Below are 72,089 nucleotides of genomic sequence, written 5' to 3' on the forward strand. Positions count from 1 at the left end.
TTGTTTCATAAATACAGATAAAATAGCTAAATTTTAAATTTGATTGGCTCGTGGAGTAGAATAAAAAATAATACACAAGTAATAAATAAAAAAATAAAAATTAAAAGAACAACTAAATAAACTGTAAATGTTTGTTATTTTATAAATCGATATTAAGAACTTTCAAAAATTTTAAGATCGACAGTTAATATACGTACCGTAAAGATTTTTAAGATAGAATGTTCCTCGGCTTCAAGAAACACTTCCAGAGAAGGGGTACGAGGTGGAAGGAGAAAGATTGATTTTAAACTTAAAAGATGCGCCTTCAAATTTGAAATAACATTGTTCCTTTTTATAGTTAAGAAGATCTGCAATTAAAAATATTTATAGTTGATTAATAATTCAAACTTAACTTGAGACGAATTCCAATCATAATTTTTATTGTCTTTTCATCATTCGTTTTATTAAACATGTCTCCCATTTTGAAAGAAAGCGTCTTTTTTTTTACTTTCCACCGATAAGAAAATTCTCAGAATTGATTCATATTATTTCGTTTGACTTTTAAAAATACATTTAAAAAATAAAATTCAATTTGATTTTCAACTTTCGAAAATAAGAACTATTTGAAAAGTCGGGCCAACAATTCCTTCAAAAGAAATCTTTTATCGCAGCACCATTTTTTTTTTTCTTTCTAAAGAATATATATTTGTTTGCTTTCAATTTTGTTTTAGAAAAAAATATGTTGTCACGATTATTTTCTTTGCTGACAAAATAATTTGTTATACACAATGCCTCTTATCTTTTCTTTCAGAAGTCAAATTTGAACTAAAAAGAACTTCTCCAACTTAGGAAATTTAAAATAAAATAAAATAATCTCAAGTTTAAATATAAATGATTTAAAACTAATTTTTTTTTTTCACTAATTTGTTATATATTTTATTTTATTTTTCAATTTGCTTTGTGACAAAACATTAAAAACTAAATATTTCATATTTTTCTTTCCTTACTCTAATATTTTTTAAGTTCTAAAATATACCTGTGTATAAGAGAAATTAATAAAAAAAAAAGAAAAACAATTTTTTTTTATCTTTTTCTATTAAATAAAATTTTGACTAAACAAATGAGAATGAAACCGGTAGGATCAGAAGAGCTTATGGGTGAGCTTGATACACATGGGTGAACACCAACCTGACCTAAAAGTTTAAGCCTATTAGATCTTGGGCCCAACCATGTATATAAGCACTCATCATCCACTCTAATTTTTCAATGTGGGACAAACTCACAAGTAAAATTCTCAACAATCTTTCTCTCACTTGTGAGTTCCAATTGCTCAGCCTTGAACAGAAACTATCTCCCTTATGGGAGTAAGCTCAATTCCCCAACAGTTGCTCAAGTAGGCCTTACCACTGGCGCCTTACGTGCCTCGGATTGCATTTCACATGCTTTTAAACTAATCTTACCTCCCACATCTTGACTCTATTCGGATCCATCTCAGGCCTAAATGATCCTTATTGGCCTCGGTCACACACTTGGTATTCCAACTATTAGCACGTTAGGAGAATTAGATTCATGTATCAACTTTTACAATGTCGCTGACCTAGAGTTACAAACCTTCGGTTCTGATACCACTTGTTAGGACCAGAGGAGCCCATGGGTGGACTTGATACACATGGGTGAACACCAACTTGACCCAACCACTTGCTCGAATCTCCCGCCTGACATGTTTCATCATAGCATTTGGGTTCTCCTCCATCTGTATGAAGTAAATAATATACCTCTTATTTGGTACATGTTGTCGAGAAGATCTCTTAAACTCCGAAGCTGGAGTAGGAGACGATGGTGCGACAATCTGCTCCACAGGTTCCTTTGCCTGAGGAATCTCGGCACTTTGCTATTGTGTCTCCTCTGCTTGAGGATTCTCGATGTTTCGTTATTGTGTCCTGACACCTTCTAGGACATCATCCAAGTCTACATAGGTTGTTTCATTTAGAATTGGCTCTGTAGGTTCTGTTGTGTGTCTATCTTTGTACATCTCTTTTTCATTAAATATCACATCTTTACTTATGATCATCTTCTTGTTTTCATCATCCCAAATGCGATACTCATACTTATCTTCACCGTAACTGACGAAGGTGCATTTCCAAGACTTTGGATCAAGCTTGTTTATGACATAATCATTAACATGCACATATGCTACGTAATTAAAAACTTTCAAATGTGAAAGTCTCTTCTGTTTTCCATTCCATACCTCTTCTGGTAGATTGTTGTCCAATGGTACTGATGGACTCCTATTAATCAAGTATGTTGTTGTATTGACCGCTTTAGCCCAGAATTGCTTTGGTAAGCCTGACTGCATAAGCACTCTTCTGGCTCTTTCAGTTAATGATCGGTTCAACCACTCAGCTACGCCATTGTGCTGAGGCGTACCTGGCACAATTTTTTCCATCCTGATACCATGCTCATAGCAGAATTTCTTGAACCCAGCGTCATCATACTCACCACCGTTATCGGTTCTCAGCTTCTTGATTTTCAAACCAGTTTCATTTTCAACCATTGCTTTCCAAATCTTAAAAGCATCAAAGACATCAGATTTGTATTTCAGGAAGTAAACCCAGACCTTCTGAGAATGATCGTCAATAAAGGTCACGAAGTAATTCCTTCCACCTGGGGAGAAACGGTTGTCGGTCCCCATAAAACTAAGACGAGTTGATCCGAAAACTCGATGTCTACTAAAACTTTCATCTTCGAACATGTTCATGGTAAATAACTTCTTCATTAAGTGTACCTTATTGGTGGCTGATGGGTGCTCATACATGCTAGAGAGCGCATCCATAAGAGACTTAATGGTTGTCATGTGCTTGATATTAAAGGCAAGACTTTGCCAGCGTCATCCCGATAGCTCCGAGAGATTTTCGATGAAGTAACTCCCACTCGTCCTCGTTCATGGAATCCGGCTTTCCCTTCAATGGTAAGTGCAACTCCTTACCAAACAAGTAGTTCTCGATTTGCATCTTCTAGAAACCGAAGTTGGTGTTGTTAAAAATCTCGATCTTTAAGCTATTTTTTTTTGACATCTCAATTCGTTGATCTATAAATGAAATCAGCTCAAATGGATAGCACGATTGGATTTGGAATGACCGAAAACTTTAGAAATGGTTCAAGCCGTTCAAAAAAAGGGACCTGAAATGACTCTGAAAACCTGGTCAAACCTTTTGGTCAAAATCAATCAACTTTCTGTTAAACTTAACGGAATATACTCCCACTTAACAGAATATTTTGATGCTGTTACTGACGATGTTAATTAATACCGTTAACTAACTGCTGACGTGATAGGTGGAACCCAATGATGATATGACGTTGACGTGGCGAGTGGCGTTGACGTGGCAAGTGGGGGCCTAATGATGATGTGGCGCTGATGTGGCAGTGGGGCCTAGTGCTGACGTGGCAGTGGAGCCCAGTGATGATTATGTTAAATTATATCAGGTAAATTTTTAGGGAAGTGGGGGGTCACAATGGACCGCTTAAGTCCCACTTTCCTAGATGGAATTTTCCTTAGACACGTAATTAGCACAATATAGCTCCTAGGACCTCCGATCTGCTCTGATCTAGAAATTTTGCTCTGATCTGGCGACTTTGCTCGAACTTGGCTTTGATACTACTTGTTAGGATCGGAGGAGCCCATAGGTGGACTTGATACACATGGGTGAACACCAACTTGACCCAAAGACTTAAGCTTTTGAGTCAAATTGGTGTTTATCTATGTGTATCAAACTCATCCATGGGCTCCTTCGGTCATAACAGGAACCACTTGATATGGTTAGGACTAAATCACTTTCACTAGTCATATAATGAAATGGAATTTTTTCATAGAAAAAAAGATAATAGTTTGTTTTGAATTTCAAAATAAAAAAAAGTCAACAAATATATTTTATTTTCAAAGAAAAAGAGGCGTAACAATAAAATAAAGGGATTAAAGATTGGATGCTTAAGAAAAAGATATGTATGGTAGAATATTTGTAGATAATCTATTTTATTCAAGAAATTTAAGACTTTTAAAAATTTTTTACTCCCAATAATCATGCTAGCTAGCCCATCACCATGCATTAATCCATTGCTCCCTAGCCTTTTTTTTTTTTAAATAATTTATTTTGGCTATGTATTTGTAGTCATTAATTATGCATTTAGTTTTGTTGTCTACCATTTAATTTTTGGCATTTAAGTTTCCTATTTTGTAAGATGTCCTTTCATTCATTTAATATAAATGTGGTTGCTTTATTTTTACTTTGTTTCTTTTCTAATTTGATTTACTCTGTTTTGCTTGCTTCAAAAATAAAGATTTAGACAAAAAATTAATTCATTACCAAAAATATTATTTCTGTTCCTTTGTCTCTCATCAATTCGTAAAAATAAAGAGAAAATATAAAAATAATAAAATAAAAAGAGAAAAAAAATCTTTCTTTTTTAGATAATTTATTAGTATTTTTGTTCATTATGATTTAGTATTTTGAGTAAGCAACTAAGCATGCATGTCACATCATAAGTTGCCTTACTACCTGTCATTATTTCCTGTTTTAACTTTTGAAAGTTTGGAGCAAATATGTATATATTGCTGGTATTCTTAGGGCGGCCCTACGCACCGGGATGAAGCATAATGGTCAAAATCCCTCCGCATGTTCCAAGATTAGACATTTTTCTCACAAGCAATTTATGCTTACATCTGACTTACCTATTTTAATTAAATTAGAAAATATTTTTCACATATCAAAACTATATTAGATCTATTGACTTTTTGAATCCAATCATTGGTTTTGATAATGACAAGCTGTAAGTTACTTATTTGTGTATTCAGTGCTTGAGTAGACTTAATAGTTTAGCGCACACATAAAGAAGAGATGAAAGTCAAGAGAAACATAAAGACTATATCATCTGACGTATTCTATGACGAAATAGAGGAGCAAAAGAAGAAGAAGAAGAAGATATTTGTTCTTATTGTAGTGCATTTTGTTTCATATTTTGGGTCTGCAATAATGGTCTATAATATTTGCATATCATGCATGATAGGTTTATACTTAAAGAGACCTTAATCTGATCGTAGGGATCCAAACCTGACCTTAAGGGCCCAACCTAAATTCAAAAACCTTTTTCTTAAAAGCTAAACTCATACAAAGGTTTTTAAAATAACTTAAGGTCAAAAACAGGGTTTGCAAAGATGGTCAACCGACGTTGGATTTTTTGGGTGTTTTAATGCCCTCGATCGACCGACCAGTTCGAGCTTTAATCAGCTCGATCGACCGAACTAGCCTAGAGTCAAAAGTTTGAGTTGAATCAGTCGACCGACCCAGATTTGAACTTATCGTCCTCAATCGACCGAAGTTAAGATGTGACTTTCCTCACCTTCCTCGATCGACCGAACTAGTAGTTCAAATTGACCTCGGTCGACCAAGTTCAAATCTCAACAAACCAAACCCCTCACCGAGCGACCGAAAACACAAAACCCTGGGAAATCGTTTGGCTCAGTCGACCGGCCATTGGCGACAGTTGACCGAACTGGAAAATTGCCTAAGGGCCATTGTGAGTGTTTGGGCGACCGACCGTAGGCGTCAATCGACTAAATCTCTCGAGTTGCCATGCTTTTATTGTGGTAATTGGGATTAAAATTTAATTAAACTTTTTTAAAATTCCTAATATGTCCCCAACGATCATAAATTTTTGAATCTCTATATATACCCCCTTATAAGACAAGATTAGTAACTTTGATTAGCTTTAAAAACCTCTCAAATTATTTCTTAATCAAAGTTCCCGCAAAATATTTTTCATTGCAAAAATCCTTCTTTAGGGCAAATTTTTTATACTCTCCTTCTCTCTTCACTTTATTTGCAAATCTTTTGGAAGTGAACATTTTATTTTTTGGGCATTCATTTTCATTCAAAGCATAATACTCTCACCTATCCTTTAGTATTTGAAAATCATTTTTGAGAGTAGTGCTTGAGTTTCTCTCGATTATTTTCATGATAAATATTTTTGAGAGAAATTATTTATTGCACAAATATTTTTCTTGAATTTAAACTCTGGATTCTCCATACGCTTTTATTTGTAAAATATTATTTTGGAGAACATATTTATCATTTATAAATATTCATATATTTTTTTTATTTGTGCAAAATTTGTTGAAAAGTAAAACCCTAGGTTCTCCTATATTTTTATTGAAATATATTTTTGGAGAAAATTTCTTGTCAGAGTTTAAATTTATTTTGAAAGCACCATTTCTCTACTGAGCATAACTTATATCATTAGAGAATGCATTTGTTTGAGCTTTATTATGTACATCTCTGTTTGTATTAAGAAGTATGTGTATATGTACGAAAAATATTTTTCATGTATCGGTTGGGTTCATCCGGTAAATTGAACTCGAGAGTTTCAATCCTGTAAGTGAGACTGATTTGGTTCAACCCGAAAATTGAATTGGGGCGTTTCCGTCCCGTAAGGGAGACCAGTTTAGCTTAGCTTGGTAATTGAATTAGGATTTACCTTACCCTGTAAGGAAATATTGTAACGGCTTCTGCTCTGCCCGCTTAAGTTAGCAAGGATAGTGGAATTCTTGCGGAAGATGTCCAAGGCGGGGACGTAGGCTGGTTTGACCGAACTTCGATAACAAATATCGTGTGTGTGTGTGTGTGTGTGTTTCTCCTTATCTCATTTAATTACTTCACTTTAGTCTCCATATGTGTATGCTTGCTTATTTACTATTATAATTATTCGCATGCACACATTTAATTTAAATGAGATATGCTCACATGTGTATGTTTGTACTCATAGTTTAATCATTTTACATAGATGCTATAATATCAAATGAGATATGATCTGTAGTGAATCGGAAAATATTTAATTTAGTCAAAATATTTTAATACCCAATTCACCCCCTCTTGGGATCACACCATTTCCAACAAGATCTTATATATATATACCTAATATATTTTTTCCTTTAGTTGTTTGATGTTAGGTAAGTTTAGTAACAGTTGAATCTTAATTGACTTTTTATTCTTCTATTATTACTTAGCTTGTACATTTCTTTCTATTTTCTACATATTTGTTGTGTTTGCAACAAATTACAAGTTTGAATAGAAAAATAGTAAAAATAAAATAGAGGAAAAAGTCTAACAAATAGTATAAGCTAAAAAATGATGTCATTTTCAATCTCATAATTATAATAAAACAAATTAAAGAATTTTGTTTTTGAACAAGAATAATTTCAAAAAGTATAAGGGTTATACATGACTTGACCTTACCCCCAACCTATTTATTTACTTACTTAAGAGTCATTTTCAATCTCATGACTTGAATATGCAATTCTTTATCTCCACTTTTTTTTTTTCTCTATCCTTACCTTCAAAGTGGAAGCAATCCGAAGGTCAAGGCAACTACTCCTGTCTCTTTCTCTCTAGATACATATTTGCTTTGCTCTAAATAGTTTAAAAAAAAAGAAGAAGATATAATTGAAAAGAGTGAGAAAAAAGAGTAATTAAAAGTAAATTTTCTAGAGAAAATCGGTAAAAGAAATTTTTTGGGGAGATATATAAAAAATAAAGATTAAAAAGGTGAATATGTGATTATCGTTGTGGTTAGTTATGTCGGTTGTTATTATTACTGTTTGCTTTTGTAAGTACTTTTACAGTTAATTAAAAAATGTTTGAATAACTAACGGGATTAGACATTTTTTTTTAAATAAATATTTTAAAACTTTTTTTAATAGTACATTTTAGTGTAAAAAGGCACTCTCACTTTTGTCTTAGTCGTAATGGTTTTGAATGTGTGATGTATATCGCTAGACAATCGGTGCTTCACGACCCACAAGTTGCCTCTAAAAGCATTAACATGGTAAATAAAACACCTAGTACTAGCAAAATACATCGCACGCAAGTAGACAAAGTTATTATTATTATTATTATTATTATTATTATTATTATTATTATTGATGACGTGGGAACTCTAGCCACCGACGAGCACTTTGGATCTCCTGGTGCAGTACCAAACCCACAGGGGTAGAAATGTTACTGCCTGCGCATTGACGCATCCCTGGTAATTCACCGTGTAATCCACAAGTAGAGAATTAAACCCGTGATCTTAAGGTTACCAAAGTCACAAGTTTGCTCTTACCACTTGAGCAAGCCCGACTAAGGAAGTAGACAAAGTTATTATACATGTATATTCATTGGAGAATGACTAATGATGTTGTTTTAATTGTCTAGGAACTTATTCATTTAAAACTTTGAGCTTTTTAAGTGAGGGTTCGTGAACATTTTTAACCTTTGGCTAGACAAAATTTAGTACAAATTTGTATTGCAGTTTATCCTAATCCACACAAATTCAAATCTAAGGTCTCTCCCAAATATAGAGTTATGCCTTTTAGAAATTTTACATTGAAGTTTGGTAAAAAGATGCAAGCATTCCTTAACATCTGATTTTTAAGATACTTATATTCTTCGGTGACTTATTCTTTTGGCAATTATCAAGTTGGTTCATATATTGTTGTCAAACCTCAAGGGAGGGTTTTTTTTTTTGGTTTAATGTAAATATTAGAAAAATAAACATTCACAAAATATTTAAGATTTTAGAAAATATTTTCAATTTTTTGGTTGTAATTTTAATTAAATTGTAGTGAGATTCGAACTCTAAAATCACTTGGTACGTAATAGAAGATCTGATAATGCGTTAAAAATTTAATTACCTAATTAACTTCATGTTTGTTTGGTACATAAAAAATATAATAATAAAATCAAATAAAATAGAATGGAATCAAATTAATCACTCAATTTATTTTTATTTTTTATTTTATTTCACTTTTGTGTTGTGCTTGGGAGCATAAATTTTGAACCTTGGATTTGGATTTGGAGAAATTTTAACACAATTTTATATTATATATTATTTAAATCCTGTACAAATCCAAAACAACTAGGGGTGCGCAAACGGTTGGTTCGCTCAAATTCGGTTAATTAACTAATTTTTTTGGTTAACACTAATCCCTAACTGAACCGATCGAATTAGTTGTTATAACCAAACCATACCCGATCGAACCAACTTTTTAGATAATTTGGTTAACTGAATTTGACTGAATAAATTTAAAAATAATTATAAAAATAAAATTTGATTGCAAATTTTGTTTCTAGTTTACCAATTCCAACTTAATTAATAAAAGGGTTTATTGATAAAAGGGATATTTTAAGATTAACCATTTCAAATTTAACATATATCATATATTAATATTACTAATTTATATTTAATTATTAATTAATTAGTAATTCGGGTCATTCGATTAACCGAATTAAATATTTCCCATACACGAACCAAAAACTGAATACCCGAAATTATCCAAATTTGGAACCAAATCGAACCAAACCTATATATTAATCGAACCAAACTAACCGAACTTGGTTGATTAATTTGATTAAACCCGAATTATGTTTGTTAGATAATATATAGTTAACTAGGGGCATTTTAGTCTTTGTACATTTATTAGGTTTAGGTTTATTCTATTAGACATTATTGTATTCATTGTTTAGGGACTTTTGGTTTTGTGCTGGCCTGCGTGTGGCTTCTCTCCTTCTCTCTCTCTCTCTCTCTCTCTCTCTCTCTCTCTCTCTCTCTCTCTCTCCCTTTTTGCAATCTCCTTCTCCTCTTTTGTATTGAATCTTTATTGTCAACATGTTAGCCTTGGTGTATTCCTAAGAAAGAAGGGGGGGGGGGGGGGAGGTGAATTGGGTATTCAAAATTTATTCCTAGGTTTAGCTAATTCAACAATAGTATTTCACAAACCTAGGGCCTTTCTATGAATTCACAATCCCAATCAAATATTTGAATGATAAACATAAACATACAGGTGCATAAAGTAAATTGCGAAAAATAAAACCAACACCAGATATGTTATCGAGGTTCGACCAACTGTGCCTACGTCCCCGCCTCTAGCTTACAAGCCCGAGGATTCCACTAATGCTCACTTAATGGGTGGAGCGGCACCAATTACAATCAGGTCAATTTAAGGTATTGACCTCAACCAACACGCTTTACCAGGATGGCGCACCTAGCTTTCCTAACTAGGTCCAAGCCAGTTCGGGACTATTCAACAGGGCTAGTCTATCTTTTTAGGCCCGTTCCTGGAATACAACAAATGTATATAAATTTTTGCGTACACAGAAATCCTTCTTACACTAAGCAGATTATGTACCACTAAGTACAGTATAATCAATCAATCAATGCACATCAATAATATAAGAACCATAAGCTCAGTGCGGATAGTACTACAACTCTCAAGATAATGCCATTAGTCAGTCCAAGTGTGAGAGTGCGTTTGCAATCTATCTTTGAAACTATATATAGATATATATCAATCAAAAATAGTGTTTCAAAGATTTTTGAGAGAATGTAATTAAAATATCTCTAAGATGATTTTCTCAAGATTCTAACACAAAAGATATTCAAAATTAAGCTTGTTTGAAAAATATTTCACAAAGCACATGAACTAGCCTTTGAATACTTGCAACAATAATGCAAGATTCACAAGCTCAAACGAGTTATCCCAAAATAATATTTATCAATGAAATAATCTAGGATCAACTCAAGCTAACTCTCTAAATATAATTTCAACAGTAATAAATGTGAGAATATACTAGCTTTAAAATAATGTATGAAAACACACAAATATACTTACTTTTCAAGTTGCAACAATAATGAAAATAAAGAGGACACAATAAACTCTCTCTTTATCAAAGATGGTTTTGCAAAGAAGAATAAAAGATAGTGTGTAAAAATTTGCTTGGAATGTTGAATATATAGCAAAAGAGGTATAAAATATTTGAGAGAAATTTTCCTAATCACTTTTGCTAATCTAATACTAATTATTCCAAATGAGGGGAGATATATAAAATACCCCTTGATTAAAGTTGTCTAGGACATATAGGGAATTTATAATTGTTTTAAAACATTTTAACCAAATTAACCTTATTTAAATATTTTAACCATGGTAAAAATAATATGGCAACTCGAGAGCACTGGTCGATCAAAGGCAAGGTTCGGTAGACTGAGTGTTTCAAGTTCGGTCGACCAGGTGAGATTTGAACTAGAAGTTCGGCCGACCAATCAACAGGGTTCCAAGACGATTTTTCTTTTCCGCGTGGTTCGGTCAATCGTGAGGTATTGAACTAAGTAGTTCGGTCGACCAGACTGTTGCCAGACACATGTGGGAACTTGGTCAACCAGGTGGTTGGCTTAAGGTTTAGGCTCGGTCGACCGGGTAGAATGAACTAGGCATGACTGGGTCGACCGGGTAGTGGTCAAATAGTTAGCCCGGTCATCGGTTTGGTTGACCGAGTGATTTATATTGTGAAAGTTTGGTCGACCGAACATGCATTTTTAATGCATTTCAGTCATATTCCCTATGTATATTAACTCTATTCATATAATGATTAATGTTTAAGATTATAGGGCATATTTTTATAAATCATAGGGAGTCCTAAGGTCAGTCTAGGTCTTCTTTAAGACACTGAAAAATTTGGTGTCGGTCGACCGAACCTTAAGATCTTTCTAAGGTTATGATTTTGTGTAGGGATCTAGAGTTGTTTTAAGGTCTTTGAGCTTGTAGTTCCTACATGCATGATATGCATTAAATATTACAGACCTTTTTCTACTAATTACTATTACAGACCCGAATTAAATAATAATGAAATACAATAAAAATGATCTTTAGGGTCTTCATGCTTTACTTTATGTACCATCAATGTATCTGCTAATATAAACCTGCACATAAACTAGATAGTCATTAAATATTTGAGTATTTGTCATTATCAAAACCGGGATATAACCCATAGGGTCAACACAACATATTATGAATGTTATCATGGTATTAGAGCAGGCTAAATCCCGGTTGGATTGCTGTAGGCATCATTAAGTCACTGCCACCATTGCGAGCAGTTGCTGCATGCGTCATTGGGCTGTTGCCGCTATCATAGGCCACTTAGTCGTCTCCTTCACCCTCTTCATCCACGCATAGCTGAAGCAGCCCTGATGTCGCCTCTAAAATTAGGCACGCTAGTTCGTTTCCAGTAGGTTGGACCAGACCTCCCCTCCCTATACCGTCTTCCCCCTCGTCTCCACCCGCTCCACCAAGCAACCCAAGATAGAGCTCCGTATCATTCAAGTTCAAACTATACTCCTCGCCACCACCGAGCGCCTCTGTATTGATCTCGTTGTCGCCAAGCGCATTGTCCATCGGCGGGCATGCTGGTTCGTTTCTAGAAGGTTGGACCAGGCCGCAAACTTCCATCATTGAAAAATCGCGAGGTGAAGAAATTAAAATTTCAACCGGACGACAGCAAATAAATCACTGAACATGTTCTTCTCTGCAACTCCGGTGCAACTCCGGCACCGTAACGCCGACACCATCTTTGCAATGTCGGCACTGATTTGAACAAATGTTCTTGCAGTGTTTATACTTACAATGGCAGCGGCAGGTGTTCAATGTGGAATGAAGATTTGTTGAATTTGCAATAACTAAGGCTTGTTGCATTAGAATTTGTTAGTTCTAGAGGCACATCACTGACCCCTTGTTCCTCTCCCTACACTCACCACCTCTTTCTTGGCGGCTCACGAATCAAGGGTTTTCTCTCTTTTCTCATTGATACACGTAACTTTTGCAACATGTTGATTTCATTTGTTGATTGGATCTCTACAATTAATTCCTTTGCATTTGAAGATGGTTAGTGAAAGAGATGATTCTCTCCAAGCCATTAGTGCTAAATTGAATGGAAATAATTATTCATATTGGGCATATATTATAGAAATTTTTTTTATTAGAAAAAACTTGTGCGGATATGTTTCTGGTAATGTGTCTATGCCCTATGATAGCAAGAAAGAGAATTATATAGAATTGTTAATCGTTTGGGAGGTGAATAATTTCAAAATTATTACTTGGATTAATAATTCTTTTGATCAGTCCATCCATATGTAGCTAGCTAAATTTTCTGCACCTAAGCAAATTTGGGATTATTTAGCAAAATTATACACACAATCCAATTTTACTAAACGATATCAGTTAGAGATGGATATTAAAACAGCAAGGCATGGAGATTAAAATATTCAGAAATTTTACACTTTTATGACTAGTTTTTGGGATGAATTGACACTAACTGAACCTACATATATTAGTTTGAATAAGTCTTACTGCACTTATAAAGAGGAACAATGACTTGTTCAGTTTTTTATGGCATTGTGAGATGAATTTGAGGTACTTCGTGGTTCTATCCTTCGTCAAAGCTCTCTCCCCTCTATTAATTCAGTTGTTAGTCAACTAATGGTAGAGGAAGTGCGTCTCAAGTCACATGTAGGTAAAGGTTATCTCCCAATTCCTACTCAAACTATTTTGACTGTCTCATCTAAGCAATCTTCTAATGGTCAAAATTGACGTTAGAAAACTGCCATTGATGAGAGTAATTTTTGCAAGCAGAAGGGTCATTAGAAAGCTCAATGTCCATTATTATTATGTAAAAGACAACAATAGGCTTTGAAGCCTAGGCATTATCACACTGCAACCACTACATCATTAGAAGAGTTGTCTCCCACTGTGCCTGTTAGAATTGGTGTATTCCCAAGAGGGGGGGGGGGTGAATGGGGTTTTAAAACTTTTTGGCTAATTTAAACATTTTGCTGATTCATCACAAATCATATCTCATTCAATGTACAAGCGTGTATGTAAAATAATTTTAACAATGAAAATAAACATAAACGTGTGTATCTTATTTAAATCAAATTTGTGTATGCAAATAATTATGACATTTAATGAACATTCATACACATGCGGTATTTAAAGTGCAGGAATTTAAATAAGATATAGAGAGAGATACATGATATTTGTTATTGAGGTTCGGCCAAACCAACCTACGTCTCCGCCTTGGGCATACCCCCCCAAGGATTCCATTAACCCTGTTCACTTAAACAATTGAAGCAAAAGCCGTTACAACCTCTCCTTACGGGGCGAGGTAAACCCCAGTTCAATTACAAAGCTGGGCCCAACTTGTCTCACTTACGGGGCTGAGACTCCCCAGTTCAATTTTCAGGCTGAACCAATTGGTCTCATTTACGGGGCTAAGACTCTCTAGTTCAACTATGGGTTGAACTCAACTAGTAAATAAAAATCATTTTTGTACATATTAAAATGCTTCTAAATACAAGTATGGATGTACACATTAAACGCTCAAATACATGCACTCTTTTATGATATGATTTATGCTCAATAGAGAAAAAGTGTTTTTCTCAAAATGATATTTTGAATCTTTGAAGAGAAATGTATATAATAAATACTTCAAAGATTTGGACCCTAATAAAAACATTCTCACAAAAATATTTTTCAAAGAATAACCGGAGAACCTTGGGTTTTTTCTTTCAAATAGATTTTTTTTTTTTTTTTGCATAATGAAGATTTAACAATGAAAGCACAAATGCTACAAGGTTTTCCAAGCACAAGGAAATATGAATGAAAAGAATGTGCTCAAACTTTTCAAAGATAACTCATAAAAATTTTCTCCCAATAATATTAATCAACAAAAATATATGGGAGAATCAAGAAGCTTACTCTTAAAGAAAACGATTTTAAACCAATAGAGAATAAATGAGAGTAAGTGATTTGAATGTTAAATGCCCAAAATGAAAATACTCTATTTCAATAAAATATTTTTCAATAAACAATGAGTGAAAGAGATTTCAGAGAGAATATAAAAATTTTCCCTAAAGAAAGAAATTTTTCAATAAAACATTGTTTGGGGGAACTTTGATTAAGAAAAAATTTGAAAGAAAAAATGGTTAATCAAAGTTGCTAATCAAAGAAAATGAAGGGGTATTTCTAAATTTTCAAGAAAATATGACCATTGGGGATACGGAGGTCATTTTAGAAAAAATATTAATTATGCTAAATTAAAATTAACCTCGTTTACCTGCGGTAAAAAATTGACCAACCCGAGAGATTTGGTCGATCGTATTCAAGGTTCGGTTGACCATATTAACAAGTTTGATCGACCGTGACAATTTTGAACTAAGGATTTAGTCGACCATCTTAGGGCGATTTTGAACCCCCTTCATGGGTTCGGTCGACCAAGACAGGGTTTGGTCGACCGCTCATATGGTTCAATCGACCAAGGCCAATTTGAACTATAAGGTTTGGTTGATCAAGTAGTTGGAAAAGTAGATTTTCATGATTCGTTCGACAAAGGAAGATAAGTTCAAAAGCATGTCGGTTGGCCAAGACAAGTAAAAAATTTAACTTTTCCTATTTGGTCAATCGAGACAATTTACACACTAAGAGGTTGGTCGACCGAGCCTTGGTCAACATTTTGACTCCGGGAAAATAGTGTTTCAGTCAACCAAGGTCAAATGACCTTGTGATGGTTAGTCAATTGAGGTAAGTCAAATTCTTATTTTGCTCTTGATTTGACCCAAAAAATCCAACGTCGGTCGACTGAAGTATTTTGTAAGCCCGAATTTGACCATAAAGCAGTTTCTAAACCTTTTGTAAGATTTTATCTTTTTATGAAAAGAAGTTTTGTTTGAGGTGTAGGTGCCTTAAAGTCAATCTATGGTCATCTGAGCAATCAATCCATATCATGCAGATGCATGCATTATTACTGACCAAATGATAAAAATAAATGCATATACAATTTAAATCAGATGTCTTCTTCTTGTTCTTTTGCTCTTCTGTTTCTTCATGAAATGCGCCTGATTGTATAGGCTTTAAGTCATGCAAACTTCCATTGTCGTTTCCTTATGTGTGTGTTAAATTAATGGACCTATTTACATACTAAATACACACATAAGAAATATGTGCTTTGTGAGCATCAAAACAGGGATTAGACTTAAAAAGTCAACAGTGCCTACACTATCTATTATTGCAGAGCAGTGGCAAAAGCTTCTTTCTATATTAGAGCCTAATGCTTTATCTATTTCTCCTTCCATAGGTTTGTCCTCCTTGCGCACTATAGGTATACTTCCGTCCACTTGGATATTTGATTCAGGTACTACTCATTATATGTTAAATGACATCTCTATATTTACATCAATATCTTTTACCTTGACACCTTCATTCGTTTTGGCTGCCAATGGTACCCCAATGCCATTGGTAGGTACAGGTACCATCATTTCATTTTATTTGTGCCTTTTTGATGTTTATTGTATTCCTTAACTTTCATTGAATTTGATTTCTATTAGTCAATTATGTGATTCTGGATACTGTGTTTACTTTACTCCAACCTTATGTTTTGTGTAGGATCCACATTTCAATAAGCTGATTGGGACATGCCGTAGGAAAGGGGGATTGTATGTGTTAGAAGAGCTTTGGATCAAAGAATTTGTCAGTTTTAGTATTGATTTGTCTTCATTTCGTTTGAGTTCAAATTCTTCTAATTTTTATTTATGACATTCACACCTTGGATATGTTTCTAGTTCTAGACTGAGATTTTGGCTTTCGCAGGAGTATTATGAAATTTATCTTCTTATGACATTTCTGATTGTACTGGTTGTAAGCTTACAAAATTCTTTACTTTGCCATTTAATAAAAGTACATCAGTGTCTATTACACCCTTTGATCTGATTCATTCTAATGTTTGGGGACTAGCTCCTATTACCTTAAAAAGAGGGTGCCGATATTGTGTCTTTTTCATTGATGATTATACTCATTTTTCTGAGATATATCTTATGAAAAAACGTTCTGATGCCATTAGTATCTATAAAATGTTTCAAGCTTTGGTTCAAACACAACATTCAACCATCACTAAGTGTTTCAGGTGCGATTTGGGGAGGGGGGGATATAATTCTACTAAGTTTTTCACCTTGCTTACCTTTGATGGCACCATACATCAATCATCATGTATAGACACTCCTGAGCAAAATGGTGTGGCTAAAAGAAAACATAGGCACATCATTGAGATAACTCAATCCCTTCTCCTTTTTGGTAATGTTCACAAAGTTTTCTAGGGAGAAGCAGTCCTTACTGCCATATACTTGATTAATAGAATTCCTACTGCTCTTACTTTGGGAGTCTTTCCATATAAGAAATTGTATGACACAACTCTAGAGTATTTTCATTTGAGAGTATTTGGTTGCACTTCGTCTTCATATTGTGCATTCTAAGTTGTTTGCACGATCCTCTATGTGCGTGTTTCTTGGTTATGGTGATGGAAAAAAAGGACATAGTTGTTATGATCCGAAAACACAAACACTTTATGTTTCTCGTCACATCACATTTCTTGAACACATTCCTTTCTTCTCTATTCCAACAAGTTCTAGCATCTTAAATAAGTCTAACCTTGTAAATATTAATCCATTGACTTGTGATATTGATTCAGAATCTTCCCAGTTGCTCCTATTTCTTATACTTATCCTTTATTTTCTTCTGCAAGTACAAATCCCCCATCCTCTTTCGCAGACTCATCTTCATCTTCCGATCATGTGGACCCTGCATCTTCTTATTATCCAACGCGACTTCGTAAGCCCCCTTCTTATCTTGATTCATATGTTCTTGGGTGTAATTCTTGTTATTCTTCTAGTTTTGCTACTTTTTTAGTTTCTCTTCATTCCCATTGTGAGCCTACTTCCTATAAGGAGGCAACTTTTAACCTTTTTGGCAACAGGCTATGAATGAAGAACTTACTACTCTATATAAGACCAGCACATAGGAGCTGGTACCTCTTCCTCGTGGTAAAATGGTAGTGGGATGTCGAAGGGTCTACAAAATCAAAACTAAGTTTGATGGTTTTGTTGAAAGATATAAGGCCTGTTTGGTTGGAAAAGGGTTTACTCAAAAGGTTGGTTTTGATTATGAGGAGACATTTGGACTAGTTGCTAAGATGACATCTTTACGTACTTTGGTTGCTGTAGCTTCTATTAATCAGTGGGACCCCTCATAGTTAGATGTAAAGAATGTCTTCCTAAAAGGGGATCTCAAAGAGAAAGGTTATATGTCTCCACCCCTTGGTGTTCCTCATCATCCGGGGGAGGTATGTAGACTGAGAAAAGCTTTGTATGGTCTTAAACAAGCTCCAAGGGTTTGGTTTGAGAAGTTTTTTGAAGTATTTTGTTCTTTTGGTTTCCGCTCAAGCGATCATGATTCTGCCTTGTTTACTTGTTCTACATCAGCTGGGCGTATTATTTTCCTTCTTTTTGTAGATGGTATGATTTTAACTAGAGATGATACAAATGGGATTGCATAGTTGAAATCAGAGCTGCACTACCACTTTGAAATGAAAGATTTGGGACCCCTAAGATACTTTCTTGGCATTGAGGTAGTCCATTCTCCTAAAGGTTATCTCCTCTCTCAGTCTAAATATACAGCAAATGTCATTCAAAAAGCACGTCTTACTGATACTTGAAATGTAGAAACTTCTCTTAAACTCAATTTTTATTATACCTCTTTTGATGGGGTTCCATTGGCGAATCCAACTCTATAACGTACTATTATTGGCAGTTTAGTTTATCTCTCCATCACTCAACCTGATATTACATACGTGGTTCATATTATAAGTCAGTTTGTCTCCTCTCCCACTACGATTCATTGGGCTGCTGTTATCCTTATCTTACATTATATTAGAGGGACATTGTATCAGAGTATATTACTCCCTTCTATATCTACTCTAGAACTTCGTGTTTATTCTAATGTTGATTGGGCTAGAGATCTTACAGACCACAAGTCTAGAACTGGTTTCTATATTTTTCTTGGTGACTCTCTCATTTCCTAGAAAAGTAAGAAGCAATCTGTACTTTTTCGATTTTCTACTAAAGTTGAGTATCATGCCATAACTTCAATTACTGCTGAAATAGTTTGGATGCGTTGGTTACTTGTTGACATGGGTGTTTTACTTGCTGAATGCACTCCTATGTACTATGACAACACCAGTGCTATTCAGATTGCTCATAACTCTGTCTTTCATGAACGCACTAAGCATATTGAAATTGATTGTCATCTCACACGTCATCATCTTCACCTTGGTACCATCTCTCTCCCATTTATTTCCTCTACCATGCAGGTGACGGACTTCTTCACAAAGTCACATACTATTGGTCATTTCCAGTTTCTATTCGGCAAACTCTCGATACTTCTCAGTGCGCTATTGTGAGTTTGAGGGGGGATGTTATATATATATAACTAGGGGCATTTTAGTCTTTATACATTTATTAGGTTTAGGTTTATTCCATTAGGCCTTATTGTATTTATTGTTCAAGAACTTTTGGTTTTGTGTTGACCTGCGCGTGGCTTCTCTCTCTCCCTCTTTGCAATCTCCTTCTCCCACTCTTTTGTATTGAATCTTGACAATGCTCACCCCTAAAGACAACTCCCCCAGTATACATATAAACCCTTTTTTAAAAAACCTTTTTATAGTTTTTATATTATAATGTAAATATTAATAATTTAATATATTATATTTCCTGAGATATTTCTTCTTTGATTTTCTAAATTTGAGGTAAGTTTTATTGGTGAGCGTGTTATTTAACCAAAGAGCACATGGGATACCTGTCCCTGCCAATTAATTTTGACTATTTCTACTGTTCTACGTGACTTTAAGAGCTGTTCACATAAAAAACTAGCATACATGCATGCCTTCAATTGCTTAATATGCACTTTATTGATCCATCAATTAACTTTTAATTAAATTAATAATTATATATATACTAATATAATACTATAAAAATAAATAATATTCTTTACACAATATCATGCGAATGATACATAGCTTACGTATGAAGTTGTCGTAGCCGTCCCTTTCTTTTCAAACAAGCAAGCAAGAACTATTCAAGTACATAATAAGATAGCCGTTAGCTATATACTAGAATTATGTCAACTATAACCAAATTTTCTTTTCTAATAATATGAATAATAATGATTATTATTATTATTATTATTATCCATTTAAAATTAATTTTGAAAAAGTAGAAAAATAGTGAATTCAATTTGGTGTAAATGACGAATATTGAATTAGAAAAAGGTACCGATTTGTAAGAACTAAAAAAAAATGGTATTCACATATTTTTATTATTATTCTTGCGTGAATATATATTATTATCATGTGAACAATTAGTATTTTAATATTTTACTATCTAGTATTTGTAAGTACAATTTTAATATTTTTAGTTAAAATTTGTTAATATTATGCAATGAATATTTTTGGCTAAAATTCTAAAAATTTTATAATTAAGAAGAAACTAATTAATGTTTATGTTAATTAAAAATTGTGATTGATAGTTTGAATGTTATATTATTAAAAAATTAGTTAATGTTTATATCAATTAATATTTCTAATTAAAATCTAAATATTTTTAAATCAACATTTTAAGTAAAAATTTAAGAATCATTTAATTAACAAGTAATTTTTTTATTAAAATTTCCTAATTATTAATGTTTTAATTAAAATTTAAAATATTTTATAATATAAAAATAATTAATAATTATGTTAATTTGTCCTTTTAATTGGCATTTCAAATATTTTATATTAAAAAATATATGCTTATTCTTTTATAAGTACCAATGATATTAATATATTATTAATTTATGCTATGTTGTTAGTAATTTAATACTGTCTCTTATGATTTTATTATTAATTATTAAAATAAATTTACAAGTTCGCTAATGAAAAATAACCATTTATAAATAGTTAGAAGTAACCCCCATTTGCTTAAAAAAAATACTTTAAAAAAAATAAAAATAAAAGTAGTCGTGAAAAATATCCTTTACAATAAATATGTATTTCAGTACAAATCAAATATATTTTTTTAATAAATACTTATGTAGACACCCCAATTTTAACTAGGCTACCCCAAAGAAGTTCGGTGAAATAAGGTTGGACTTTGAGCCCTGAATGACCTTGAGTTTTAAAATTAAGACCTTGAGTACCCATGATTTCCAAAAAAAATTTGAGTCCTTTTAACTAGTCGAGTTCCTTAAAAATTTTCCCAAAAAAATAGTCTCTCAAAATCATTCAAGATAAATTAAATCTTCTTGATTCTAGTTTATAATTTTAGCCTATATCCTTTTAAGACCCTCGTAATAATTTTGGTTAGGCTCGGTATCGAGTTAAGTCTTGAAATCAAAATTGGAGTCCATAGCTCCAATCTTGAAAATAATTTCTATAAATTTTTAGTTAAATTCCTTGTTTATCAAATCCTTCTATTTTGACTAGGTTGAAAATTGAGTATTCTAGTTTAAGAATAGGATTTTGTTTTAAGATTTTCAAAATTTCTTCAATTAAGTCTTCTAATTGATTTAAAAAAAAAAAAAAAACCAAGTTCTGTTATCTTTTTGGAAAATTGAGCTTTTCAATTTCTAAATTCAGATCTAGGGATTTGAGTTATTCAAAATGAGTTTTTGGTTTTAAATTGAGTCTTAATTTTAGAGTCGGGTTTTATTCAGGATTAAGGACATGTTCAATTGATCGTGGGCTCCCTAGGTCAAAATTAGTTAACCCAAAGTCAAAATTAAAAAGTGCATTCATCACAGATTTTATTAAAAAAGAGGCACGTGTGTACACGTGAAGCCACAAATGCACGAACATATTACAAGGGGAATGTTAATGAAAACAAGGAAAAGTACGAGGAAATAAAGTTGGGGGGGGGGGGGGGGGATACAAATAACAGTCACAGTACAAAAAACCTGGGGGTACATCCATACATACATACATGGAAAATAAGACTACGCAAGTTGTACAAATAGTGGTTGCAGGAAGAGCAACACGAGGGTACGTGCATTATAGAAAAAAATAATAAAAACAAAAAAAATACATAAAGGGAAGATGCCTTGCACTCCACTCCAGAGCTGCCACTTGGACCTTCCAGCTTGCCTGCGCCCAAAGAGTGATGAAATTGGTTAATTGGAATTCCAGATAATAATAGAAAATGCAAAATTCACAAAACATAATGAAGTTTGTTAGAAGGGATTATTCCTTGCTAGCATAGGGAATTCTATTAAGAGGAACCAGAATTGGCACCAAAAAGCACCCTTAGACTCCCTTTATTGTAGCAAAGGAAAACACTGAGAGAGCAGTAGCACCCTGCCCCAAATTAAGAGAGGAGTGAGTTATAGAAGGAAGTTTATGAGAGAGAGAGGAATTAAGAACAAAGAGGTTCTACCAAATTGCAGAGGCAGAAGAGCTGGAAGAAGGAGAAGCAGAGGGCCAGACACCTCAAATCAAACACACGCAAAGTTTGGAAAAGAAGAAAGGAGGAGTAAGAAGAAGAAGGTAAAAATCCTAAGCCCTCCTCCTTAAAATTGTTATAATTCATATGATGATTATGCATATAGTTTGAGTGTAGGTAATCTTATTCGGGTTTAGGGTTTGTGTTTGAACCTGAACCAAATTTGAACCACCCTACAGACCCAAATCCAATCTTTTAGACCCGAACAGGAGTTCGGGTTAGAGTCTGTACCTGTGTTCGAATTCGAGTTTGAGCTACCCGAACCAGGCCACTTTAAAGCTCATCAAAGCCCATTTTCAAAAGAGAGGTACCCAGCTCGTTTTAAAAATCCAACCATTGTTTTTAAAAAATAAAGTTGGGTCGGCTCGTTTTCAAAATTAGCTCAGGTTTTGTTTTGAAACCCAACTAGGTTGACTCGTTTTCAAAAGATGACCCAGGGATTTTTTTTTAAAATAACCCTTGAGGCCCATTTTAATTTTCAAAACCCAGAGGCCTACTTTAATTTTAAAAACTCAGATCCACACATGACTGAGGTCACGTAACCCACTCGGGTCAAGCCAGGTCCACACGGCTCACCGCGAGTTGAATCACGTGAGTCAACCCTAACTCTAACTCACTAAGTTGAAGACAAGTTGACTCGTCTTCAACCTTAGCCTTATGACTACACCCTAACCCTAATCCGAGTTCCCAAAATCATTGAAACAGAACACCACACTCAGGTCATCATCCAGTAAACACATAGTCTTTAGAACAATAGTATTTACAACATGTGAATCACTCACATACTCATACTCACACTTCATAATTACTAAAAAGAAAACTAAAAAAATATACACAGAAAAGAGGAGGGGTCAGAGAGTACTTAAATTTTTTTTGGCATCCGCGAAGACTTGGAATCACTCTTTGAACTTTGCTCTTGACCTTACCCTTTGGTAAAGACCATTCAGATGTTCTAGCCAGGAACTGAGCGCACCGGCGGCCACCTCGAAATTAAGCTTCTATGAGGAAGGTCAATACTTGAGACAGAGAGTTTGAGAGGCTAGCGTGAGGGTAATAGAAAAATTAGTCAGGTGGAGTTGCAGATCTAGGGTGTTGTCTTTTAAGAAGGAGAAGAAAAAAGCGAGAAACTGAAAGAGGCCGAGGAGGTTGCAGGTACTAGTGAGTTGCAGGTTGGGAAATCTAGGGTTTCGTCTGAAGAAGAAGACGAATCAAAGTTGCATGAGAGGGACAGAGAGAGGTTGAGAGAGTTGCAGAAAGCTAAAAAGCATGATTTTCGAGTTTGTGGTGGTAGGAGAACAAGAGGGGTAAAAGGCTAAGGAGGTTGCGAGCACTGGTGAGTTGCAGAGAGGGGTTTGGACTAGGGTTTTCGTAGAGAGGAGACGAGAGGGAAAGAAAGAAACAGAGAGAGTGAAAAAATGAGAAAAATGAATTTTTTGAGCTTAAATATGTCAAGCTCTGGCACCCTAGGATCATGACACGTGGAATACTTCATCTCCGCACGATCAAAATCACACATAGTTGAATCTTGGCCATTCACTCTTTGTTTCTATTGAGCGTTGATATTAAGCCACGTTGGATATCCAAAGCTGCTCCATCTCCTGCTGTTGGATCCCTGTAGCAAATCAATGGCTAGTATTGCTTCGTGTCAGGAGCAATAATTGTGGCCAGACCTCCTAGGTGCGCGTGCCTGTCTCCTCCGCACCTTAGGAGACACATGTTACCCCTTGTCCCCCGCGCCATTAATACTGGGAAGCATCTTTTCTCCTAGCCGTTGGACTTGGTTCTCCAGGAACGACTTAGATTGCCCTGTTTCAGGCATTCTTTCGAATCCCACGCCCTTCCTGCATGCTTTACAACATGTGGCCATTGCCATTAAAGCTAGCCTCTGCCACCTTTCAACTCTAGGATCCACGCCCCTCACGGATGATTAGGATCACTCCACGTGATCAATCCAAACACTCCCCCCTAGCACCATTTGCTGAGCAACACGTGGACCATCACCTTCCATATGTGTTGAGAGATGTGTGGCCCCTTTGATGCCGTTTGATCTACACTGCCCAGAGAATGGCTTGGAGCAAGCCACGTCACCCGCATGCACCTGCCCCTCACCGCATGACACGTGGTTGGTCCTAACCCGGACCTTAAATCGGTCTTCTTTGGACCGGTCAACGGTTGAATGGTCTTCCCCCTTGAATCAGTTTCCACCAGTTCTTCTTATGTCTTATTTATTTTATTTGTTTTAAATTCATAAAAATTTATTTAAAATCATAAAAATCGTAAAAATTATAGAAAAACTTCCAAAAAATCAGGAAAAATTGGGGAAAATTTTGAAAGCATTTCTAATTCATTTTTCACTGCTTTTCACCTTTGCATAATTTTTATATTAAAAATCACTAAAAAAAAAAAACAAAAAATAAAAACATATTTTGAAGTTAGGAAAATATTATTTACACTTAGAAAAATCATAGAAAAACCACAAATTCATAGGAAAATGCCAAAAATATTTTTAACTCATTGTTTTTGCTTAATTATCTTTGTCTTATTTAAAATTTTGGGAAAAAAAATACAAAAATCATAAAAATAAAATTTGAGGTTAGGAAAATGTTTTTGTACTTATAAAAATCACAAAAAACCTAAATTTTTTTGGAAAAAACTATGTTTGAGGTCTAGAAAATTGTTCTCATCCCGAATGAGTCCAAACCTCCTGGACTACTATTTTTTCCCATTTAGAAATTCTATCAAACTTTTAAAAATTTTGGGAGCGTATTTTTCTAATTATTTTCTCGACTTTCCGATCCCGATGATTTTAAAAGAGAGGCATGAGTTCTTCGGAGCGCGATATGCCCTAATTCTAAGGGAATACTTATATAGTATTTTTTTGGGTGCATTTTATTTGATTTTTGATATGGTGTAATTTTAAAAGTGAGAGTTATGGCATGATCCCAAGAGGGGGGTAAATTGAGATTTAAAAATATTTTGCTAATTCAAACTTCACTGATTCACCACATTAAATCTCATTTAAAAATTAAAGTGTGTATGAAAAATAAGAATGACAATAAATAAACATTCATACACGTGCGAAAATTAAAGTGCAGAATTTGAATAAGATAGAGAGAGACACTAGATTTGTTTTCGGGGTTCGGCCAATGCTGCCTACGTCCCTGCCTCAAGCCAAACCAACCTTGAGGATTCCGCTACTTTTACTCACTTACCAGGTGAAGCGATACCATTACAACCTCTCCTTACGGGGCGAGGCAAACCCTAGCTCAAATTTCAGGGCTGAGCCATAACCTACAACTACACCTTACAGGACGGTGCTTCTAGTTTTTTCTAACCGGGTCTGAATCAATCTGGTGCACGTTATGGGCCAGTGCAATCCTCTTCCGATCACACGCTGGGAATACAATAATAATAATAATTTGCATATGAAGAGAATGCTTCTCAGATAAGTAGAGATGTATACAATGAAAACTCTAATATGGACTCTCAAATGATTTAAAAGTGAAACTCAATAGAGTTATGAATTTTCTCTCAAAAATATTTTTCAATAAAACGTGAGAATATGAAAAATGATTTAATTTTAAAATGACCTTTTAAACACTTTCAAAAACTAAAAGATTTCCAAGAAAAATATATTGAATTGAATATGTGCTCTAACCTTTTCTCAAGAAGGTTATAAAGTGAAATGTATATCAATTAATACTTGCTCAAAGCTTACTTAAATACCCCAAAGAATTTCTTCAAAAAAATATTTTTCAAATAAAAGAATAGGAGAAATAAGAGATTTCTTTCCCAAATGATTGACCTTCAAAAATAAGGCTTTCAAGCTATATATATGATATAAGCTTGAACCTTTTCAAATAGAGCCCCAATAATATTTTTCTCTGAAAAGATATTCAAGAAGAGTAGGAGAAATATAAACTTTGATTTTCAAAATAATGAGGAGGCTTTCAAGCTATATATTATGAAATTGAATATAAGCTTAAGCCTTCCAATAAACCCTTAAAAGGTTTTCCCCCCAAAATATTTTTTCAAATAAAAGGAGTATGGGAGAAATTTAAATTTTGAAAATTATACAAAGGCTATCAAGCAATATATATATATAAACTTGAATATATATGCTCAACCCTTTTTAAAACAAAACCCCCCAAAATATTTTTCTCCAAAAATATTTTCAAATGAAGAGTAGAGGAGAAACTTTGGTCTTTGGAAAACATAAAAATAAAAGGGCTATTAAGCACAATATATATATATATATATATATATATATATATATATATATATGAAAGATAGTATATGCTTAAGCTTTTTAAAACAAAATTATCTCAAGAAAAAAGAAGCCTTTGAAGCAAGAATATATGAGTTGATATGTGCTCCAAGCTTTCTTCAATAACCCTCAAGATTTTCTCCAAAGAAGAATTTTCAAAATGAAATAGTAAGAGAAATATGAAATTTGAAGTACAAAGGGGTATAAAAAATGAGAGAAAAACAAATAATAAGCAAGTATACTACCAAGGGGTTTTTCTCACCTTTTACAAGTGTTTGGGGTTGATATTTATAGGCTAAAACCAAAACTAGCCATTTTATGGCCGTTGGGGGAAGATATAATATTATATTTTGAAAAACTAGCCGTTTTTGCCCGTTGGGGCGCTTTCTGCACAAATACCCTTCAATTTTGTGGACATAACTTTTACTATAGAACTCCAAATCAGACGTTCTTGATATCAACAGAAAGCTAATAGAAAATTCCATAACTTTTATGTTGAACAAGTTTTAAGATAAGAAGTTATGGATTGATAAAAATACCCATCAATGAGACGAAAGAAACATGAAGAGAATTTTTCTACTACGCACACCTTTTAGTATTTTAGCCATAATTTTTTTTATATAACTCCAAATTAGACTTTATTAGTATAGAAAGAAAGCTAATAGAAAATATCACAACTTTTATATTGAACACTTGTTAAGATAAGAAGTTACGAATTAAGAAAAATGCTTATTTCTACTATTTGGTCGGCTGGCCGCTCAATTGACCCCTTTGTAAAAATTAGTTTTTGCCTTCTTTTAACTTCAAAACTATTTTAAAACATTTGTATAAGTTAGGCATTTTATGAAAAAAGTTTTTCATGTTACTTGGAGGTCCTATAGTCAATCTAAGGTCAATGTTTGAGGTCAATCTAAGGTCAATGTTTGAGCTTCAAATAAAATCATATGATATGCATGCACATTCAAACTTAATTACTATTACAACACAAAAAATAAAAAAAAATATTCACGCTTTGCTCCTTCATACACCATTGTTGACCTGATAGGTCATACCTAGTTTTGATCATGACAAATACTTTTGGTACTGATGGTTGTACTAGGTTTGCATGCATGTTCACCTTGCGTGTGTACTCGAACTGAAAGACATATCATGATGGCGTGCGGTGTTCGTGTTAATGAATGAAGAAGTTCTGTGTTGTATTTGTAATTCTTTTTCACTTTCTTCATTCTATGATGTAATATTATTGTGGACTGTACACTCCTATGACTTGTAATAATTTGTATCATGCATGATAGGTAGGTATGCTCAAATCGACCCTAATTGGGCTTTAGGTACCTACACAGACCATAGAAAGACCTTAGGGATTTCGACCGATGCAGAATTTTTTCGGTGTCCTAAAAGAAGACCTAGACTGACCTTAGAACTCTCTATAATTTATAAAAAATATGGCCTATCTTTATATATATATATATATATATATATATATATATATATATATATATGCTTATATGAATAGGGTGATTATGAAAAATACATGTTCGGTTGACCGAACTTAAAAGCATATTTTCTCACGGTCGACCGAACTGGCCTACGTCAACAGTTTGACCATGGCTCGGTCGACCGAATCAAACCAATTCAATTATGCTGGTCGACCAAACTTCCCCAGGTCAAACACTTTGACCTTTCGGTCGATCGACCAGGAAAGTACTTCAACGCCTTGGTCGACTGAAGGTCCTCGAGAGATACCCCAACGTCCTGGTCAACTGAACCACTTAGTTCAAAATCACCTGGTCAACCAAGCCACTCAATTCAAAATCACCTGGTCGATTGAACCACGCTAGAATGAAAAATCGCCCTTAGGACACTTAGTCCGGTCGACCGAACTCTCAGTTCAAATTTTTTCCGGTCGACCGAACTTGGACACTTGGTTAATTGAACCTCACGTTCGGTTGACTGGTGCTCTCGGGTTGGAAAATTTTTTTAACATAGTTAAATTTTTTAAACAGGGTTAATTGTGCTAAAATGTTTTAAAACAATTTTAATAATACCCTTGGTATCCCCAACAATCATAATTTTGCCTATGCCTATATATACAAGCTCATTTTCAAAATTAAGGTGTGATTAGCAAGATCATTAAGGTCAAAATTCTCTCAAATTCAAAAATCATTTTATAGCCTATACTACTCCCATACACTTCAAGACTTCATTTTTCTTAATCATTCAAGTGTTGTGAGTATTTCTAAAGTGCTTGTGTCTAATCTAGCCTGCTCATACTCTCATTATATTATATTGATTGTTTGATTTTATTAAGAGTAGAAGCATCAAATTCTTCCACTGATTTAACTTGATAAATCTTGTGTGGGAAGACTTGGAAGGTTGTGGTTCTTGCATTGTCATTGCAAGACACCTAAACCTATATTTTTGTGTGAAACCTTGATATGATTTTGTGATATTCACATACTGTGTTTCAAATCTTGCTTTGATATACACTCTAGATCTGAACTGATAATTTATACTTATTTGAGTGTTTATCACACATTAGAGCGTTGAACATATTTACATATCATTTGTGTTTGCATTATTGCTTGAGCTATACTAGTGTACATATATGCTTGTGAAGAAGCGCATTTCTGTGTATAAAATTTTACACCATTGATTGTATTCCGGGCGCGGGCTTGAGGAGGGTGACTAGCCCTGTTGAATAGTCCTGGACTGGTTTAGACTCGGTTAGGAAAGCTAGGTGTGTCATCCTAGTAAGGCGTGTTGGTTGACGTCAGCCCCTTGAATTGACCTGGTTGTAATCGGTGCCGCTCCACCAGTTAAGTGAGTCGTAGTGGACTCCTTGTGCTAGTGTAGCCAAGGCGGGGACGTAGGCAATTTGGCAAAACCTTGATAACATATTGTGTGTATTGTTTACTTTTCCGAACTGTACTTTTACTGCATGTGTATGTTTATTTGTTGATTGCATAGACTAACCCTAAGTTATGTAATACTGCTGTTAAACCGATTGACCTAAGTGATAATTTTTAAATTCCTAATTCACCCCTCTTTTGGGATTGCACCAAAGCTAACAACCATGTAATGCGCGGGGATCTGTTCATTTAGGTGCTCTTACGACTTCCATATGACATCCATCATTTGTGCTTCCGGAAATATAAACATGTTCTCACTTATTGCACAAATAAAATGCCGTGGTTTGTTAATATCAAAACAGGGATCAGACTCAAAAAGTTAACAAAAAGATTGTTAAATTTGATTTATGGGATAATTCTCAATTAATTTGGTACCATTCGTAAGAACGTGCACGTAAGGGGTGCTAATACCTTGCCCTCAGGTAACCGATCTCATGAGCCCGACTCTGGTAACGTAGACCGATTCTACCATTAATTGGGTAGTAATCAAGTGTTCTAACCACACTCCAAAAGGTTAGTGGCGACTCCATCACATATTGTTTTCCATGAAAATCATTTTCAAAATCCACCTTTTCAGTTCGTGTATCTCGAGGCAATACACACATGGTGGTGTTTCTGCCCCGCGCAAGAGAACGTCGCAACAGCTTGGCGACTCTGCTGGGGATGCTTGAGAGTCGAGCCAATAATTAACAGATAATTATCCCAAAATTTAAAATTTAATAAGCCTTCTGATTACTCATTTTCATTTTTGTATATATTGTTTATACAATTAAGTGTTTGATTGCACATATACTTTGTGTATATTGTGGTAAAAGCATGTGATAGTTTATATAGATATGAATACTTTGTTTTAAATGTGAGTACTTTGAGTAAGCATGTGATTAAGATTTAGTACTTTGTTGTTTAGGCATGTTATTATTTGTATATATTGTTGTATGAATACGCATGGGATCACTTGTAAATGTTTTGTTTAAATAATATGTGGATGAATGTGGGATAGAGGGTTTAGGCTAAAATTGATAGATTCACACACTTGTGCATACCCTATACTCGATTTTTCACGATAAGGCTAAATAGGGGTGTAATAGAGTTTGTCCCTTTATAGCTTAAGCTTAATGGGACCCGTGAACCACCCTGCTTAGTGCAAGCTTTGTCTGGATCCCTATGGGGGAGGATGAAAGTTCAAATTGGGGACCTGTTGTCTATAGGGAACAGAGCCTAACCACATATGATTATCCAAAATCCCTCGCCTAGGATAGAGCCTCGGCGAATCCTGTATATATATCTACCCCTTGGTTGGGACAAAAGCTCCATCATTCTCCATGTGGTCTCATGTATGTACATGTATGCTTTGAATTGTATGATAGTATGACTAACATATTGCATCCATATAGGCATCCCATTAACTTTACCAAGGTTCTGAAAAGATCAGAGTCATTCATGGAGGATGTAGTGATTTACTAGGAGATCGAGTCTATAGTACTATCGTATTCTGAAAGTCAGCAAAAGCAATGGGGAGATAGCTTGAACAAGGAGTCAGTGGTGAAGCTACCAGCTGGAGTCAGCATATATACCCGGTCGAACTCCCTGGATGAACTAAAAACTATCTGGAAGGGATGGATACCGCAACACCATCTTTAATTCTCATAGTTATACGACCATATCAATTTTCTGTTACATATATTAGTGAATCCTTAGATGGTGAAAGCATTGGTAGAATTCTAAAATCCCCCTTACGTATGCTTTACAATATATGGAGTAGACATGGTTCTTGTAACGACCTGAAAAATTTAAGTAATAAAAGTAATAAAAGAAAAGAAATGGAAAAAGGGAAGAAAAAGAAAATTTTTCAAGAAGTGTCAGCGAGGATTTGTCGATGAACCAACCGCCCTCGTCGATGAACATTCTTCCTTGGCTCGTCGACGAAGTCATATGTCTCATCGACGAAGATTTATCGAAAGGGTTTTAGACATTCCTAAAATTTGTTGACGAACTCATGACTTTGTTGACGAATGTTCTTCTTGGGATCATTGATGAATCCACGTGTCTTGTCGATGAGTCCCTGCCTATATATATTACGTTTGCTTTGATTTTTTAGTGAAGAAATATTTTGTTTCTCTCTCTCTCTCTCTCTCTCTCTCTCTAAAAACAGCCCCTCTACCTTCTCTCTTCGAATCTAGCCTGGATTCAACCCGGTTTGACGATCCAGAACCACCACGAGGTTCGTGGGATCATTCTTTGCAAAGCCACTGAAGCAGATTGTTGATTCGGGATTTTGGGGCACCATCCCAAAATTAGGGTAAGTGAGATATTGTAGGATTATGATTTATTGTGTGCCTGTGGTTATTGTTTGGGGTGCAAATTCTTCTTGGTTGGAAATGCTGATCGGTTGTGAATACTGTTTGATTGTGTATACTGTGGTAAATGCGTGGATGTGCTTGAGTGGTTGGTTTTGTTATTGATATGTGTTGTGGTTCATGTAAATTGTGATATAGCGTTGACAGTGGCATGAGGAGGTCGTTATATCGTACCTGATATAAATTGCTGTATAACGTTGGCAGTGGTATGAGGAGTTCGTTATATGGGCATTTATATTAAGGGGGTAAAACATTAGCAGTGGCATGAGGAGTTTATTTTACCGATTTACTATGAACGAGATTGTGTGTGTGTATTAGTAACCTGTGTGGTTGATAGTCTTGCGTGGACCAATCCTATGTGGACCATGTAATATGTGCGATGTTAGTACTCTGTGGACGTTGTATTTTGCGTGGATATGAACCCTGTGTGGGTGTGAATGAAGACTGCATGAATAATCCTATGTGGATGTGGGTCCTGTGTGGATTGTATCATTCATGTGGTGATGGACCCTTTGTGGGTGTGCATGAACTGTGTGTGTATCCTGTGTGGATTGGTTGTGGTATGTGTATGTATGTGGATCTTTGTGAAATTATGGCATTGGATGCGTGTAACTTTAATTACATAAGTATTTATGGTAAAGTAGGATACTCCACCCGAGAGCTTGTTGAGAAAGGCGAGTGCCCTAGTAATATTCTGTGGTACCAGAGCAGAGGGAAGCTACCTATATGGGTGGGTAATCTTCCCTATTCTCGGAGACTTTAATTGGATACATAACCCGAGGGCTTACTAAGTAAGGTGAGTGCTCTGGTACTATCGCTATAGCAGAGGGAATGTACTTGTATGAGCGGGTAATCTTCCTTATTCTCAAGAATTATCAGTAAAAATAAATATGGTTGTGTGTATAATATCAGATGACAGTGTGATCGTTGGTTATTGATTATTAGATAATTATTTTTGGTATGTATTAAACTCTCTGCCACACAATGTTTATAGCTTTTTCTTCCTTATTAAGAGGTGTCTCACCCCATCAAATTATTAATCTTTTCAGGTCCTCCAGGTGATCGAGCTTAGAAAGCTCTAGGGCGGGATTAGTTTTGTGAGTAGTTAAAAGAACAGATATGTGTATTGTTTAGTGTTTAATAATTTTGTCCTGGTTATGTAATATAGAGAATATGATTGTACCTTTTTATGGGTTTGCATATGTAAATATAGTACTCTAGTATTTTGTTTGAGGTTGTTTAACTAGTTTTGCTGCGTGAATGGTATCCGAGACACCAGATTGATCTCATAACACCTTGGGCCCCATATGGCGGGTACGGGGTGTTACAGTTTCGATGATCAAAGAGTATGCCTCGCTACTACATTTGATGAAACAATGATCACCCTACCAGATCTATGTACTTGATTCTAGAACGTCCTTAGCAAGGGAGTTGTATAACGTTGCTGGGATCAAGATTCAATGGACTACAGGGGAAAATGAAAAAAGTCACTTGGAAATGCTTGAAGGCATTGTTGGAAGAAGGGGAAGGTAAAAAGACTCAGATGCATTTGTTAGCCCTTGCCATATATGGTTTGATTATATTTCCCAAAGAACTGGGAACCATTGACCGAGCCACTGTTTCTTTCGTAGCACAAATAAAGAATGGAGCTAATCCGGTTCTCGACATTTTGGCAGAAATGTTTTGATCCCTCAACAAATGCATGAGTAAGGGCTAGGAACGATTGAAGTGTTGTGTACCATTACTCTATGTTTGGTTCGCTAGTCACTTATCAAGCAACCAAGGGGGATATCGTAGCACCTTTTCAGCTCTCCAAATTCCCTTGGTTGAGTTTGAAGAGGCTCAGCAGAATGTCCAATGGAGTAAGGATGACTAGAACATAAAAATGCATAAATTGGGCGGTTTGAGATTAGCCTGGCAAGCACCATGGACAGATTGTTCCAAGGTGGTATACTAGTGTGGAAACCTTTCATGGGCCCCGTTACTAGGTTCGTGGGGAGGAGTAGCATACACCCCTTTGATGGTCAGGAGGCAAATGGGGGCGTCTCAATTCATGCCTGTGACCCATGGGTTGGCGAGATCAGACTTCTCTTATAAAACAGGGGATGCCTAGAATCAGATCAGGAAGTTTACAGTGGCCTAGACACATGTACACTTGGTGGACCCAGGTAATGAAACCGTCGCAACTTAAGGGAGCTACAAGGTATGGTGGGTCAACTGGGTGAACCCTCAATTCAAAGGAACTTTGGGAGCCCTTGCTATTTATGTCAAATCGCCAAGAAAAAACCCACAACTACGGTTGCAAGGGGAGCCATGCCTGAAGGAGGAAGCAGTAACAAAAAATTAGCAGACGGAGCAGAGGAAATAAGAGCTAGTTGCTTTTTGTCACTGAGAAATCAAGCAACAAAAGGCCCGCTATGTGCACTCAGAAGAAGAAGTAGTGGCTCTGAGAAAAGAGAGAAGAGCGCTTCAAGCAAAGCTCGGCTAAAAATCCTAGATATTGAAGGACGCCAGAGTAGAAATTGAAGAAAAATCCTTCTACATATAAGAGATGGATTGTCAATGGGATAAATAGAGGGACACATTCAACCGGGCACTGAGTAAAGTCAAACCATTCGTAGAACAAGCTAGTTAGTGGGAAGCCAAATACTGAGCACTAAAGCGAAAGGTGGCCGATCCTGCACCTCAAAGGTCGAAGCTAGCTCAAGAAGGCCCGAGTCGCACCAACAAGAGCAAGAAGGGGAACTAGAATCCCACATTTTTTTAATTCATTTGTAGATATTTGTATTTCTTCCAAAATTTTGTATGGAAAGGCAAAAATTGTAATGAAATGATGACAATCTTTCCCAAGAACCTTGGTCAAAGTATGGTAGGATGCATGCATGACTATTTTTTTTTTGTATATGTCTATACACAAACTGCATCTCTGCATAAGCATTCATTGCATATCATCATAATTCTGAAGAAGAAATTTTCTGTATAGGGGGGGGGGGACAGAAGAGTGACTGCGAGTTTGTGAAAATTGAGGGGCCTACTCACCCTTATGGTACCAGAAGAAAGACGAAGATTATGGCTGAACAAGTAGAAAACAAACTCTCACGCCTAGAACAAGGACATGAGTAAATAAAAGACAAAATAAGTAAAATGCTAGAAATGATGATGAAAGGAAAAACTATACAGATAGAGGACAATGAGAAGGACATAGGTCCTGTCCATGCTCCTGGGTTCACCCGGGTCCATGGGCAAGCGGCCACCACCGGCTATTGTAGAGGGCTCACCACCAAATAGCCACCTTCATCCCAGCTGCACCAGTACCAGGGTTCCCAACAGTCAGGGTGCCTCTAATGATTGCTGTAGATGCGGGGGTAGGCGCAAGCAAATCTGCAACCAAGTACTGATGTGATGTGTTCAAAGAATGATTAAGAGCTATTGAAGGGGCCCAGGCACCTGGTTCCGTTAACCCCGCAGATCTCTGTTTAGTACCAAAGGTAGTGCTACCACCGAAGTTTAAAGTACTAGACTTTGAAAAGTTTGATGGGACCCGATGTTCGCAAACTCATCTTCGATTGTATTGCCAAGCAATGGCGGCCTACTATGAAGACGAGAAGTTGATGATGCATAGCTTCCAGAGTAGTCTAACCGGTGCAGCAGCCAGATGGTATATCCGGTAAGACAAGGCATGAGTTCGCACATGGGGAGATCTGGCCAATGCTTTCATAGCTCAATATCGTCATGTGATGGAAATTGCACCAGACCAGATCACTTTGCAAGAGATGGAAAAGTGGCCTACAGAGACATTTAGAGAATATGCTTATAGATGGAGAGACGTGGCTATTCAAGTAGACCCACCGGTAAAAGATTGGAAAGCCATCTCTTTGTTTGTGAGTACATTAAAAGACCCCTACCGTGGACATCTTCTGGGAGCAACTCTCCATGATTTTATGGATATTGTGGCCACCAGAGGAAGGATTGAGGCTGACATCAAGGCAGGCCGGATCAAGACTAGTAACACTGAGACTAGTCTGAGCAAGAAGTGGACCAACAAAAAGAAAAAAGAAGAGGCCCAGATGATTTAGGGGCAGCCTAATCAGAGGAACCAATACTCAAGAGGCCAGAACCAGTGGCCTAACAGATATTTTATAATGGAACCCACAGTGAACCAAGTCATGCAGAGGGGCCCAAGGCCCCAATTCACAGCTACCCAATTCACAAATTTCTCACCTATGCTGGCTCAACAAAACACGCCGGCTTGCCATAACATGCAAGCTCGCGATAGAGGAACCACTAGGAAATCTCGCAGGATAGATCCCATTCCAATGACCTGTGCTGAGTTATTTCCCCAATTAAAGGAAAGAGGAATGGTCAAACCCAACCCTGCACTGGTACAACTCTGTAGTCCGCTGTGAGTATCATGCAAACTTCGCTGGTCATGTCATCGACCAGTGTTGAGCATTTAAGCATAAGGTTCATGACTTGAGGGACGCAGGTTGGCTGGTATTTGATGACAAGCAGTCGGGAATACAAGGAAACCCCCTACCCGACCATGGGGGAAACAATATCAAAATGGTAGAGGAAGAGGTAGAGGAGACTCCAAGAATAGAACTTGACAATATGTTGCTAGATTGGATATATAGTGAAATCGTAACAGCTAGTTAGGAAAACCAGGGGCCATTTGTCCAGAAGACACACTCCGCGCGTGCTGGGAAGCAGAAGGAAAATTTGTACAACATTATGAAACTTTCCGAACTTACCTGCAAGGATTAGTGGATAAAAAGTGTGTGGAAATTAGGAGTATTCAGAAGATTAGTGAAGTATTGGCTATTGGGGAGAAAGAAGTAGAGCACTCCCAGTATACAGACCGGCCTTTTGTGCCTGTTGTAAGGAAGGCCCCCAGTACCACTAAGGCATCGACTCCCCTTGTGATTTCCATCCCCCGGACATTTCCATGCCAAAGTGGCCATGCAGTTCCATGGAGATACAGTTGTGAGGCACGTGTTAGAGGGGAAACTAGCAGTATGACGGAAGTAAGAGGGATTACTTGCAGTGGAAGAGTGTATGCTCCTGAATAGCTGCAGAAATTGAGCTCGAAGAAGGTTGAAGAATCAAGAAAAAGCATCAAAAAGTCCATTCCACCACAGGAAGCAGAAGAATTCTTAAAAATGATAAAACACAGCGAGTACAACATAGTTGATCAGATAAACAAGATGCCGACGCATATCTCCGTTTTGTCATTACTACTAAATTCAGAAGCCCACCGAGAAGCCCTGCTGAAGATCCTTAACCAGACTTATATTTTGCAAGATATCAGTGTCAATAATTTTAACCATGTGGTGGGAAGTCTAGTGACAACTAATTACATAACTTTTACTGATGAGGAAATCCCATCGGAGGGTAGAGGGCAGAACAAGTCATTGCATATATCTTCTAAGTGCAAAGATCACATGATAGCCCGAGTTTTGATCGATAATGGGTTCTCCCTCAATGTTATGCCCATGGTCACACTACAACAATTATCTGTGGATCTCTCTTACGTAAGACATAACAACTTGGTGGTATGGGCTTTCGATGGAACTCATCGAGAATCAGCCGGGTCAATTGAGATCCCCATGCAGATCGGGCTGGTGACTTTTACTGTTACATTCTAGGTCATGGCCATCACATCATCATACAATTGCATGTTGGGGAGGCCTTGGATCCACAACACTGGGGCAGTTTCATCCTCCTTACATCAAAGGGTAAAGTTCGTAATAAAAAACAAGATGATCTGTGTATATGGAGAAACAGACGTGATGATCACTAAGCCCTCTTCCACCCCCTATGTGGAAGCAGTAGAGGAGGCCCTCGAAGACTCATTTTGAGCTTTTGAGATTATTAATGCCACTACTGTTACAGAGGGATCTCCCATTACACAACCCCATATTTCCTCCACGGCACACATGGTTGCCACAGAATTGATCAAGCAAGGGTACAACCTAGGAAAGGGGCTAGGAAGGCACTTGCAGGGGATCCCAAAGCCGTTGGTAGTGCAAGAAGCAAAAGATAGATATAGTCTTGGTTATATGCCCACTTTTGCAGACCAAAATAGAAAGAGAGTAGAGAAGGAAACACAAAGAGGGGAAAGGCTCAAAGGCGAAACAAACACCCAGTGGGGGTCAAGCATCACACACATCGACTAGACTTTCGTAAAGAGTAGTCAGACCGACTTAGAGACAGAAATGGGACAGTTGAGCATATCAGTTCTGGACTCGGAAGTTTCCATGGATACCTCTGAGGGATGGGTTCACCTTATGCCACTAGGAACGAAATTGCAGAATTGGAGCACTTTTGGCTTTCCCATTTTTCTCATGTAATGCCTTTAGTTTCCTTGTTTTGAATCCTTTTGTAACTTGAGGACAATATAGTCCTGGCCAATTTTTCTTATTTAATGAAAGTGAATTATGCATTTCTTGACATTTCTTTTGCATCTCAAGCTCAATTGTCAAAAATTTGTTTGCTATGGTTTCATGCAAGAATATGGGAGATAATAACACTTGTACCCATAAGGAAAAAAATGACATTGATTTTGAAAACATAATTCATGGAACTGAAATTGAAGAAGATGAAACGAACTTATCTCCTGAAATGGAAAGGATGTTGAGATCTAATAAAAAGTGCACATTACCTAGTAGTGACCCCACTATTATAATCAATCTGGGAACTGAGGAAGAACCTAAACAAGTAAAAATTGGGGTATTATTGGAGGGTAAAGAAAGGAGCAAAATAATTGAACTACTAGAAGAATATCGGGATGTGTTTGACATGCCAGGTCTAGACATGGATTTGGTAACTTATAAGATACCCGTTTACCCTGATTCTAAGCTAGTGAAGCAAAAGTTAAGGAGAATGCAGCCGGAAATGTTGATCAAGATAAAGGAGGAGGCGCAAAAGAAATTTGAGGCTGGATTTCTAGAAGTAGCTCAATATCCCGAATGGATGGCCAACATTATCCCAATAATTAAAAATAATGGCAAGGAGAGAGTTTGTGTTGACTATCGAGACTTAAATAAAGCTAGCCATAAGGATAATTTCCCGTTCCCGCACATTGACGTGTTGGTAGACAATATGGTAGGGCATGCTTTATTTTCGTTCATGGATGGTTTTTAGGGATATAACCAGATTAAGATGGCCCCAGAAGACAAAGAAAAAACCTCTTTCATCACATTATGGGGAACTTTTTGTTACAAGGTTATGCCATTTGGTTTAAAGAATACATGGGCTACTTATCAAAGAGCCATGGAAACCTTGTTCCATGACTTAATGCACAAGGAGATTGAGGTGTATGTGGATGACATGATCATTAAGTCACGGAATAAAGATGACCATGTGACAAACCTGGATAAGTTGTTTAAGAGACTTTGGAAATGCCAGTTAAAGTTGAACACGGAAAAATGTACTTTTGGTGTCACTTTAGGAAAATTGTTGGGGTTTATAGTAAGCAAGAAATGGATTAAGGTTGATCCTGAAAAAATCAAAGCCGTTCAAGAGATTCCTAACCCCAAGACTAAGAAGGAGGTATGAAGTTTACTGGGCAAGCTCAACTACATAGCCCTTTTTATATCCTAATTGACTACCACCTATGAGCCCATATTTAAGTTGCTGAGAAAGAATAACTCGGAAAGGTGGACTGGGAGTTCCAAGAGGCTTTAGAGAAGATAAAGGAATATCTCCTGAACCCTCCGGTTCTAGTACCCTCAGTACTTGGAAGGGTAGCGCTATGGGAAATATTTGGCTGATAGAGTTGTGGAGGATTACCAGCCTATGGAGTTTGACTTCCTAGAAAAGGACATTGACTCAATAAGCCAAGAAGAAGAAGATCACGAAGCTTGGACAATGTTTTTTGATGGGGTAGTCAATTTGTGGGGACATGGAATAGGGGCCGTAGTTATATCCCCGGAAGGAAAACATTATCTGGTCATAACTAAGCTTACTTTTCCATGCACCAATAACATATCAGAGTACGAAGCATGTATATTGGGTTTGTAGCCTGCTATAGGCTGAGGAATCAAGGAATTAGATGTGAAGGGAGACTTAGCCCTTGTTATTCACCAATTTACCGGAGAGTGGGAAACCTAAGATTCCAAACTAGTGCCATATCAGGAGTACATTCAGAAGATGATTAAAGGATTTGACAGCATCAGTTTCTCCCACTTGCCAAGGGAAAACAACTTGATTCCTGATGCATTGGCCACTCTGGCAACATTTTTTGAAAGTGGAACCAGGAATGGAGATTGAGTCGATTTGGATCAGAGTACGGTTAGAGCCCGCTTACTGTGTAGTGACAAAGGAGGCTAACGGGGAACCATGATTCTATGATATTAAGACATACCTTCAGCGAAATGAGTATCCCGAGGGAGCGACCAGTAATGATTGAAAGACAATCACAAGGCTGGACATGAGATTTTTCTTGGATGGAGAAGTGCTGTACAAGAGGAATCATGATATGACTCTCCTATGATGTGTGGAGGCGTAGAAGGCGTGACAAATCATGCATGAAGTCCACAAAGGAGTCTGTGGTACTCATACTGGGGGTTATTTGTTGGCTCGAAAAATCTTGTGGAGTGGATATTATTGGATGACTATGGAAAGGGATTGCATTGAATACACTCGAAAGTGCCACAAATGTTAGATTTATGGAGATCAAATATAAGTCCCACCAGCCGAACTTCGCGTTTTATCCGTGACCTGGCCCTTTTCAGCTTGGGACATGGATGTTATTGGGCCAATTACTCCAAAGACCAGCAATGGACACCACTTCATCTTTGTGGCTATTGATTATTTCACCAAATGGGTAGAGGCAGCCTCATACTCCAGTGTCACGTAGAATTTAATCAGTCACTTCATAAAGAGAGAGTTGATCTGTCGGTATGGAATCCCTGAAAGGATAATCTCATACAATGTCAAAAACTTGAACAACGAAGTAGTGATGAAGTTATGCAATCAGTTCAAGGTTAGACATCACAATTAAGCTCCTTATATACCATAGATGAATGAGGCAGTGGAAGCAGCCAATAAGAACATCAAGAATATCTTCGAGAAGATGACTAAAACCTGCAAAGATTGGCATGACAAGCTCCCATTTGCCCTGTTGGCCTATAGAACTATAGTTCGAACCTCCACAATGGCTACTCCTTTCTCTCTAGCGTCCAGAATGGAGGCCGTAGTCCCAATTGAAGTTGAAATCCTGTCTCTGCGAGTCCTGAAGGAAGCAGAGTTGACTGAGGCAGAATTTATACATTCCCAGTATGACCAGTTGAACCTGATTGAAGAATGACCGCCATAACTCATGGACAGTTATACTAAAGAAGAATGATGAGGGTATTCAACAAGAAAGTGCGACCCCAAAAATTCCATGAGGGAGATCTAGTATTGAAGAAGATTTTTCTGATCCATGCTGACCCTCACGATAAGTGGACTGCTAATTATGAAGGGCCCTACGTGGTGAAGAAGACATTCTCAGGAGGCGCCTTGTTGCTAGTAGACATGAATGGAACCGATCTCTTGCACCCTGTCAATTCTGATGTTGTAAAGAAATATTTTTCTTAGAAATTGTACAAAATTTTCCAGAAAAGTTTAATAAAGTGACTACAATATTTGTTCTATGGATTCATTATCTTTTGTCAACTCATGTTTCAATTAAATGACAGATGACCATTTTTGGCTGACTAGTTTTTCCCCTAAAAATCCAAACATTTGTTTACCACTTGGAAAACCCTTTAAGCTTGAATGTTAAACCATTCTCTTCAAAGAAGTTAGTTCCCAAAATTAAACCGGGTTAGGGTTTTCAAGGGTCTGGCAAACCATGAGTGACAATAACAAAATGTCAAAGTGACGGTAGACCATTTTTCCACTACCCAGAAAAATTGAGGAAAGAAAATATCCTTTACTGGCGCTTTTGAGCCCAAAGTATTCAATTTATTGTTTAGCCCATCAAATGATCACACCCCACACTGGGGCAGTTTACAAAGTTCATTCCCAAACGAAGTCCAAATGAAAAAATGAAGTCCCTATTCTTCTGCAAAAGAGAAAGCAAAATATGACAAAAGAACAAATGAAAGAATAGAAGCAAAGAAAAAGTAAGGGTCATACTTCATCTGTGGTCTTTGACCAATTTACCCCTTAATAAGACTAATAATTTTGAGACTTATATATCCCTTTCTTCTTTAACCAATACCCATAGCCTACATTACGGTCCGAATAAAAAGACCTAACCAGATTGGCACATGTTGTTGTTTCAAGTGATTTGTCAAATTCAATGTTGAGTTTGAACTACGTAATGATTTGATCCTGAAAAAGTATGTAGGTAGCTTGTTCAAATTAAAAAGTTTAGTCAATGCTTTGTAAAAACCCCAAACTGGGTGGAACACGTCATTCGAGGATGAGATTTTTGAGCCTTAGTTTCCTTCCTTTCGTAAAACCCACATCCTTAGGCCAACATTTTGTCTCGAGTCATAAAGACCATCTAGAGATCGAAGCATGAGCAGAGCTTGATTAAACCATAGACAAACAACTGAACAAGAGAGTATCATTTGGTTTCACACCTTTAAAGAAGAAACGAGGTCTCCTGAAACTGGGGTAGTTTGTGAAAAAGGGGGAAAATTAGTTGATTAAGCAGTTTGAGTTAATGTCATAGAACTTGGGGACACTTGTGTAAAATTTCCCCTTTTCCAAAAACAACTCATGAACATAGTGAAACAACTATTTTTGCATAGATTGATCTCTTGATTTAACAAATTGATGTCATAAATGTATAATCATTTTCATAACCAAAAATCTACTTGCTTTCCAAAAATCCCCAAAGAAAGGATGGGCAGTCAAAAGGGTTCAAAATCACCATTATTCTGGGGCAGATTTCATGGCAAGCGTCTGGAAAGTCCATTTCAAGACTCACCCATTCGAGTGGTATTTGAAAACATGACTGTAAGTAGTTACGGGCGCAACTAACAGGGGCAAATTTCGTGTTGAGTTCTAGTGAAGCCAACTCAGATGCTCTTATACGTTGAACTTGAAACAAGGCTAAGGTCAGTGACAGTAAATACTGGGGCAGAGTTCAAATGCCTGATGGAATTGGAAATATTGTCAGGTTGGTGACAGTAAATACTGGGGCAGATTTCAGATGATCAGGGTTGAGGTTAGTGATGGCCAAAACATCGGGGTAGTTTTCATGATTAAGTTTTGGGAAAAGTCCATACCGAGACTCACATGTGCAAGTGGTATAGGGCATATGATAGGGGTAGATTCAGTGCTGAGCTTCAGTAGAGCCAGTTCCGACACCTTTGCGAAAGTCGGCAACATGGCCCAGATAAAAGGTGGGGTCGCTGCGATTATAGGCGCGGCAGGAAAAAGGATTCATGCATTGTTATGCATTTCATACATTACATGGAAAGAAAGCAAATGTAAAGCACATCATATCAACATGCATACTTGTCCCTGCATATAAGCATCATAAGTAGCTACATGTATGCACATAGCACAAAGCACCATTCGTACTTGTCTGGTTGAATAAGCTTTTGAGTAATCATTTGGCATAACTGATTGAGCAACTCCTATTTTGTTAGTCTCGAGAAACTGGGGCAGTTGACCCTAGAGAAAAACCAGCTTGAGCATCTATTTGGGACCTCAGGATCGTCCCCTCGGAGTGGACATCCCCAGTGGAGTAACCATTTTCTAAACCAACAAACCTACACCTAAATACATTTTGAGGAAGTTTTGGCTCAGGACGGTGTACCCGCTACGGATCGAATTCCTACATTCGTAGCCAGCCATTTTGAGGAAGTTTTGGCTTGGGTCAGTGTATCCGCTACGACTCGAATTCCTACATTCACAGCAAGCCATTTTAAGAAAGTTTTGGCTTAGGTTAGTTTACCCACTATGGCTCGGATTCCTACATTCACAGCAAGCCATTTTGAGAAAGTTTTGGCTCGAGTTAGTGTACCCGCTACGGCTCGAATTCCTACATTCGCAGCAAGCCATTTTTAGGAACTTTTGGCTTGGATCAGTGTACCCACTATGACTCGAATTCCTACATTCGCAGCAAGCCATTTTGAGGAAGTTTTGGTTCGGGTTAGTGTACTCGCTACAACTAAAATTCCTACATCCGCAACAAGCCATTTTGAGGAAGTTTTGGCTTGGGTCAGTAAACTTGCTACGGCTCGAATTCCAACATTCGCAGCAAGCCATTTTGAGGAATTTTTGACTTGGGTTAGTGTACCCGCTACAACTTAAATTCCTGCATTCGCAGCAAGCCATTTTGAAGAAGTTTTGGCTCAGGTTAGTGTACCCGCTACGACTCAGATTCGTACATATGTAGCAAGCCATTTTGAAGAAGTTTTGGCTCAAGTCAGTGTACCTGCTATGGCTCAAATTCCTACATCCATAGCAAGCCATTTTGAGGAAGTTTTGGCTTAGGTCAGTGTACCCGTTATGACTCGGATTCCTACATCCGCAGCAAGCCATTTTGAAGAAGTTTTTGGTCGGGTCAGTGAACCCGCCATAGCTTAAATTCCTACATTCGTAGCAAACCATTTGAGGAAATTTTGGCTTAGGTCAGTGTACCCGCTATGACTCAGATTCCTACATCCGCAGTAAGCCATTTTGAAGAAGTTTTGGCTTGGGTCAGTGAACCCGCTACGACTCGGATTCCTACATCCGCAGCAAGCCATTTTGAGGAAGTTTTGGCTAAGGTCAGTGTACCCGCTACGGCTTGGATTAATCACATCCAATGCAATTCATTACCACACCTTGTGATCTCATACTTCCCACCAACCACTAATCCCTAGTAACCACTAACTTCCTTAAAAAAAAAAAGAATCAACAACAACAACAACAAAAAAAAAAAAATTTGCGCAACATTCCCATTTGGCCTTTTTTGCCCTTCTCATCCCTAATAGGTAAAAGCGAGCCACATCTAACATTGAGCAGTCAAGTGGCCTGGTCAAAATAGGTGTCTTTTATATTTACAGTCTTGATGTTTCAAATAACGTAGGAAAATTCTTACTGTTACATTAAAGTAACAAAGTCTACAAAGAGGGTCAGTTGTAGACACCCTAATTTTAACCAGGCCACCCCAAAGAAGCCCGGTGAAATAAGGCTTGTCTTTGAGCCCTGAATGATCCTGAGTTTTAAAATTAAGATCCCCGAGTACCTATGATTTCCAAAAAAAATTGAGTCCTTTTAACTAGTTGAGTTCCTTAAAAATTTTCCCAAAAAATAGTCTCCCAAAATCATTCTAGATGAATTGAATTTTCTTGATTCTTCTTTATAATTCTAGACTAGATCCTTTTAAGACCCCTGTAATAATCTTGGTTAGGCTAGGTATCGGGTTAAGTCTTGAAATCAAACTTGGAGTCCGTAGCTTCAATCTTGAAAATAATTTCTCTGAATTTTTAGTTAAATTCTTTGTTTTCCAAATCCTTCTATTTTGACTAGGTTGAAAATTGAGTATTCTAGTTTAAGATTAGGATTTTGTTTTGAGATTTTCAAAATTTCTTCAATCAAGTCTTCTAATCGATTAAAAAAAAAAAAAAAAAAAACAAGTTCTGTTATCTTTCTGGTAAATTGAGATTTTCAATTTCTAAATTAGAGTATGGGGATTTGAGTCAATCAAAATGACTTTTTGGTTTTAAATTGAGTCTTAATTTTAGAGTTGGGTTTTATTTAGGATTAAGGTCATGTTCAATTAATCGTGGGCTCCTTGGGTCGAAATTAGTCAACCCCAAAGTCAAAATTAAAAAGTGCACTCATCACAGATTTTATTAAAAAGGAGGCACGTGTGTACACGTAAAGCCACAAATGCACGAACATATTACAAGGGGAATGTTAATGAAAACAAGGAAAAGCACATGGAAATAAAAAAAGGGGGGGGGGGGTGCTACAGGATGGTACAAATAACAGTCGCAGTACAAAAAACCTGGGGTTGCATCCATACATACATACATACATGGAAAATAAGACTACGCAAGTTGTACAAACAGTGGTTGCAAGAGAAGCAACCCGGGGGTACATTTAGGGGTGAGCATAATTCGGGGAAATCCGAATTAACCGATTTAGCCGACCGAAATTGGTCGATTCGATTCGGGTAAAAAAAATCAGTTTGGTTAGTTTGGTTAAACTTCACCAAAATTCGGTGGATCGGTTTTTGGTTCAGTGAATAGGAAATATAAATTCGTTTAACCGATTAACCGATTTAATAATTAATTAAATTTAAAATATAAATTAATATATGTTAAATAATTAAGCTTCACCAAAATTCTAGTTTTAATAATTAGTTTTAAAAAATTTTGGTTAAATTCGCTTAACCGAATTACCCAAACAGGTAATTCGGTCGGGCGAGGTTCGGTTAATACCACTTATTCGGTCGGTTCGGTTAATGGAAATGATTAACCGAAATTTTTGGTTAATTCGGTTAGTTAACCGAATTTCATCGAACCGACCATTTGCTCATCCCTAGGTACATTCATTACAGAAAAAATAATAAAAATAAAAAATACAAAAAGGGAAGATGCCTTGCACTCCACTCCAGAGCTGCCACCTCGACCTTCTAGCTTGCCTACGCCCAAAGAGTGATGAAATTGGTTAATTGGAATTCCAGATAAAAAAATAAAATACAAAATTTACATGATAGAATGAAGTTTGTTAGAAGGGATTATTCCCTGCCAGTGTAGGGAGTTCCATTGAAAGGAACTAGAATTGGAGCCAAAAAGCACCCTCAGACTCCCTATAAATAAGGAGTCTCATTGTAGCAAAGGAAAACACTGAGAGAGCAGTAGCACCCTGCCCAAATTGAGAGAGGAGTGAGTTATAGAAGGAAGTTTCTGAGAGAGGGTGGAATTAAGAACAGAGAGGTTCTACCAAATTGCAAAGGCAGAAGAGCTAGAAAAAGGAGAAGTAGAGGGCCAGACACCTTAAATCAAACACACACAGAGTCTGGAATAGAAGAAAGGAGGAGTAAGAAGAAGAGGGTAAAAATCCTAAACCCTCCTCCTTAAAATTGTTAGAATTCATATGATGATTATGCATATAGTCTGAGTGCAGGTACTCTTATTCGAGTTTAGGATTTGTGTTTGAACTTGAATTCAGAGCCGCCTTGAATCCAGGTTCGGATCCCTTGATCCAGATTTGAACCCAGTCTCAAGTTCGAACTTGAACCAAATTTGAACCACCCCACAGATTCGAACCCAATCTCCCAGACTCGAATAGGAGTTCAGGTTAGAGTCTGTACCTGTGTTTGAATTCGAGTTTGAGCTACCCGAACCAGGCCACTTTTAAAGTCTAACCGGGCCATCCCATTGTTTTAAATATCATCAAAGCTTATTTTCAAAAAAGAGGTACCCAGCTCGTTTTAAAAATCCAATCCTTGTTTTTAAAAAATAAAATTGGGCCGCCCCGTTTTCAAAATTTGCTCAGGTCTTGTTTTAAAACCCAACTAAGCCGACTTGTTTTCAAAAGATGACCCAGGCTTTATTTAAAAAAAAAAAAAAAACCCCTGAGGCCCATTTTAATTTTCAAAACCCAGAGGCCCACTTTAATTTTTAAAACTTAGACCCACACATGACTGAGGTCACATGACCCACTCGAGTCAAGCCAGGCCCACACGGCTCACCCCGGGTTGACTTATGTGAGTCAACCCCGACTCTAACTGAGTCAACCTTGACTCTTAACTCACTGAGTTGAAGACGAGTCATCTCGTCTTCAACCTCAGCCTTGTGACTACACCCTAACCCCGAGTTCCCAAAATCATTGAAACAGACCGCCACACTCAGGTCATCATCCAGTAAATACACAATCTTCAGACAATAGTATTCACAATATGTGAATCACTCACATACCTATACTCACACTTCATAATTACAGAAAATAAAACTAAAAAAATATACACAAAAAAGAAGGGGGGGTCAGAGAGTACTTAACTTTTTTTGTGCATCCTCGAAGACTTAAAATCACCCTCTGAACTTTGCTCTCGATCTTACCCTTTGGTAAATACCATTTACATGTTCTAGCCAGGAACTGAGCTCACCGGTGGCCTCCTCGAAATTAAGCTTCTATGAAGAAGTTCAATACTTGAGACAGAGAGGTTGAGAGGCTAGAGTGAGGGAAATAGAAAAATTAGGGTTTTTAGATGGAGTTGCAGATCTAGGGTGTTGTTTATTAGGAAGGAGAAGAAAAGAGTGAGAAACTGAAAGAGGCTGAGGAGGTTGCAGGTATTGGTGAGTTTCAGGTTGGGAAATCTAGGGTTTCATCTGAAGAAGAAGACGAATCAAAGTTGCATAAGTGGGACAGAGAGAGGCTGAGAGAGTTGCAAAGGGCTAAGAACATGATTTTAGGGTTCGTGGTGGCAGGAGAAGAAGAGGGGTAAAAGGCTAAGGAGGTTGCAGGCACTGGTGAGTTGCAGAGAGGGGTTTGGACTAGGGTTTTGTAGAGAGGATACGAGAGGGAAAAAGAGAAATAGAGAGAGTTTTCAGAGAGAGTGAAAAAATGGGAAAAGTGAATTTTTTAAGCTTAAATATGTCAAGCTCTGGCACCCTAGGATCATGACACGTGGAATACTTCTTCTCCGCACGATCAAAATCACACGTGGTTGAATCCTAGCCATTCACTCTTTGTTTCTATTGAGCGTTGAGATTATGCCACATTGGATATCCAAAGCCGCTCCATCTCTCGCCGTTGGATCCCTACAGCAGATCAACGACTAGTATTGCTCCGTGTCAAGAGCAATAATTGTGGCCAGTCCTCCCAGGTGCGCGTGCCTGTCTCCTCTGTGCCTCAAGAGACATGTGTTACCCCTTGTCCCCCATGCCATTAATATTGGGAAGCATCTTTTTTCCTAGACATTGGATCTGGTTCTCCAAGAACGACTCAGATTGCCCTGTGTCAGGCATCCATTCGAATCTAATGCCCTTCCTGTGCGCTTTGCAACATGTGGCCATCGCCATTAATGCTGGCCTTTGCCACCTTTCAACCCTTGGATTCACACCCTTCACGGACGATTAGGATCACTCGACGTGATCAATCTAGACACTCCCCCCGTGCACCATTCGCCGAGCAACACATGGACCATCACCCTCCGCACGTGTTGAGAGATGTGTGGCCCCTTTGATGCCATTTGATCTACACTGCGTAGGGAATGGCTCGGATCAAGCCATGTCACCTGCATGCACTTGTCCCTAACCGCGTGACACATGGTTGGTCCTGACCCGGACCTTAAACCGGCCTCCTTCGAACCGGTCAATGGTTGACCTATCTTCCCCCCTGAACCGGTTTCCATGAGCTCTTCTTATTTTTTTTATTTTATTTGTTTTAAATACATACAAATTCATTCAAAAGTTATAAAATTACAGAAAACTTCCAAAAAATCAGGAAAAAATAGGGAAAATTATGGAAGCATTTCTGACTCATTTTTCACTACTTTTCACCTTTGAATAATTTTTATATTTAAACTCTCTAAAAATTAAAAAAAAAAAAACACAAAAAATAAAAACATATTTTAAAGTTAGGAAAATATTACTTAGAAAAATCATTGAAAAACCATAAATTCATAGGAAAATGCAAAAAATATTTTTGACTCTTTGTTTTTGCTTAATTGTCTGTATTATTTTACAATTTTGGGAAAAATTAAAAAAATCATAAAAATAAATTTTGAGGTTAGGAAAATGTTTTTGTACTTATTAAAATCACCAAGAACCAAAAAAAATTAGAAAAAATATGTTCGAGGTCTAGAAAATTGTTCTCATCCCGAATGAGTCCAAACCTGCCACACTACTATTTTTCCCATTTAGAAATTCTATCAAACTTTCAAAAATTCTGAGAGCGTATTTTTCTAATTATTTTCTCGATTTTCCGATTCCGATGATTTTAAAAGAGAGACATGAGTTCTTCGTAACGTGATATGCCCCGGTTCTAAAGGAATACTTATATAATATTTTGTTTGGTGCTTTTCTATGATTTTTTATAGGAAGTAATTTTAAAATTTTATTAAATTTAATTTATGAGATAATTCTTGATTAATTTGGTACCTTTCGTAAGAACAGACGCCTAGGGGATGCTTATACCTTCCTCTCACGTAATCAAACTTTCGAACCCGACTCTGGTAACGCAGACCGATTCTACCCTTAATTGGGTAGTAATCAAGTATTCTAACTACACTCCAAAAGGTTAGTGGCGACTTCATCACACTTTTTTTTTTTTTTTTTTTCACGAAAATCATTTTCAAAATCCACCTTTTCAATTCGTGTACCACGGGGCAGCACACACATAGTAGTGTTTCCGGCAACACTTGAGTTTTTGAAAACTATAAAAAAATTTTGCAGGCTATATTTATAACTCAGAAAATATTAGGAAAAAGAAAGGAAAGGAAATTACATAAAAAACTCCACATTTTTATGTTTGGTCATTAAGGAAAATAAGAAAGAAAATAAAAAATATATCAAATTTGTAAACAAAAATTTGATTTTACACATCATTAATATTTAGTTTTTCCTAATTTTTAGTCATATTTAAACAAACTTTTAATTTTGATAGTATTTTATATAGAAAGAAAATACAAGGAAAAATAAGTTTCCTCCTTATTTTCCTTTCCTTTCCTTTCCTTTTTTCTAAATAAAATATTTGATCCAAATAGACCCTTAAGGTTTAATTTTATTGATAAAATAGACCTTCTCTTAGTCAACTATTAACTAGTCGTTAAGTATATATGAGAAAAATTAATATTATTCATACTAAAATGGTATTTTAAAATGACATCAATTTAATAAATTAAATTAAAAAAATTGGTTAGTATATTGTCTTGAAAACTAACTAAATGAATTGAATAATTTACTGATTCTTGAATTAATTGGTCTAGCTGACCCAATCACTTTAAATCAATTGATTGACATAAAAAAAAAAAAATTATTATGTTAAATTTTTGAAAAAATTAATTATTAATAAATCATAAAAATAATAAATAATTATAATGACAGAAAATGTTTGTTAGATGTAATTTTCATAAAATTTAATGACTAAATAGATTATGAAATAAATAAAAAATAATATGATATTTTTAAATTCAAGTAACCTATCAAAAAGAGTATTAAAAAAATGTAAAATAAAATTTCAAGATTCATATTTTATAAATTAAAAATATAAATTAAATGTTAATTTTTCCATGTGTAATACTAAATAGATAAAGAAAACTCAAATTTATATTAATTGGTTGACTTTTGTTTGAGTAAATTCACTAATTTTTTTTCCCTAATTTTATTCAAATTGTTATGTCGTTAGATATAATATTTAATCAGATTCAGAAAACAAGCCGCAGTTCGACTAGCCAAACTATTTTAGTAAGTTTTTAAATTATATTTTATTTTTTAAAGATATATTTAGTCATTTAGTTTGCATGAAATGTACATAACAAATATTTTGGAACAATATAATTGTCTAAGCATTTTTTTAAATTATTAGCATTACTTATTATATATATGCACATATTTTTAATTTTTAAAAATATTAATTTAACTATATTGTTTAATTTTCAAACTAGTTGCTCAGTATTTGATTCATTCATAAGTTTAATTTTCAAAACATATTTTCCTTAATTGACCAATTTTTCTAACTTAATTTATCAAACTAATATAATTTTCTTATCATAACAAAATAGAATGAAAAAGTAGAATTGTCATTTCATTAAGGATAATTTTTTTTAATTGGACTTAATGATAGACAAACTATCAACTAACAAAAAATTTATTTTGTCAATAAAATTAAAGTTTAGAGATTTATTTTTAGTAGTTTTTTAAAAAATTAGGGGATATTATAGAATTACCCAAATAAAAAAAATAAGAGATTGCATCAAGTGTTTTTTTGTGCTTAAAAATACATTTGATTATTTTTTTTGAAATTGTTTTCTAAAGTAAAAATAAAGGAATTGTGTTCGATTAGGGTTGATTTAAGAATAATTTTTAATAAAATAATAATAATCATAATTGTTGCTAGTATTATTAGAAAATGAGCTATGCCCCATAGCCCCATGTTTTTATTGTGTATGAAATTGTATCCGAAAATACCTTAAAATTGTTTATTGAAAACTTATATCTTTAGTGTTTTTTTTAAGACATGCTTTTGAAGCAGTTTAATAAAAATACATAACCAAACATAAATTTTATATCCTCTTTGTATCTCAAATCTTAGCTAAGTCAAATCAAATACTTCATTTAAAAAAATTGTGAAATGACAGTATAGTCCTTATATTTTTAACTAAAATTCATTTTAATTAATGTACTTTTAGTTTGTACAATTAAGGATTTGCACTTATTAACTTTATTAAAATCGTCATCTAAGCTAATTTAATGATTATGAATTGGATAGTAGAAATAAATGGAAGGACGTTCTGTCCTTAGAGAATAGTCGGCTCATTTGGGATTTGGATAGCATGAATTACAAAAATAAAAAAAAAATTATTTTCTACTTATCACACACTTGAACTCATAATTACTTCATCATGAAAATAACTTATTAAGATCTTTTTAAACGATAAGCTTATTAAGAATACACTAATATTACTATATTTACCTATCAAATATCACAATTTTCCTTGCCTATCACTTTAAATAATTGTTCGATATATACCCACTATTTTGTGGGTATTATATTATAATAGAGTACAATTATTTAAAGCAGTGGATAAGAAAAAAATGTGATATTTGGTAGGTCAGTGTCGCACTACTGTTAAGAATAATAGTAATACAACATATAATATCAATTCAACACTTTATATATGTAAGAAATTTTATTAAGATTCACTAATATTTTTAGGTTCAATAAGGATGCCAAAAACAATTACATGACATTAATAAATATAAGTCCTTAACTATACTAACTAAAATTATAGAAACTAAAGTAAATTTTACTTAATAGTAGAGGAACTAACTTATTATTTCATTCTTTAAAATATAATAAAAAAGAATTAGTAACCCCAAGCTAGTGCTTTAAAACAATCTCCTACTAAATATATAATAGGGTAAAAGAAGTAGAAGAATGGAAGTATAATAATCCACTATTGAAGTGATCTTAAATGAAATATAATCGTATATTTGGGAGCATGGAATTAAGACTTTGAATTTGGATTTATGCAGATTTGAATCAGGTATAGAACAAAATTGTATTAACTTTCTTATCAATTGACACAAATCTAGATAATTCTTGAAATTTAGACTCCCAAACACTATAGTATTCAGTTTTTTGTTGGGAATGAAATTTAGAAAAAAGAAAAAAAAAATTAAGAAGGAGAACTAATCCCTTTAGTAGTATAAGTGTTGCAGATAAAATTTATATATTATTGGAAAATGATGCTTATGATCATGCTCTCCATGTTAATAATTCATTTAGTGATGAAGTTATTTTAAAAGATGGTGCTTGACTCGGTTTACAAGATAAAGGCTCACTATAGGTTTTTATGTAATTTTATAGTTAGTTATTTTTGTTTGTCATTTGCTGAGGTGTAGAGTTTGTTATGTGCAGAACTGTGAATATTCTTTTTTTCTCTTATGTAAATATTCCTTTTGCTCATGAGGAAGGCTGTACAAAGTACTAGCTACATATACTCATTCTTTTGTAAATGCAAAGTATTCAGTGTAGAAGACTCCAAGTTCTTCTCAGACCTGAACCTTCCTTACTTTCCTTACTATTTTCTTGCATGGTATTAGAGCAGTGAAACTTAGCAACTATGACTATAAAAATTCTTGCCAATAAATCTTCTTCAAATCGTTTTTTCGATTTCAATGATGTCACTAACCCTTATCGACTTGACAATAGGGACAACCCATATGTTTTTCTTGTTCTCGAACTTCTCACTGTTGACAATTATACCACTTGGTCTAGCGTTATGCAAAGAGCTCTTAGAGCCAAGAACAAGTTGGCATTTATTTGTGGCGAGATTTCCAAACCCACCAATCTAGACGACCCTTTACTTGAAGCTTGGGTATGTTGTAATGACCTTGTGTGACTTCCTGGTTACAAAACTATATTTCTCCATCAATCAAGTCTAGCATTGCTCTTGCAGATGAAGCTTTCGTGATCTAAAATGAGTTGAAGGAGCGCTTTACTCAAAATAATGGTTCACGGATTTTTTAGCTTAAGAAGGCACTAGCAGAATTGCAACAAAAGCAAGTTTAGTAAGTGTTTATTATGGGAAATTGAAATCTCTTTGGGATGAACTAAATGTGTTTGATCCATAGCCTGACTGTAGCTATGGAAAATTAAATATCCTTTCAGATAGATATCATAGGGACTATGTGATAGAGTTCTTGATGGGCCTAAGTGATTCATACACCAATTCAAGGGACCAAATCATGCTCATTGATCTCCTACCTAGCCTTTGTTGGTAAGATCCTTTCCATGATCCAACAACAATACAGGCAACCTCTTATGTTCAGTAGTTGTCCCTCTCATGATTCAATGGCCTTAGCAACTAAGAAATTCCATCCCACCTTTAAGAAAAATCCCAAGCCTAGACAACCCCCTAAACGAGACCGCCCCTATTGTACCCATTGTCATCAACCAGGTCACTTTCTAGAAAACTACTTTAAGGTAGGAAATGCCGAGCCACCAACCTGTACACATTGTCATATGAGTGGTCATGTAGCTGATAAATACAACAAACTTGTTGACTTTTTGAGTCCGTCTCCTATTTTGATTATGACACACCACAATATCTCATATGTGTGCTAAGTGTATGAACATGTTTATTTTTATAAGTGAGAAATACTACAAACTTGTTGACGTTTTGAGTCTGTCTCCTATTTTGATTATGACACACCACAGTATCTCATCTATGTGCTAAGTGTATGAACATGTTTATTTTTCTAAGCACGATTGAAAGATGAGATATGGAGGCCGAAAAGCACTTGAACGAGCACATTTTTCGGTGTAATCCATGGAATTGCCAAGGAGCAGAGCGTGAAGCCTTTGTGTATTTTAAGTTGTATTTTTATATTTTATTTTATTTATTTGGGTCTATAATACTAATCCAAGGTCTGTAATAATTAATACATGTCATGCATAATAGGACTATAAGCTTAGTAAGGACCATAGGAAAAATCAAATGACCATAGACATACTTTGGTCGACCTTCGGTCGACCAACGCTAGGTTTTTTAAGCTAAATTAAAGTGCCTTGACCTTAGATAGACCCTAGGTCCTTGCACGTAACTTTAAATTTAAAACAGGACCTAATACTTAAAATTAAAAGGGATTCGAGTGACCAAACCAGACACGTTAAAAATGTCTCGGTCGACCGAATAGTTGAAAAGTAAAAAAGTTGACTTGGATCGGGCGACCGAACCAAATTGAATTGAGTGTCCTCGGTCAACCGAACATATAATATTGACTTTTACACCTTCCCCAAGCACCCGAACTTCACATTCATTTTGACCTCGGGCGACCGAACATTGAAGTTCTGTAGACCGAACTTAAGCCTAGGCAACTGAACTTTGAGTAAGTTGGAAATCACCTTAGACTCAGCTACCCGAACCATTTACCAAGCACCCAAACATAGAATATGCACTTTTCTTAATGTGTCTGTTCGGGTGACCGAACCTAAGGGTCAGGCACTCGAAACTCTCGGGTTGGCCAATTTTTACCACAGATAATTAAGGGTAAATCAAGGTTAGTTGGTTTAAACATGTTTTAAACAATTCTAATAATTCCCCTTATGTCCCCAACTGTAAAAAATTTGGGCATCTCTATATATAGGTTCTCATTTGCAAAGATTAAGCCAAAATTAGGGCTTTTGATTAAAATTTTTTTCTTTGAAATTTATAGAGCTTCACTTCCACATACAAGCCCATATACTCCACCTATTTTCATTTTCTTGCAAAAACATATTTGGTGTGAGTGTTTTGAGAGATCCTACACTGCTTATACTAGCTTATACTCTAATATTAATTGTTGATTTTTAAGAGATTTAAGCCCAAAGTTTTTCCCCAATTTAATTAATAAATTTATTGTGTGGGGAAACCTTTTAGCTGATGAAGTCTTTGGACTATTATTGCAAGACTCATTAAGCATGTCTTGTGATTGTAAAGCAAAAATCTTTTTGACAAGCTTGGTTTGCTATTATCTTTTGTGCATAAAGTTTTTGAAAATCATTTTGATACATTTGATTATATTTTTTGAAAATATTTAAAACCCTACCTATGGTTGAAATATATTTACAAATTGTCTCAAAGATAGATTGGTAATACTACACCTTTGCACTTGATTGATTATTGACATTACCTAGAGTGCTATTACACATTGTTTGCACTGAGCTTATAGTTCCTATCTGCTTGAGGTGTACTGATTATTGCTCGTGCGTATTGGTACATAATTTGCTTGTTTAGAAGCATTTGTATTGTACAAAATTTTATCCTCATTGTTGTATTCTAGGCATGGCCTGAGGGGGTTTGATCTAGCGCGTAAGGATCACTAGGACCTTCTTCGCCCCGTAAGGAGAGTGTGTAAAGGTTGAGGTCATCCCTGGGAATTTGACCTTGTCATTACCGATGCCGCTCCACCCATTAAGTGAGCAATAGTGGTAATCCTCAGGTTTGCGAGTCGAGGCGGGGACGTAGGCATTATTGGCCGAACCCCGATAACATATCATGTGTCTACTTTAATTTCCAGCACTTTATATTCCCGCACATGTATGTTATATTTAATATATTGTGAATGTTGTGCATCATTTAATTTTTGCATATCATTATTTGCGCAATTAGTATATGATTAGAAAGACCCTAGGTTGTGCATTACTGATATCTGGTTAAACCAAAGAAGAAGTTTCTTAAATTTCCAATTCACCCCCCTCTTAGGAATACACCAATTCCAACAAAACTTCATGGTTACTCCTCTGGGCACAAGTTCTTCAACAAAAGGAAGTCCTCCACCTCTTTTGCTAACTTTGCCATTATTAATCAAGAAGAGGACTCAGATTCCAGGGTTGGTCTAACTAAGGGGTAGTATCATCAATTCCTTACTCTGTTGCAGCCAAAGGAGAATTCAGTGATGTGACGACCTACTTAATTTTCACATTTTTTTTTCATAATATAATAAAATCAATATCACAAAACTCAGTAGATCATAGTCTACCTAGACCCGTGGGTACCAAGGATATATCAGAACATATAACGGAAGCCTAAGCAGCAGGAAACATGTAATCTTAATATCATAAATATAGAATCATCCATCACAATACTAGAGTTACTACAACGACTGTATTTATATACACACAGTAGACAACCCAAAAGATATCTAGGGCCATCCCACAAAATACATCCGACCTTATCAAAACACTTACCCTTCTGGAAGGGCAGATCAACAATAATAGATTAGCGGGGCTTTACCTGCTCTCCTATCAGGGACTCCTGAAATGTTTATAAAAGTTTGGAGTAAGACACCTCTCAGTAAGGAAAATAAACTAACATTAGTGTGTGACAACATGAGCATTTCTGTGATATACATATAATCATAAACATAACCAGTAAAACTGTATATACATCATTTCTGGGAAAACATGTATAATCAAACATGGTAGAACATAATGGTTTCCATAACATAATTAATCTCATATAAATAATAATACAAAAACAATCTTGATAGGTTAGCTAACTGTTGTCATGTATTACCCTCACATGACTGGGTTGTGTGGCTCGAAGGTAGGACTTGACAATGGTTGGTCGACCACTGTCAAGTTAAAAGTACAGTCTGTAAGTCTAATGGGTCTGTCAGACCTGGTCCGTACACCAGGGGCGCTCACACACTTCTTAAAAATCACATCAACCATCCAATTTCACACCACTCTGTACAATGACGTTAACTTAAATATCATGAACATGATGACCTTAGACACATAGCAACGGTTCCGTGCAAGTGCTAGCCTAGACCAAACCAACTAGGTTCTGATATCATATAACATATACTAAAACTGTGATACATAGATATTTCATATTATTAATTATCAAATCAATCATATCATTTTGCATATATACGTATATCATGAAAATCATCAGCCTGTACGCCGGCAAATCATATCCATAGCACAGTCCGTATGCTGGAAAATCATTTTCATAGCTCAGTCCGAACGCCGGAAAATCATATCCATAGCACAGTCCGTACGTTGGAAAATCATTTCCATAGTTAGGCTTGTACACCGGAAAATCATATACATAGCTCGGCCCATATGCCAGCAAACATATAAAAATCTCGGCCCGTACGCCAGTTTTTCATTATAAAAATCCATATCTTTATCAATTCCCAGAAAACAGTATTTTATAATAATTTTCTACTCATGCCACACGAAACAAGTTTTTCATATATCTAACTTACCATAATTTTCAACAGTATTTTTCAAATATAAATCATATATAAATATATTTATTTTCTTGAAATCAAATGTTGTAACAATATACATATTTTTCATAAAATTACTAGCTTAATTTATCCCCTTACGTGATTCTTGAAAAGCCCCTAAGAAAATTTGTCCTGCACCCACAGGGTTCCCTACTCAACACCTTGAAAACAACATTCCCTAGAACTAAAGTTCAGTATTTCTACGCATACTACGCTTTCTACAGCTGTCAAATAATCAAATATTGAGTAGAAAGCCTTACCTTGGATTTGGGATGGTTTCCAACTCAACTCCACCGACAATCTGCTTCGGCAGACTTATAGAGAACTTTCCTAGGAGTGTCGCGGTGGCTTCAGATCGTCAAACCGGTAGAAAATCGACCTGAGATCTTAGAGAGAAGGGTACGAAACCAAAGGATGAGAGAGAGAGAGAGAGAGAGAGAGAGAGAGAGAGAGAGAGAGAGGTTATGCGTAAAAAATTTTGGCAAAAAATGGATTTTAGGCCTATTTAAACTGTGGCCTTCGTTGACGAGCTACGTCATCTCGTTGAAAAGGCCAAGAAGAAGACTCGTTGACGAACCTCAATCCTCGTCGACGCATTTTAGGCTTCCAAAATCCTCTCTCGATATCTTCTTGTTGACGAGACGGAGCTTCGTCGATGAGATCCTAAGGAACCCTCGTCGACGAAACCCCTGTGTTCGTTGATGAGGCCTAGAAAATTTCTTGGGATTATCCCATCCAAGATGCAACGTTGTCGACGAATGCGAAGCATTCATTGACAAAATCGGTTGCCACCTTCTGTTCCTTTTTCCTTTTCCCTTTCTTTTTATTATATAAATGCCATTATTGTTCGGGTCGTGACATTCTCCCCTCCTTATAAAATTTCTTCCTCGAAATTTACTACTCACGTAACTCATCATCCCTTAACAGGAAAAGAGTCTACTTATTTTATTACTTACCCTCACTTATGGCGGAGGAATATTGAGGTTACATTCTGAGTCCTAGGAGATTATATAAACAAAAGAAAAATTCTCCCAAAACTAAAATGCTACACTAATTAAACCATTACATGTACCTGCAAAAGAATACTATCTAACTACTTATATTTTACCCATTTAGACTTCTTGGAATAGGTGCAAATACTTCTGCTTCATTTGCTCCTCGGATTCCCAAGAAGCCTCTTCAATTGTATGATTCCTCCACAAAACTTTTACCTGAGAAATCTCCTTGTTACGTAACTCCTGTACTTTCCTATCTAGAATCTGTACTGGAACCTCTTCATACACCAGTGAATCATTGAGCTCTAATTCACCATAACTGATGATATGAGAAGGATCTGGGACGTATTTCCTCAACATAGCAATGGAATACGTCGTGGATTCTGGACAACACAGGTGACAAAGCTAGCCTGTAGGCTACCGACCCCACTTTATCTAGAATCTCAAATGGATTGATAAACCTAGGACTAAGTTTAACCTTATTCCCAAATCTCATAACCCCTTTCAACGGAGCTATCTTCAAAAACATATGATTACCCACATCAAATTCCAGATTCCTACAACGATTATCAGCATAACTTTTCTGTCGGCTCTGAACTACACTGATTTTGTCTCTAATAAGCCGAACCTTATCACGCGCTTTCTAAACAAGCTCTGGTCCCACTACTCGCCGCTCACCCACTTCATCCCAAAATAAAGGAGATCAGCATCTCCTACAGTATAAAGCTTCAAATGGTGCCATGCCGATGCTAGTATGATAATTGTTATTATACGCAAACTCTACCAACGACATGAACTGAGTCCAACTACCCCCAAAATCCAACACGTACGCTCGGAGCATATCCTCCAATATTTGTATCATCCTCTCAATCTGCCCATCTGACTGAGGATGGAATTTCGTGCTAAACGATAACTGAGACCCTAGAGCTTCCTGCAAGCTCCTCAAAAAACGTGATGTAAAATGCGGGTCTCGATCTTATATAATCGATACTGGCACCCCATAAGAACGAACTATCTCTTGAATGTAAATCTTCGCCAAATGGTTAAGGGAGTAGCTAATCTTGATAGGTAAAAAGTGGGTGGTCTTAGTCAAACAGTCAACAATCACCCAGATGACATTCTGACTATGTAACGCCATCGGCAGTCCTGACACGAAGTCCATAGATATATGATCTCACTTCTACTCTAGGATAAATAATTGTTGCAACTGCCCTGCCGGCCTTTGGTGCTCAACTTTTACTTACTGGCACGTTAGCACTGGGCTATATACTCGGTGATCTCTCTCTTCATACCACTCCACCAGTACAACTCTCGTAGATTCCTGTACATCTTCGTACTACCGGGATGAACTGTATACAAAGATCTGTGAGCCTCTTCTAAAATAGTCTTTCTGATCTCACTATCGGCAAGAATGCATAATCTGAAACGAAACCGCAAAGCCTCGTCATCTGCAATACTGAATTCCTCCCCATGACCATTCTGCACTCTATCCATCACCTCTGCTAATTTTGGGTCTTCTTTCTGAGTAGCTTTAATTCTTTCTTGTGGAGTAGGCTGTACCACAAAACTGGCAATGTGAGCCTAAGAACCACTTTTAACTAACTCAATGCTGAGTCTCTTCAAATCTATCATGTTCGGATACTAGATCTCTATAGCCACCAACGTTGGTCACCTGGATTTTCTGCTCAATGCATCAGCTACCACGTTTGCTTTCCCTGGTGATAACTAATGGTACAATCGAAATCCTTAATTAGCTCCAACCACTTTCTCTGCCTCATACTTAAATCCTTCTACGTGAAAAAGTACTTTAAACTCTTATGATCAGAAAATATCTCACACCGCTCGCCATACAGGTAATGCCTTCAAATCTTCAATGTGTATACAACTGCAGCCAACTCAAGATCATGGCTAGGGTAGTTCTTTTCCTATTCTTTCAACTATCTGGAAGCATACGCCACTACCCTGCCATGCTGCATCAATACACAACCAAGTCCCTTTAAGGACGCATCACTGTAAATGACATACCCCTCACCCCCTGACGGGATGACCAATACTGGTGTTGTGACTAATCTTTGCTTCAGTTCTTGAAAACTCTGCTCACAACTGTCGTCCCACTTAAATATGAAATTCTTCCTCGTCAATTGTGTCAAAGGCTCCGATAACGCTGAGAATTCTTCTACAAAATGATGGTAATACGCAGCTAGCACCAAAAAACTCTTGATCTCTTGGACATTCCTTGATCTAGCCCAATTCACTATGGCCTCAACCTTACTTGGATCCATAGAAATACCATCTCCAGATACAACATGCCCTAGAACACGACCTTCTCCAGCCAGAATTCATATTTACTGAACTCGGCGTACAACTTCTTTTCCAGAAGGGTCTGCAGAACCTGCCTCAAGTACGTCTCATGCTCCTCATAGCTCCTCGAATAGACCAACACATCATCAATAAAAATAACAACAAACTGGTCTAGGTATTGGTGGAAGACTCTATTCATCAAGTCTATAAATACCACAGGAGAATTCGTCAAACCAAACGGCTTAACAAGAAACTCGTAATGCTCGTATTTGGTCCTGAAGGCCATCTTTGAGACGTATTATGCTTTCACTTTCACTTGATGATAGTCGGATCTGAGGTTAATCTTTGAATACACCCGTGTACGCTGAAGCTGGTCAAAAAAATCATTTATACGGGGCAGAGGATATTTATTCTTTATTGTCACTCTAATAATCTCCCTATAGTCTATACACATCCTCATAGACCCGTCTTTCTTCTTCACAAATAAAACTGGAGCTCCCCATGGAGATACATTGGGTCGTATGAAGCCCTTATCAAACAGATCTCGCAATTGATCCTTTAGTTCTTCCAATTCTGCTGGCTCCATTCGGTAAGATACTTTAGAAATCAATGCTGTACCTGGAAGTAGATTAATAGGGAAATCTACCTCACGGTCGGGTGGCAAGCCTGGTAACTCATTTGGGAAAACATCTTTAAATTCCTTTACTACAGGCGTGCTAGCAAGTTTCAATTCATTCTCTGGCATCTCCTTCACAACTGCCATAAACCCCTGACAACCACTCAGTAGTAGTCTCTTGACCTGGATAGCTGAAACTAGCTAAGGCGGGGATTGCACCTGCGATCCTACAAACCTAAATTCGGCTTTCCCCGGAGGTTTGAATATCACTTCTCATGATCGGCAATCTATGCTAGCAAAATTAGCTGCTGGCCAATCCATGCCAAATATAACATCAAACCCGTGCATCTCCAGCACTATCATATCAGCAGACAGAATTTTTCCTTGAATATCAACTGAACAACCCCGGAGTACTTTACTATATCTTGCTGCCGACCCAGTCGGTGTAGATACCAATAGTTCAGTATCTAACAACCGCGTTTCTACCTCACATAGTCTAGTGCACCTCAAAGACACAAACGAGTGTGTGGCACCTGAATCAAACAATGCAATAACTGTAACGATCCAAAAAATAATGATTTTTAAATAATAAAGAGGGAGGGAAATGGAAACAGAAATAGAAGGAGACAGCAGGCTTTGTCGATGAATGCTTCATGACATTGCACTTTGGATATAATAACCCGGAATTCTTACACAGGGTCTCGTCGACGAACATAGGGAATTCATCGACGAGCGCATAAGGGGACCTCATCGACGTAGCCATGCCTCATCGACGAGAAGATACCGAGAGAGTTTTTGGGACAATTTTAAATTCATCGACAAGGTAGGAAGTTCATCGACGAAATTATTAAAGGAATCGTCGACGAATCCGGCTCTATCATTAGTGAAAACTCAGATTTTTGGTGAAAAATTCGAGTAAGAAACTTCCATTTTCTCTCTCTACTCCCCTCTCCCCTTCTCTCTTCGATTCCGGCTTTGTTTCTCACCGGATTGAAGATCTAAGGCCACCACGATGCTCCTGGCAAAGTTTTCTGCAAGTCTGCCAAAGTTGATCGTGGGCGAAGTCGGTTTGAAAATCATCCCAAATTTAGGGTAAGACATTTTATTTATATTATGCCTTTCTCATAGTTATAAGAAATGTTGTAAGTAAGAAAATACTGATGTTTTGTTCTGGGGGATGTGGTTTTCAGGATGTTGAACTAGGAACCCTGCGGGTATAGGGTTAGAATTTCGTGGGGCTTTTCAGAGTTAAGGTAAGGGAAAAATGCTATGCTAGGAGTCTTAAAAATGTTAATAGAGATTTCATAGACACATATATATACCAGTTTATTATACAGTTTTTACAGTATAAGAGTTTTAATGTTTGTGTGGCCTGAGTAGATATTTACCTGATGTAGAATTTATACAGTGTTTCAGCATACCATGTTAAATGGTGTGTGTGTGTGTGTGTATATATATATATATATATATATATATATATATATATATATGTATGTATACAGATATTCACAGATATTTTAATAGACATATTTCTATAGATTTTATTCAGTTCAGTATATTATAGTATTTACAGAATGCTATGTTTTCCTAAATGCCATAACGCATAGTTTATACAGACAGATTATACAGACAGTTTATAAAGACAGATTATATAGTTATAACATCAAGATGTTACAGTTACTCAGATGTTACAGTATTTACAGTATGGTATTATAGCGTTATGGTTATTTTGGGTACATGATGAAAATAGTAAAGATATATATATATATATATATATATATATATAAATGTACTTATATAGTATCAGATCCCTGTGGAAATATTACAGACAAATACAGTTAACAGAGCACGGTATGTAACGACTCGGCCCTTTACACGGACTTATGTGTCACTCACATACATCAAATACCTATACCTGTTCAAGATATGGAAACAACTCGCCTTAAATAGGGATATACAGGTGTAAATCATACATAATCATGATGTAAATGTAGCGTAAAAACATAAACATCCATTGGGATTACTACTAGCCTTATACTAGAGTTCACTAATACATTCATAATTTACATACATTCGGACTTAGAGTAATCGTCATATTACAACCCTCCAAAAAGGACTTTCATCAAGTTTAGTACAAAATTTAGATGCTTACGTAAGCTAACCAAAATAACCTCCCCAGTCCCTTTATCTACTAGGACCGATGCACGGACGGACCTGAAAACAAAGGTTGTAAGATAGGGTGAGACACCTCTCAGTAAGGAAGAAGGAGTTACAACAGTGTGTGACTGCATACATGCATATTTTCATTCAACATCTAGAATATAAATAAAATATTTTCAATATAGTAATGCATCAGTTATATCATTATTCATATTACAAAATTCCCACATCTGTCTTTCGACCATTTAATGATTTATCAGATGACCAACAACAAAATATCCCTATAACTAGTTTTACCCCGTGGCTCGGGTTGTGCACTGATACTCGTCCAATGCCCTATTCGTGCAGACACTGCCGAGTACCTACATACGATCCGACTGCCTCCATTGGCCCAATATCAGCCAATGGTTTCACCCTGCTAGCCGACCATCTTGGTACCCACATCGTTTAATACGTGTGGTTGCACGTGTACATCTAGCTATGATATCGCATCGTATCATATAACAGTAGTTTATTTTAACTCTACAAAGAAAGTATTTTTCAACCCTATATCAATAGTATAGAAAAAATCCCAGTGGGTTCAAACCGGCGTCTTTCCACTCAGTCTACCCCTCTTTGTTTACTGATGCGGCTCGGTGTATCACCAGCCTCTATTTATCACATTGTCAATATAACAAATTGGAATTTCATTCCTATATTCTATATCAATAGTATAGAAAATACATTCATTTCCATTTCAACATATATCACACAAGTTTGATACAAAAACCCGCTAAATGATAGAAATTCAATATACTTAGTTTAACTGAATAAATAAAGGATTCGAGCCTCTCCTACTATAGTATAAACATAAATAAATAATAATTGTAAAATTTGGAGATCACACGTCGAAATCCTCGTTTTTACCAAAAACTGTAAAATTGTCAAACCAACATTTCTACTCGGTAGAATTTCACAAATAAGCAGTTAAGTCATAGATAATAACATAAACTAGCTTTTTAGTGGTATAGTTTTCCAAAATAGCTGTTGTAATCAAATTTCCCTTACCTTATACTCGAAATGAAAGTTCGTATGAAAACGGTCCAAATCGACAACCCGAGATCCCGAAAACCTAAAACCACAGAACATAACCTTACTATGTTTTCTATTGCTATCCAAATATCCAATCAAAATTAGGATTAGATTTCTACCTCGATTCTTGGGAAAACCCGAAACTCTCCGAAACGATGATTCGATCCACTAAAAGTGTAGAGTTTCCTCTTCTGATCCACGCAATACCCTCTGTTTTTGGAAACAAACGGCGAATGATCTTAGAGAGAGAGAGAGAGAGAGAGAGAGAGAGAGAGAGAGAGAGAGAATAAGATAATTTATAGAATAAATCCTAACTTAGCCATTAAGTAATCTAAATAAATATTTCCTCCAAGATATTTATATATAAATATCTCAAAATATCTTTTTTCAAAATATCTTCTCCAAAATATCTCTTTATTTATTTATTTATTTTAATTTTATTTATTTATTTTATTATTATTATTTTTTCTCGGGGTTGGGTTACTACACGGTACCGTTGCTATATACAGATAGAGTGTAACCATATATCTTAGATAGTGTGTGGGTACCGTCTAACCGTGCTCGGAGTGGATGCAACTCCCTAGTATGCTGGGTAGAGGGGTCCAGTTAGACGAGGTAGCAGCTAGTCCCGAGCTTAGGAGTGGATGCAGTTTGGCCAAACTAAGGTAGTGTAGAATATGATGACTTACCTGGAGGGCCGACTAGGTTAAGTCCCGCCTACGGGCCACACAACCCTGTCATGAGGGGTTAAATCATAACATACAGAGTTCCAGGGAAAGAGCATAGTTGTTTATATGTATACAGTTTTACAGCTTTTGTTGTATATAGTATGATATAGCAGTATGAATGATAGAAAGATCAGATGATATAAATGTTTTAAACTACTGTACATATGTTTTACAGATTTTCCAGATCATGCAGTTTTATATATATTAATGTTATAGTTTTATGACTCGGTCGCCACACACTAGTAATAGCATATTTCCACTTACTGAGTGTTGATTCACCCCATTACTTTAACATTTTTTAGGTGAGCCAGTTAGGCGAGCAGATCAGGCTCGTGGATAGATATCACTTGGTCACCCTAATTATAGGGTAAGTTTTTTTTTTGTGTGTAGGGTTTTGTATTTTTGGGGTGGTTGACACTGGAGAGAGAGATGTATTATGTAGCTATGGTTGCAAATACTGAATTCTGGTATTGTATATATATATATACATAATACATCTCTCTCTCCAGTGTCAACCACCCCAAATATATATATATACAATACCAGAATTCAGTATTTGCAACCATAGCTACATAATACATCTCTCTCTCCAGTGTCAACCACCCCAAATATATATATACAATACAAGAATTCAGTATTTGGAACCATAGCTACATAATACATCTCTCTCTCCAGTGTCAACCACCCCAAAAATACAAAACCCTACACAAAAAAAAAACTTACCCTATAACTAGGGTGACCAAGTGATATCTATCAACAAGCCTGATCTGCTTTGAATTCTAGTATTGTGTGTGTGTGTGTATATATATATATATATATATATATATATATATATATGTATGTATATTTGGTTATGTGATTTATGTTTTCCGCTATTTAGGGGTGTCCATTATATTCAGATATTGGAGTAATCTGTTATTATAAAAAAAAAATGGTGAGAATTTTGAGGACGTTATAATAACTTTAAAAGAAAGCATAACAACCATACGTGTGACCACGTCACCTGCCGTCTCAGCCTCACCCAGCGTCAGAGTAAATACCCTGGCTGGAGCCATATTCCTCTGCTGGCCCCCACATGGCGCCTGATAACCTCCTCGGTATGGTCTGGGAGCTAGAATTGCAATTGGTGGTGTAGGGCAGTCTCGCACCATATGCCCCAGTTTACCGCAGCGAAAGTAGACAACCCCACCTGCTTGAAACTCTCCCCAATGTCTCCTACCATAAGTCTGATAGACTGGAGGACCCTGCCCTGCCTGCACCTCGCGTCCTCCTATCTCCTGCCTCCGCCTTCTACCATGATTACCTCTCCTTCACTGGTTCTGTCTAGGACCATGCTAGTAGCCCATTGGTGCAAATCTCTTCCTCTGACTCTACTCATCTGCATCTAAACGCTCACCAATCACTGCCAAGGCTGCCCTGTTGACTAACTCAACAAAGTCCCGGATCCGCAGCACCAACACCTACTTGAATATACTCCACCTCAAGCCTCTCTCAAATTGTCTCGCCATCTTCACTTCATTAGGGACAATATATGGGGCGAAACGAGAGAGTTCAATGAAATGCGCCACATACTTCTGAACTGATAACTGTTCCTGCTTCAAACTTAGGAACTCTTCCACTTTAGCCTCCTTGACAGTAGTTGGAAAATATCTATCGTAGAACAACTCCTTAAACCGGTCCCATGTCATGGCTATCGGAGTCACCCTATGCTGCTCTAGCAGTCTCACCACAGTCCACCACCTCTTGGCCTCTCCTGTCAGTCTATAGGTGGCAAAGATAACCCTCTATTCCTCAGTACACTGCAACACAACCAAAACTTTCTCGGTCTCCTGCATCCAGTTCTCCGCGGGCTACAGGATCAACTCCCCCTGAGAATGTCGGAGGATTCATCTTCGTAAACTTCTCGATAGTGCACCCATGGAAAATTGATGGATTACCCTACTCCTTCGAGCTCCTAGCGATCTCAGCCATAACCTATTGAGCTACGCTACGTAATACCGCGTCAGAGTCAGTGCCAGCTGCACCTAATGGCCCTGCTCCATCACTGCCACTCGCATGGACATCACTTCCTCCTGAATCCATCCTAAAAACAAAAAATGCAACTCAGTAATCCTATCCTTATAATTTATCCGCTTAACCTCACCACTTATCTTAACATTTTCAACTTATTTCTAATCCCCAGTCCTACATTCTAGGAATACAACCTGACAGTAGCTTACTATGATTTTCCTGAAATCGTCACCCTAGGAAAAACACAGAAACTACCACGGCAGTGCTGTCTCCAGATTGTAGAACAAAACTTTAAATCATTTCCTATACTCTGGTATTGTTTTCGTTGCATTCTAAAGTCTACAGAACCTAGCAACCTAGGCTCTGATACCAAACTGTGACGACCTGCTCAATTTTCACATTTTTTTTCATAATATAATAAAATCAATATCACAAAACTCAGAAGATCATAGTCTACCTGGACCCGTGGGTACCAGGGATATATCAGTACATATAAACGAAACCTAAGCAGCAGGAAACATGTAATCTTAATATCATAAATACAGAATCATCCATCACAATATCAGAGTTACTACAACCACCGTATTTATATACATACAGTACACAACCCAAAAGATATCTAGGGTCATCCCACAAAATACATCCAACCCTATCAAAACACTTACCCTTCTAGAATGACAGATCAATAGTACTAGATCAGTGGGGCTTTACCTACTCTCCTATTAGGGGCTCCTGAAATGTTTATAAAATTTTGGGGTGAGACACCTCTCAGTAAGAGAAATAAACTAACACTCAACATGAGCATTTCTGTGATATACATATAATCATAAACATAACCAGTAAAACTGTATATACATCATTTTTGGGAAAACAAGTATAATCAAACATGGCAGAACATAATGGTTTTTATAACATAATTCATCTCATATAAATAATAATACAAAAACAATCTTGGTAGATTAGCTAGCTGTTGTCATGTATTACCCCCACATGACTGGGTTGTGTGGCCTAAAGGCGGGACCTGAGAATGATTGACCGACCACTATCAAGTCAAAAGTGCAGTCTGTAAGTCTGATGGGTCTACCGGACCTGGTCAGTACACCAAGGGCACTCACACACTTCTTAAAAATCACATCGACAATTCAATCTCATACCACTCCGTACAACGGTGTTAACACAAATATCATGATCATGATGAACTTAGACACATAGCAACAGTACCATGCAAGTGCTAGCCTAGACCAAACTAATCAGGTTCTGATATCATATAACATATACTAAAACTGTGATACATGGATATTTCACATAATTAATTATCAAATCAATTATATCATTTTGCATATATACGTATATCATGAAAATCATCGGCCCGTACGCCGGTATTTCATATTTTACCATTGCTCGGCCCGTATGCCGGCAAATCATATCCATAGCATAGTCCGTACGCTGGCAAATCATTTTCATAGCTCGGCCCGTACGCCGGCAAATCATATCCATAGCATAGCCCGTACGCTGGAAAATTATTTCCATAGCTTGGCCCGTTCGCCGGAAAATCATATACATAGCTCACCCCATACGCCGGCAAACATATAAAAGTCTCGGCCCGTACGCCGGTTTTTTATTATAAAAATCCATATCTTTATCAATTCCCAAAAAACAGTAGTTCATAATAATTTTCTACTCATGCCACACGAAACAAGTTTTTTATATATCTAACATACCATCATTTTCAACAGTATTTTCAAAATATAAATCATATATAAATATATTTATTTTCTTGAAATCAAATGCTGTAACAATATACATATTTTTCATAAAATTACTAGCTTAATTTATCCCCTTACTGGATTCTTGAAAAGCCCCTAAGAAAATTTGTCCTACACCCATAGGGTTCCCTAGTCAACACCCTGAAAACAACATTCTCTAGAACTAAAGTTCAATATTTCTACGCGTACTACGCTTTCTACAACTTTCAAATAACCAAATACTGAGTAGAAAGTCTTACCTTAGATTTGGGATGGTTTCCAACTTAGCCCCACCGACAATCCGCTCCGGCAAACTTGTAGAGAACTTTCCCAGGAGCATCGTGGTGGTTTTAGATTGTCAAACTGAAAAAAAAATCGGCCCAAGATCTTAGAGAAAAGGGTAGGGAACCGAAGGATAAGAGAGAGAGAGAGAGAGAGAGAGAGAGAGAGAGAGGTTCTGCGCAGAAAATTTTGGCCAAAAATGAAATTTAGGCCTATTTAAATTATGGCCTTCGTAGACGAGCCATGTCATCTCGTCGACGAGGCCAAGAAGAAGACTCGTCGACAAACCTCAACCCTCTTCAACAAATTTCAGACTTCCAAAATCATCTCTCAGTATCTTCTCGTCGACGAGAAGGAACTTCGTCGACGAGATCCTAAAGAACCCTTGTCGACAAAACCCCTGTGTTCATCGACGAGGCCTGAAAAATTTCTTAGGATTATCCCATCAAAGATGTTCGCGTTTGTTAATGAAGTCAGCTGCCACCTTTTGTTCTTGTTTCCATTTCCCTTTCTTTTTTTTTATTTATTTAAATACCGTTATTCGTTGTTGTTAGAATTGGTGTATTCCCAAGAGGGGGGGGCGAATTGGAATTTAAAACTTTTTCACCTAGGTTAATTTATCCAACAACAGTAAATACACAACCTAGGGTCAGTCTATATAATTTCCAAATGCGTAGATAAGTATAATGTGGAAATTAAGTTATACACATCATTCACCCATAACATACATGTGCGGTAAGTATAAACTGCAGAAATATAAACAAACACACGATATGTTATCGGGGTTCGGCCAACTGTGCCTACGTCCCCGCCTCTATCTTGCAAGCCAGAGGATTCCACTAATAGCTCACTTAAGGGTGGAGCGGCACCGTTTATAACCAGGTCAAATTAACACAGGACTGACCTCAAACTTAACCAGGTCGATTAGCGGGGCTGACCTCAACCTACATGCCTTAACAGGACGACGCACTTAGCTTTTCTAACTGGGTCTACGTCAATCCGGGACTATTCCAGGGCTAGTCTCCCTCTTCAGGCCCATGTCTGGAAATACAGTAGTATTTAAAATACAATTAAATGGTACAATGAGTATGCTTTCAAGTAAAGCAGATGTGTACCCAGATACGTGCAATCACAAACACCACGGTATAATTCAATATGTAAGCTCAATGTGGTCTAAGATGTCAACTCTCAAATAGATTTACTATCGTTGTAATGAGTGCGTGAGAGTGCAAACCTAGATGATCTTTGTATCACAGGATATTCAATCTAAGTGCTCAAACAAAGATATTATTCAAACTTCATATATTTCAATCAACAAGTTTTCTCAATACATATATGTATATGAAGCTCTAGCAATGTATAAGTTTGGTTTGCAAAAAGAGTTTAATCTTTGTATTCAACTATAGATATAAATCAATGGATATTGCAACAAATATTTTTCTCACACAAACAAATATCTCTTTGAAGATTTATCAAGACAAAGCACACTAGATATTTGAAAGTAGTTTGAAATGGTTTTTGCAATCCACACCAAATACAAACCTTCACAAGGTATTGCAATGAATGTGCAATACTTGGAAGTCTAATATAAGTCTTCTTAGGAGAGACTTATTAACAAAGTCCCCTAAGAATACTTGGGTTAGCTCTCAATCAAAATCATTAAAAACAATTACCGCACTTGGGAGAGCAACCCTAGAAAACAACAACACTTAAATCACACTTACAAAAATGTTTGAGTGGAAGATCTGGTAAGAATAAGTGTTGGAGGATCAGTAAATGAGTATTATAAACTTTGGGATTTTTAGAGAATTTCTCCTAATCAAAGACTGATAATCCCATGCTAATTTTCTTAAATGATATTATATATATAGGCATAGGAGAAAATATGACCGTTGGGGACCTATTGGGTATTATTAGGAAAGTTTAATGATGTTTAAAGCATTTTAACCCTGTTTAAAAAAATATTAACTGTGGTAAAATATCAGGGCAACCCGAGAGGTCCGGTTGACCAGATCAGTTTTGGTCGACTAGGACTCATATGGTTCGGTCGACCAAGGA

At 36.4% G+C, this 72,089-nt stretch overlaps 2 long non-coding RNA genes across 2 annotated transcripts; one reads left to right on the top strand and one right to left on the bottom strand.

Annotated features, from left to right (window-relative positions):
• Positions 1-21,477: 21,477 nt before the first annotated feature.
• On the bottom strand, positions 21,478-24,220 carry LOC131146943 (uncharacterized). The gene is made up of 2 exons (XR_009134498.1): positions 23,057-24,220; positions 21,478-21,839 (listed from the first exon to the last, which is right to left on the bottom strand). It is a non-coding gene; the product is annotated as an uncharacterized LOC131146943 (long non-coding RNA).
• On the top strand, positions 21,788-32,960 carry LOC131146944 (uncharacterized). Its single transcript, XR_009134499.1, has 2 exons — positions 21,788-22,238; positions 32,780-32,960. It is a non-coding gene; the product is annotated as an uncharacterized LOC131146944 (long non-coding RNA).
• The last annotated feature ends 39,129 nt before the right edge of the window (positions 32,961-72,089 follow it).

Source organism: Malania oleifera, chromosome 13, assembly GCF_029873635.1.
Source record: "Malania oleifera isolate guangnan ecotype guangnan chromosome 13, ASM2987363v1, whole genome shotgun sequence".
NCBI classification, from domain to species: domain Eukaryota; kingdom Viridiplantae; phylum Streptophyta; class Magnoliopsida; order Santalales; family Ximeniaceae; genus Malania; species Malania oleifera.